We start from the raw sequence: 72,089 nt of genomic DNA on the forward strand, positions 1-72,089 counted from the left end.
TCAATATTTCACACAAAGTAGAATGCTGCAAAAACAATGCAAGAAAAAAATGTGCACACAGAAATGATCGAATGGTAGACACCAGAGAAATTTACACGACTAAAAATTCACACCTAGTGAAATGTTTGAAAACAAGAAAACAAAAAAAAGCTTCGAAGCACAGAGTGATTGAATGATGGTTAGAAGAACAGCTGTGACCTTAAATAACAGAGAAATCATTGGGGAACTATAACACAAAAAAGCTGAGAAACACAAATGATTGAATGGTGGTTACGAGTGCACTCCAAATTTATACAACAAAATTCCACCTTGTTTATGACGGGGAAGAGTAGAAAAATGTGATATATAGAAATGAGTGAACGGTGATTACAAAAAGAGCACAAATTTACGTGACTAAATAATTCCACTCAAGTGAATTGTTTAGGGAAGCATGAAAACAAATGTATACAAAGGCGGGTTGTCTTGGGCTGTCTTTGCTTGGGCTACCTTGGCTTGGGCAGTCTTTGCTTGGGCAGTCTTTGCTTGGGCAGTCTTAGCTTGGGCAGTCTTTGCTCGGGCAGTCTTAGCTTGGGCTGTCACACAGCAGCTTGTGTCTGAAGTGTGAAAATAAAACAAATGGCCCCTTTCTAAAATGAATGCAACATATTTAAGAGCACTCATTTCTTTGCAGCATTAGCAATAATTATCCCTTGCAGAATTACAATAGCAGACGTCTTACCAACCCACAGAAAGTGTAATCACACTACGCAAAGCTCTTATCGTGAGGGGAAGCACTCAGGTGTGCCCCCAAAATCCTAGTACACCAGGGTCCCTCCCCATCAAATGTTTACAAGGAGTTCCTGACAATTATAACCTTCCAGCAAAAAAGTGCGTGCCAATCCAACCTCGAGCTGCAAATGACACCCACATGATTACCCATGCGACGTCACTTGAATTCACACACGTGGCTCTACAAGTGAAACCAGAGACAAGTGACATGCACTTAATCACAGCTCACGTGAGCTTCCTCCAATCTTTACTCACACTTGGCGTATGCACAAGGCCCGCACACAGCTGTACATGTGCCATGGGCAGCGTAAAGCGGCATGAGATTTCGCATGATGCTCTCACATGGCATTACCGTATTTTCTCGCATATAACCTGCTCTCGCATATAACCCGCACCCCTAACTTTGAACTCCCCGAAAAAAAGAAAAACTGGGAAGCGTTGTACTGGGTAGCGTTTTGCACTTGAAGATTACATACGGGCGCAGTTTGGTGCCGTCCGCCAAAGCGCACAACATTACGGTGCAGCGCAGCTTGGTGTTTCCGCCCGTCAGCACGCTCACAGATTTCGAGCCCTTTTTCTGCAAAGTGGTGTCCATGGGCATCCCGAAGTACACGGGCGTTTGGTCGGCATTTCCCACCTGGGAGAGCAAGTAGTTGTGCTCCTTTCTGAGCCCGATGACGTAACGTTGATAGTTCAACAGCTTCTCCTCGTAGGCGTTGGGAAGCCGCTGGCACATGGTCGTTCGCCGCCGCATCGAAAATCCGTGCCTGGCCATGAATCGCTGGAGCCATCCACGGCTCGCACGAAACTCGCGTGGGATGTTCATCTCCCGGGTCAACCTCAGAGCTTCCATCTGCGCCATCTCCGTGGAACAGCGTGGCCACGACTCCTCCGCTCATCAATGAATTTGACAAGCTGCGTCTCAAGAAGGGGGTACGCGCCAGTCTTCGGGCCGTGAAATGCTCGCTTCTCCTTGTGTGCACTTTCGAGAGAGGTCTTTTTCTTCCGCCAGTCGCGAATGCAGGACTCGTCGACGTCGTCCTTTCTCGCAGCAGCTCTGTTACCGATTTCCTCCGCAGCAGCTATGATCTTCAGCTTCTCTTTCGCGGTGAAAGATTGACGCCGAGACTCACTCATGGTGCCTCACCAGACAAGGCTGATCAACGGTGGAAACTGGCCACACCTGAGTTGGGAGCCCAACAACTTCGCTACAAAGCGCACGCAAATCACCGCAACAGATGCTGTTGTCCAAACCAAACAAAGCATGTGAAAAGTCCTAATAAACACGCTATGTAGGGGATCTGTCTATGGCCTGTGTTGGCTTCTCATTGGCTTTGCACCTGATGATGACGATGGAGATGCGGACTGCATGGCAGGCCGTGCATTGCCGTGAAGCCGACCTCTGCTTCCAGAATATTAGCAGGTAACCCGCACCCCCACTTTTCGGACGATTTTTTTTCAATTTTTGGTGCGGGTTATATGCGAGAAAATACGGTAAGCAAGAAGGCAGGGGAAGCCACAGATGTGCTCGGCGGGTGCCACCCTCATCTGTCACCCTCATCTCCGCATGGGTTCGAAGCTCAATCGGTAAGACAACGGGCTCTCTCTACATTTTTCTATTCATCCCATGTTCGTTTCCTGGTGGTGCGAATAACTTCTTTTATTTGTTCGTGGCAGTTTTCTGTTGACACAGATGGGCATGAAAGAAACCTCGGGGGGTTGAGATACAAAGCTAAACATAGTTTATATATGCGCTTCACTGGACCCTTTGTAAAGCTTGAGCTACAGCTTTACTAGCTAGCTTTACAAAGCTAGTAAAGTTTTGCAAAGTTAGTGTAGTGCTATTTTTAAGTGAACACGAGGTGTCACCTCGCAGTGGAGGCAAAGTTTCCTGCCCCCACCTAATTTAAGTATATGAGCACAGAAATGTCCAATACAGCCTAATCATTGATGAGGTCTTAAAATCACTTCAAAAGAAAGCATATGCCTGTTTTTTTTGTAATTGTACTGGATCTCAATAGATCCCATAATAGCTCTAAGTACCTCTTTATTCAGATATGCTGGAACATCCCTAGGTGTTTCTAAAGACTTCTAATCAAAGGTACTTCCTTTACCTACACACTATGCTACTGCGCACAATCCCTCAGCAAAAAAAAAAAAAATCTGAAGGATGTGTATTTCACAACACACTTGCTTGCGAGAGAGCTGCAGGAAATACCATGGATGCAACAAAATTCCGGAATGCTTTTGTCAGGGGGGAAGGTTGCTGGGCTAAGCCAATTAGCCATGGCCAGACAGCGTTTTTTTCGGTCAAGACATGTTCTCTTGTTCTTGTGTTTTTTTTCTTTTTTTTCTCAGGTTTGTTTAATTACCGTTTGTAAATTTGTATCCTTCATTCAATGCTTTGTTTTGAATGTAACACACTTTGTACTTGCCAACCTGCTGGGTCTACGGACAGCAGTATCTTATAAATAAATAAACAAATAAATAAATAAACAAACATTTGACATCTCACCCCACGATATCAGTGCCCTTCATGCTCTTCTTCAGGCCACATCACGTTTTTTCTTTCCCTTTTCTTTCTTTCATGGGTTCTCACTGTCATTCCTCCCAGTGCACCTCTGTTGCCATTGCCTTTTTTTATGTGACAGAAGCAATAAAAAGGGCCGAAAATCTGGCGTCACCGTGGCCAAGAGATGGCAGGCACAAGGAATGCCACAAAAGAAAGTAAAGCAATTGATTTTAAAATAATTGGTTACAAATGGCTTCAGGCATTCATTGGACATGGGCCCTCCGAATCCAAGGCAAGCGCATGTATCCCCAACAAACTGAATGATTCAGGTCTTTACCCCACTAAAGGTGGCCCTAGTAGCACCAAAAAGGCACATAATCGGGGATACACTATAAACATGTAATTTTAGTTGTGCCCGTGATAGCTAGAGCTACGATCACACAGCAAGAAAGTTTGACATCCACCTCAATGCAGCATACGGCTACAAGGGAAAGCTATACAGATTCCTCAGAAACTTCGCAGTTGAAGAAAAATTCAACCTGGTCCAGGATGTGAACTTGGGACCACTGCTTGAATCGAGCAGTTGCTCTACCAACTGAGCTAACGAAACGGCTAGTCGTTTGTAGACAGAGAACAAATTGATCAACAGCTCGAAGTGATGTCACTTCAAGCTGTTGATTAATTCGTTCTCGCGCTACAAACCATAGTTTCTCACTAACTCACCTAGAGTGGAATCTGGCGCTAGCGTCAACGTGATTCGGCGAAGGCGCTGATGCCTACATGAGTGCCGCCTAGAGTTTACTAGAATAAGGGAGTGTCCCGAGCGGCAGCGCCGAGCCACTCCGGTTGGCGTCGACATTGCCAGGTGGCGTGACTGCACCCTTTTGCAGCTGGTCTGGCGCAGTGAGACAACGCGTCTGGCCATGCACTGCAATCTTCTCGCGTTCTCTTTTTGCTTTCAAAGACATTCAGAAGCTAAGCAAGATACTAAGCGGCCAAACGCAACTTTTGCTTTACTTACTACTGCTCCAGGTCGTTCACGAGAACTGCGGCCTTGATGTGGTGAGCCATTCTGGTGGCAGGCACCTTAGTTCGATCCGCTATCCGCGATTTTGATTCACCTCGAGCTTTATATCTGGCGCGGGCGCTCCTGAATGTCAATGAACTGTCACCTGTGTTCTCCGCAACACGCTGTTAGGCAACACGCCTGACGAAAGATAATTGCTTAGTTTTCCGAACTGCCAGGTGTTCAGTCCCTACACAGGGAAGAGCATCGCAGTTCTAAAAACACATCATTGCTCGCATAGCAGCATTTAAGAGTGTCAAATTTTTTAGCCTAGGTGTCGCAGTCAATTCTGATGTATTATTCAGCGCATGTGCGCAAATAAGCACGTTGACACCCACCCCCATCTCCTAAAAGGAAGTTTAGACCCACCGCATAGCACAAGAACGGAACTAACTGCTGCTTACCAATATGGTAAGGAGTCCACCATTTTTCAGAGATCAGAGGGGCTATCATGGCAAAAGAGAAATTATTTTGTGGTTTTTTCTTGTTATAATTACTATCAAAAAAGAATAGTAACTAATGTTAACTAACAAATCTATCAACTATGCCATGTTAAGCAAAGTTGTGTATAGCTAATGGCACAGCTTCACTTTTTTTCAAACCCGGTTGCAATATAAATAATATACATTACGTGAACGAGATAGAACAGATTACATTTTAGTGTGGGGGCACAGTTTATTTCGCACTTTTGTCCAGTGTATCGAGCATTTGCCTATAGTTTAGCATACTTTGCAGATTGCCGTCTTTTTGAATTGCTTCTGTTGATGCTTTTGATGTAGAAGTGAATGCGGGTCGTGAGGTAAAACGCGCTCACCTCTGCCGCAACAGCCTTACAATGATCACTGCACCCACGTTCGCACTGCTGCTTAGCCAACACCACACTCAAAATGTCAAGGAAGCTATCATAAACTCACATGCCAGTGCTTGACGAAATACACTGTCTCACTGTTTTGAAAAAAAAAAAAAAAACACGTCAGAACGCACCCGATTTCACCGAACGCATGTGCACCCACTGACTTCCACGTTCCGTCTAGTCTGAAGGCCGCGGCGACAGCGCGGGCACGGCTGACTAGCTGCGAGATCGCGCACCAGCGCCCCTAGCCATCCTAGCGGTGGTCGACGGCGCGCGGCACGCCTAAAGCAACGCTGTCTCAGCCCGCTCGGGCCACTCCCCTATTCTAGTTCACTCTAGTGCCGCCATAGTGTGTATTTTGGCCGGAAGTTCGGTGTGGCATGGCCGGCAAAGACTTTGGGGCTACTCCAATTGAGTTTTTGTTTAAAAAATTGCTGCCAAAAGTGCCGCTGTTAACAAATTTTATTTTATATAAGACACTGTGTTAGAGGGCTTATGTTTCAAAACAAATTTGGGGGTTATGAAGAAAAAAAAAAAGCAGAAGTGCTGCCTTCGGCTCACGCCACCAGATACAGCGGGCCATCCCGGATTTATGTTTAAATATTGCATACTTCAAAATGGGTAAGGTTTGCTATGATTTTTTTGTAATATCAAAGATTTAGCTAAACAAATTGTTTAGATTGTTTTAAACTGTGTTCTTGCTTCCTCTCAATACAGTATTATTATCGTATGCTATGCGTTTTGGCAGGTGAAGCAGATGCAACATAGAGGTGCAAGAATTATGTAATCGCGTCGTATTTGTTTTGTCCAAGCAGATATAAACAAACTCATAGGCGCGGCTATTACCACAAGTGAGTCTTCAAGCACGCGCGCAAAGCATTATGAAATTGAATGAACGCTTTAAATGGCAAATAAATACTGGCTTGTCGAGTATGTTTGTTGCCTCATTGAACCTGGCCAAGGCAGCGCATGCTTCCAGGGGTAAGTAAACGCAGCGGCGGCGACGAGCGATGCGAAAATTGTAACTAAATGTGTGCAGAAAACGGATAGTGTGGGCTAGCGTAGCTTATTTAGTGGCTGTAGTGTGGGCGACGGCGTTGGCAAGCAGTATTAAGCGGCATATAACAGGCCGCTGGGACCTTCGTTCGCTTTTTGCCGTCCAGAAGCAGCCCACAAGCGAGCGGCAGCGGTGATACAGTGAACTGTAGCGACGAGCAACGACGACAGAGGACATTGGCGGCAGTGTATTAATTTTTTTTCGTTTGTCGCTGTCACCCAGTACACACTGCTGTTTTACCTTTTGAGTTACATTTTTGGCATCGCTCATCGCCGTCACAGCATGTGGTCACCCCTTCATCTTAAGAAGCTCGCCGCTAACGCGAGCATGCGTTAAGTGCTAATCACGCTGTTATTTAGACATATCTGTGATAGCCATTGAATGCTACAAATTGGCACCCCAAAAACGGAAAAGCACACCGCAAAACAGAACTAACAAGCACTTCAGAGCCGAGAAGCCTTATCCATAGCCCTTTGTACTAGTCACTTGGTGCCAGTCTGATTCGCACACTGCTCACAATTCGCATGGCGGAGTGCGATCGCAGCGACACTTTCCGCTCTAGCTGATATTGAGAAACTCTATGCTACAAACAACTAGCCTCCTGGTTAGCTTAGTTGGTAGAGCAACTGCTCCGGTCAAGCAGTGGTTCAAATTCACCTCCTGGAACAGGACGAATTTTTCTTCAACTGCGGTGTTTCTGAGGAATCTATATAGCTTTCCCTTGTAGCTGTACACTGCATTGAGGTGGATGTCAAACTTTCCTTTGCAGAAACTTACTCCACCTTCGGGATTCTCCCTAAATCTGGTCGATGGTAGAAATGTGCTGGGAGAAAAAAAATGGCTCCAGTCCATGGTGTGAAGGTGGTTGTAAAGCAAAGCTTTAAACGACACCCAAACCAATTGCCCATCTCACGTCACTTGAACTCACACACGTGGCTCTACAAAGAGTGAAACCAGAGATTCTGCCAGCCATTACTCGAAGTTTTTGAAGGTGGCGTCCCGAACTCACCAGCAGCATCGGCCAAGGGCGGGCTACAGCGGCGGACGCCACCGCTGTAGCCTGGCCGTGAGTCAGGAGAAAGAAGATGGATAGGAGCGTCTTTCGAAGGGTGAGACAGCGGCACCTAGCCATCCTGGAGCGCTAGCTAGAGGCTACACCACTGCACACAACAAGCACACACACCGAAACAATTCGGCATGTGGGCTTAGTGATTCCCATTTATACCGATCTAAACAACAGTTAGTTTAGTAATTTTGAGAATAGCGAGAAAGCTGAGGAAACTTTTATATCCTCTATTTACCAGAACCAGTTGCTCCTTTTGCCTTTCGTACTACCTCTTAGAACACAACCAAATTGGTATTCAGAAATAGAGAATACACAGTCCTATTCTCCCATTCGTGGCAAGCAGTGCGCAAAAGGTGGTGTTTTTATAGCGCCAGATGTCTGTACGTGGCCTCTACATTTCGTTTTTCACCCTGCAAACCAATCCTTAATGCATCTTTGCCGTACGACCACTTAACTCAGTCGTGTAAAGGTTACCCAGGAGGTGCTGTCGAACAAGTTATTCAAGCCGTGCAAAGGAAGTGTGCAATGGATGCAAAGCTGGACCAAAACAGGCCCAAAATAACGGTCAGTTATGCAGATGACAAAACCATACAAAGCCATGCCAGCCACCTGGCATGGCTTTCGCCGCCTCATCTAAAGTGTGCTCCGTGAGTGAAACCCTCCGCACCCCCTTTCCCTTTGCTGCGTTGGGAATTTATTGTCCTGCAAGCCGCAAAAGAACCCTTGGCTAGTAGAGCTAAAATTGTTACCTTTTCTGATGCAAGCCTGTGCCTGGCAGGAGCATGACGCAGCCATTCCCGTATAGCTGCTTCAACTTCAAAGTCAGTTGCACCATGCGAAGACTTCACAGTAGCTGTGCAAAAAGATACATGAGTGCTCATTAGTGCCACAGCAACATCAAAATCTTCACTTACAGTTGAAACATAGCCCTGGAAATTTCTCAGATCAAAACCACAAATTGACCACATGGCCACAGTGTCGCCACACTTTTAAAAGGGCCATGGACCCTAAGATTCGTTTTATTTACAAGAACTAGTCTCCAGTGACCCATTCAGTTCTATTTCAGCCACAATACACCTTTTTGAAACGACAAAATGCAAGAAATATTGAAGAACTTTTAAATTTTGGGCTACACGAAGTTAGCATAAGGCGAGTGGGGGGAGGAGGGGGGATACATTAAGAACATATGAGCGTGTTAACTGCCCATTATCATTTAATTGACTAGCTCAAACCCACCCCAGTCCAATGCGCAGTAATGTGCCTTGGTGCTGGCTTGGGCTGGTCGCTGACGTCACAACGAAATCGCTGGAGGGTGGCAGGGGAGTTCGCACCAGCTCTTCTGTTCCCATTAACATCGCAATTTCCTCGAAGTTTGACATAAATTGGTATCCAACTTGTTGATGCCAGTTTTCCTGTTGAACAAAACTTGTATTTTGTCTTCATGGCCCCTCTAAAAAAGTTCTTTTGCATTCAGTAGCGCTCAGTGCAAAATACGTCAGTTGCTGTACACACAATGACTTCATCTAGGTTGCAATAAATTGCGTGCTTCTAAAGCCGAAAGTGTTTAAACTAGATGAACCTCCAAATTCTAGAAGTTTACCAAGGCAATAACACCCCACTAAAAAATTGAGCCAACGTCTAGAATATGACTGCAGAAATTCACGATATTTAAGTAGTTGCTTGAATCCATTCTCAAGATGAGATTGATTGATTGATTTGACTGCAGGCTTTAATGTGCCGATGCAACACAGGCAATGAGGCCCGCCGTAGTGTAGAGCTCCAGACTAATTTTGAGCACCTGGGGATCTTTAACGTACGCCGAAATCTCGTGCACACGGGCGTTTTTGCTTTTTGCTTCCATCGGAAAAAGGTGCGGCGGCGGCCAGGAATCGAACCCGCGTCCTCGTGCTTAGCAGCGCTGCACCTTATAACCACTGAGCCATTTGCGTTGGGTATTCTCAAGATCAGTGGGGCGGCGTCAAAGAAGGAAGGTGAGAAGGCGTAAATAAGGTGAGGCTTGGGCAGCCTCACCTTCTTTAGGCAACTTTACCACTGATGGCTGTTACAGCAACAGCTTCTGGTGCAGCATGCAACTTATCATGCCACATTGCAATGCCAAACTGTTCAGCAAATAAGGAGCACAAATTAATATGTAAACAGGCCATGCAGACAAAATACAACTTTGCTGACTTTGAAAGAACTAGCCTTCGGTAGCTCACACCACTCCATTCCAGCCCAAAAAAGGCGTTTCCAGCCCAAAAAAGACCAGCCCAAAAAAAGACCAAAACAATGCAACAAATATTGAAAAGCTTTGCAAGGCACTGACGTAATTTGGGCAGGAGTGATGTATTATGGGGTGCCACTATCAACATACTGATCAGTATGTTAACTGCCTGTTAGCATTGAAGTAGTACAGTTAAAGGAATTACCGTATTTATTCAAATATAAGGCGAGGGTTTTTCTCAAAATCCGTAGTATCAAAGTCATACCCCGTCTTATATTCCAAGCTCAGTATATATGGTGATGTTGGTGTGAAAGTTTTGGTTTCCACATTATGACCAAGAGTTCAAAAACACTGTTAGAAATGCAACATAGAGATTTCAAAATAACACTTTACACAAATGCAGGCTGCAGATAGTAATTCAGAGTTTTGGCAACTGCAAGTGTGCTGAAAAGCTTGTGATACAGCAGAGGCCATGGCAGCAGATATATCCGACCATGTGATCGATCTAAGCCAGCAGTAGCTGCTTCAAGCCAGTAAAAGCCACAATGCTTGCAAACAAGTCAGGACGCCATCTTGCATTTTTTGTTGGAGTTCTCGGAGTCCCTCCTGCAAGATTTTTATAGAGTTTCTAAAGTGGGATTCTCTGTGTAAGCTGGGGATCGCTGCCCAGTGTGTGGTGGACACTTGGGCAGCGATCCCCGAAGCCATGGTGGCAGCAGCTGCATTTCTATTGCTCTTGATGGCACTGAGAACGCTGCCCTCTTCGAGTGCATAAGTTGGAGAACTCGGATACCACCTCTGAGCACAGCAGTTTCTGAGCGTGCATGTCGTCTCCCGCTGAATAAATATCTTCATGCGCAGATATTCTGTGAAAACTGGGTGTCTGCTTTGCTGAAAGGTAAGGAATTTAATTGTCTTCCTTCCTTCGTTTCATATCGGCAGAAATATACTTTTTTTCTTTTTTGACCCTCCAAACAGACCCTCCTCTTATAATTGCATACATAAGGTAATTGCCCAGTCATTTTTCTTGGAGGTGGCTTTGGTTAGAGGTGCATAAACATGCTTCTGTGATATCACACAGACATCTCCAGGAAGTGGCTCAGGTGTCAGCACTACGTCACATGCTTTTCCTTAGTACGCAGATTATTTGTTTCAGGCCTGTGATAAAATTGGCATTATTGTTATCGGCCCAAAGAACAAAAGAACAAAACTGGTATTCTGTCTTCATGATTCCTTTAATTGTTAGCAGTCAAGGTCTCCCTAGATGGGCTGTCTGATGAGCTGTAGGGTTACCACTGGGGAATGGCTACTTTCATACTTTCATGGCTACTTTCACTAATCATGCTTGCCAATCTATAGAGCGATCATATTATAGTCCCCTTTTTTTGCGTGTTTTTTTAAACCGTTTTCACCTAGAGTTCCCATCTAGCAAGTGGTAATAAGCTGCAACGACCAGCATCAGCTGCCAGTAGTCTGTTGCTGAGCTTTGCAAGCTAAGCAACATCGCTATTTTCTGCTGCGAGTTGGAGATGCTTGGCAATGTCACCTTTCCTCATTGATAAAGCAGAGTGCTGCATACTGAGCTATTCTTTTCATGCAATGTTTACTCAATGTACAATACTGCATTCAACACAATGCAGACCTGTTCAAAGTTCAATCAGGGTATCCCACTGAATACAGGAAGCAAACTGTGCGGTAATATCAACCATCGTGATTTGTATGCCTCAAAACTTTGCGAAAAACCCAAACTAGTAAAATTCACTGACATCATCACATCCCAAGGCAGTTTCATAAGGACCACAGCGGATATTAACTACAGAACATTATGTAAACAAGAGGTTAACCCTTTGCGGTTCATTGCCTGGCCCTGCCCGATAACCGACAACTCAACACGGCCACAGTGGTGCCCTGTCGGGCTTGCCCGGCATCGGAGTCTAAGGTTAAACTTCGTGGCTTCCTCACTGCAATGTGCCCATATTCTTTGTATACATGATGCACCCCCTCTACAGGAATAAGGGAAATTTGTTAAAGTTTTCTCACTCTGCACTAACGTGCAGCACAATGTCCAGAACAGGCCATCTGAATTCTAGAGCGTTTTCACTTGAACGCTGTTTTCTCAGAAGCCTTACTGTTTCCTCATCACGTGCGTTCTATGGCGGTGCACTGACATAAAGCAACGATTACTTCAGTGATGAAGAGAACTGCATGACTCCATCAGTTAGTGATTACAGGGTTTCTTGCACACTTTGCGTTCTTTTTTGTGGTGCCCGAAACTGCCAAAATGGTTGCGGGCCATAACAGTCGGAAAGGGGGTAAAAATTCTGTGCTACAAAGGCTCAGACAAATTTAATACCTCTTCTAGCAAAAAAAAGTAATAAGCTGCCGGTTGTCAACACAGCTGACATTTGCACAGGATGTGACTGACAATTGAAATTGGGGCACTATACATTGTCTGGTGAAAGAATTTGATGTCTGTAATAACATGAAGACATCAACTTACACACAATGCCAGGTGCCAGTCGCAGCTGGGAAAAGGAGTGTTTCCCCTTCTTGCCAAACCATGAAAACTCCATGGCTAAGCTGTCCGCCAACAGCAACTTCAGCAGGCGCCTTGCACAAACTGCCGCTGTTGAGCCTCCCTGGCTAGAGAGTTCTTCAATCTAGTCATGGGTACAGAAAAATCTGTGTGGTTAATACAGCCTTTAACATTGGTGTGATACAGAAATCAAGGGTAATGTTCATTCGAGCTTACTCCACTGCACACCAGTGACTTTCAATGTGTAACGAAATATAACACGGGGGTTTTAGTGACTGCTAAATTACCTGCTGTAGCAATAAATGCATCTGTACATTGTTTAATTAAGAAGTGCTCGCCTGGAATATAATACATTTTCTGTAGGCACCCATTGTGAGTGGAGCAGCTGGCAAGGCATTTGATTGGTGAGAAGAAAAAAAAGAGGAACCAGTCATGTGACACAGTACACACGCTCCTCTCCTTAAACTACACCACAGAAAAAAAGAGGCAATGCTTTTATTCACACATTTCACTTTATGCCGCATGGCAACTCCAACCTTAGCCTACACCTCGGGGGAGGGGGGGGAAGAAAGAAAAAGAAGAAAGTAAAAGATTGTGTTCTGATCATGGTGCACCACGGTACTAGCCAGGCTTGTGGTGCTATGGTGTATGGACTTCCAAACATCAGTACACTGCAGATACACTTCTATAAATGAATATATATAAAAAGCTAAGCCCCTTTCAGCATTTTGAAACTTCATGCAGCAGTGCCTGCTGCATGGAGGAAAGGAAAGCTTAGGACAGGCCGTGACGTCGTGTTTCGGTGAAGCCGCTATGCTATTCTTGCAGGTTGCCCCTTTTTGCTAATGTTTTGCACGCACATGCTACTCTTTCCACAATCTCTTTTGCCACTGCTGTCTGCTTTGTCTCCTTCGGCTGACCACTGGGTACTGGCTGGGCGGCTCAGAGACGTAGTGACTTGATGGGTCAGCCTGCAGTGCTGTTGCTATGATGCAGTTGCCAGTGACCTCCAATATGCACGAAAAAACCATGCGACTTTTTCCACACAACTACCAATTCTCTCCTACTTTCCTGCGTAGCCTGCTGTGAAGACAAACTTTTGAAATAAGCACAATGTTTGTTTTTGAGTGGCATTTGGTTCAGGTAAGGGTAAATAAAATGCTTCAAATGTAGGTTTCACGAGTGGTTCGATTTGCACATAGTTTGTGTATTTTTGTGAATCCCACAACATACGTTGTAACTGGTCTATGCACTATTGTAAAAAAACTTAGCTGTACAGGTTATAGAGCTGTGACCCGAGAACTATGCAGGGAATTTTCAGGAGGACGTCTAGACACTACCAGAGGAATTAAATACGTACAGAAAACGTTTGCTGCTGTATTACGCCCTATGCCCTATCCTAGCCAGAGTGGCCGCTTTTCAGATGGAGACGAAAAGCAAAAAACGGCTGTGTGTCAAAATGTCCGCACACATAAAAGATCCTTAGGTGGTCAAAATTGATCGTTAGGTGGTCAAAATTAATTGATTGATTGATTGTGGGGTTCAACACGCCGACGCAACGCAGGCTATGAGGCGCGCCGTAGTTGAAGGCTCCGGATTAATTTCGACCACCTGGGGATCTTTAACGTGCGCCGAAATCTCGTACACACGGGCGTTTTTGCTTTTCGCCTCCATCAGAAAAGCGGCCGCCACGGTTGGGAATCGAACCCGCGACCTCGTGCTCAGCAGCGCAACGCCTTAGCCACTGAGCCACCGCGGCGGGTAAAATTAATCCCAAGCCCCCTGCTACAGCATACCTCATAGCCCACATGTGGCTTCAGTGCACTGAAACCCCACAATCAATCAACTTGCCGTCTGTGTACCTGGCTCGTAGGCGAGAGACTAGAGATAAGTACTGAAAAAATGATATCCCCGGTAACGACAATGCTGCTTACAAAATGTAAAATAAAAGTATGAACTGTAGAGCCTGAAGAAGCGCACTGTTTTAACATAAATACCTTTATTACTGAAGTTACAATATTCACGTACCTTGCGCATTAAACCTAATGCATATTTAACCTTGACATAATACCTTTTCCATCACCCTTCACTCTCACTGCATCGTTCCATCATGCTACCTTTATTTGACAGCATTACACGTCCTAGTCTTGATTTAGGTTCTTAATATTGTACTCATGGCTTTTTACAAGGTTTACGGTTTCTCTCCTTTCCTTTTTTCTGCCCTGCACAACAATTTCAAACTAAAAGCTACATTTTAATTAAATGCAGCAAAGCAAAATATTCACCTTTTCACAGGCAGAAACGAAGCAAGCTGCACAGAACTAGCTCAACTGCTCCTGCCTGAGGGGAGCAGGGCTTTAGAACCCTCAACTCGTGGACAAATTTCTGTGCAATGCAGTAACAACTACAGAGCCGAACGACACTGTTTTGCTGCGCAGCTGGACGCAGTCCAACAAAAATATTTTGGTGGGCATAATCTAAGCAATTTAAAAACAGTGCTTATTGCCTTCAATAGATATTGCCAATAAAATGATAGTCAGAGTTTGTAAAACAAAGCATTAAATGTAGATTTTCGGGCTTCTTGTTTGCCGCGTTTGCCACTGGCATCGCATAGGTTCTGGTCAGGAGAAAAAAAACACGGTGTTCTTTTTGACAGCAGCTTTCTTCCCATACGGCAGGTCGAAACTTTCTTCACCCCACTGAATTTACTTGAGAAGAAAAAGCTGTCAAAACAAACGAAGCGAGTGGCCTGCAAAATGTGGGCCCAAGTGACACTGACGCAGCTGGGACTCTCCATCATTTCCGCATTTCATTCGGTTAGCCGAATGAGCCTGGCATAAGCTGGCGTAAGTGAGCCAACGGTCGCATGTCTCAAGACGAAGGTCTTGAAATGGTAAAACGGCTTCGTTTGGCAACTGGAAGACCACTTGAAGTTTGTGTAATGACAAGAGTGCAGCGGTATGAGAGTTTCACCTTCAACGCACTCAACACAATCCAAATGAGATTTTACTTCATGCCATAGTGGGTGCGTGCTGCTCTTTCGTTATACCTTGCCTGTACTATTCAAGCACGTTGCATGTCTGTGGTACTGCCCAGTTTCAGCCCCAGAAGAGTTAACATATCAGAGAATGACTTCGAAACTACATGTAATTGAAGTTTATTCATTGATGGTACAGAGCTGGACGCTACCATCCATACAGTAAATGATTAAGTTGCTCCGAGGTCTCCAGTAAAAGCATTGGCTTGTATCGAGAAACAAATGGGGTGTAGGGAAGGAGATGCCAATATGCCTGCATCAGTGAGCGTGCTTCAGTGCATTCAACTACGGATCTCATGCAACGAAATGATCTGTAGCAAATGCGTATCTGTCACGCCAGAACTGAACTCAAAACCAATTTATCAGTCAATACACTGGCGCAGTAACACAAAGATGTTTGCTCTCCCCTGTAGCCTCCTTTCCATTGGCACAGAAAGGTGTCCCCTAGTACTGCAGTCTGCACAAAGGATCTAGACACTGTACTTCATAGGCTAGGACTTTGGTGGCAATGGGCACATAACTAGGAGGAAACTGTTTTAATGGCCCCCTAAGAAATACCAGGGGACCACAGGGGCAATTACATGATTATGAATATGGTCGTGAACTTCGCGGAGTGCCTTTTTGCGAACATGCGGCTTTGAAGTAACCTTCGGCATGTTTTGAAATCTACCGCCAACGTGCGCGGCACCGCTGACATGCCAGCTAAATGGCTAAAAAAAATTGTAGAAATTACAGAATGAGAACACTGATGGGCATTTCAGAAACTAGCACAGGCAACTGCCCACTTCTAATCCATGCCACGCACACACTAGTCTTCAAAACGGGCAATGGCAGAGGTAGAAAGGCTACATTTAGACAAAAATAAAAGGCGGTTAAGGACACCAGTAGGGCAGCATGCGCGCTCCTCCGATCGTCTACGCCTGACAACGAATTAATTAAAAAGTGCGTTTATGTCAGAGCGCGAAATTTTTCGCGTACTGGTCTTTCGAGCTGAAAACTTGTGACGTTACGAAGCTAAGTCGAACGTGAGCGCATAATTGCTGTCATATGACGGGATGCCGCCTTCAGAGAACGAAAACCAATTACACAGAAAAATGCACTCTGAGAAAATTCAAAAACGTATTTCAAAAATAACGGCACAACTGACACTGACAAAAAGGCTCTGCTGTGGACTTCAAAATACCAAGAAATGTGCACACTCGTTTCTTATCACCTCGCCTAAGCCAAACACAGATGAACAAAGAACTAATACCACACAACGACACAACATATACTACTACGCACGTACTTTCTTGAACGGCAGTCCTTTCCAGGGCTTACGGGCGGCGGCGTCCATCCCACAGAGCACGGGAACAGAATGAAAGCCATGCGTTGCCTTCTCCGAACTTTCCCAGCCCTCACGGCCCACGCGACTGGGTTATAAAGATAATATCATAATATGACTTATATGACTGTATAGTTGGTATAGTTTCAAAATCTTGGGATAACGGTACAACAACGAACAAAAAAAAATGCAAGCCAATGTTGCCAACTGGTTACAGCAAAGTGTACAACTGTTGTTAGCTTTATATAACGCGTTTTTGTTTCGACAAATTGTTAAATGATAAATTTTTGCCTTTCTGGACACAATTTGCCATATTGTTTTGAATGTGTCATAACACTAAGCTGCATAGCAACCAGAGTTGCATAGCAACGAGGGCTAGTTCCAGCTGGAACTAAAAATTAACTTCTTAATACATAACTATAGTTATTTCAACTGTATAATTGCTTAAAATAAACCGCAATAATAAATTTTGACAAAATCAAAACCATACATGTATTTTATAAGTTTTTTTTACAATGGCAGCTGGTGGCTTCTTTTTCAGGAGCTGTAGCTGCCGTAGCCGCGTAGCCGGCCATGCTGGCCGTGGACGCCATGAATATAGTGCCTAATATACCATGGAGGAAGAAAAAACTTTTCTTTCCTCCATGGTAGACGCGGAAGAATGGGAAGAATGGTCGTCGATAGCAGTAGGATTTCTTTCTTTGTGGTAGTGCCTCTAGTGTGACAGTTCATTAAGAGTGAATATTTGCTGCTAACTACTGCAGCTAATCCTCATTATATTTGCGTGCGTGCGCCTCGTTACTGGGGCCGTCAAAATGCACAAAAATGACGCCAGAAGACGCTGCTATGTGGTGTTCAAAACGCGGATTTTGTGGTGCGTGCTGGCGGTGTGATGCTTTACCTGTGGTCCGGCCAAGTTGTAGCAGAAGTGTGCGCTTGAAAAAGTCCTCTGAAGTAGTCGAGTAATCTGCCACTGAGTCGCTGCAATGGGCGGTCATCATTTTCCAGGTGGGTAAGTTTATTTGGGTGTCGTTTACAGGCAACATTTTGCGGCGTGTATTGCTTCACTCGGACAACTGTGAGGGAATATACATCAAAAATTAAAGACGAAATCGACGTGAAGTTTGTAAAGGGCCGTCCAGGCAAGAGGGAGACCAGCTGATTAGACGTCATCTGCAGTTCTGGGACTTGGTGTATAGGTTCCGCCCGTGCTGCATTTTCTGGTGGCAGTGTTTAGCGTTCTGTCTAGGAGGAATGCGCTAGGCACTACCAAAAATAGAACGTTTGTGTTGCTGATTGAGTAGGCGACAGAACGAAAGGCCACCACTGCGGGTTTCCCTTTTTTTTCGTCTTGCGTCCTCAGAGTACTCTGGCCCTTACCAGGTACTACATTTAACTGCTTAGCTTAAGTTGCACCTGTTGAAAACAAACTGACTTAGCAAGCAGCATTTTCTGCCACGAAGATCGAGTGACAAGGAAGGTTTCCGTCTGCAGTAACACCAGTATCGTTTTAATTCATGTGAAATGCAGCCACATGTTTATCACAACTAGCACGGCGTGATTATAATAGTAGGGCTGTGCCTAGAGCCTCGTAATCATGCTCCGCCACTTTGGCGGCCCAATTGCATGTTAGCAGTTACAGCGGCCAATGTGCATAATTTTTACTGCGGCGTGCACTGTTGCGGCACACTCAGCGTTGTGCTGTGTGGTCCTCATTTTGAATCGGTGCACTTACAGTGACAACGGCCAGTAAGAAAATGAGTGCTGACTGTTGTGCGGTTTTAAAAAGTGTTGCAAGGTTGAATCTGTAGTTATATGCCTCCTGTGGATGCAGTTGGTGTTCGATGATTTGTCGATTTTTGTATTTCAAATGAATGGGCAAAATAATCATGTCAGGAAACTGTTAACAGTGCAGTGATATATAAACAGTGAACCCTTCTCTGCCAATATAAAATTGTGGCCCTCGCAGATTGCTGTGCCTCTGTTTTACTTTGCTACCTGAAAAATTACCTTTTGAGGAGCTGTGATGCTGCCATGTATTTTGGTTAATAGTGTCAACTGGGTGCATTAACAGCTGTCGTTACACCGAATGCACAGGCTGTAGTACACACATTTGGTACATTGATTTCAGGTGAGCATGGCAGTTGCAGAATGAACTCTAAAGTGCCTTTCCCACGTTGTATTTGCTTTCATCTTTTGTCTGGTCTCCATACAAGCTATATGTTTTCTTTCCTGATCGTGAAGTAAAATGTAGAACTTCATATATCTGGATGTCAAAATGCCATCTTATGACAGCTGTTGTTCTGGAACAAGCTAGCAGTAAATGGTTGGCTGTGCAGTGACAGCTGATGCACTATTCTCTGATTGTTGCTCCTGTAGGTCCTTTTGCTTTAAACAGCAGGAGCGTTAGAAGACATTCTGTTCACCTCGTTAAAAGGTTATAAAGAAACAAGCAATATTCAATTCGGTCCTTACTTCCGAGCGGGCAGCCGCACTGGCACTTCATTCTGCACTTCCTTGTCATCACTGAGAGTGACTTGCTTCGCATTTCTGACTTGAGGAATGATGGCCTTAATCGTTAGTGCACCACTCTCCACTGCACTCGCATCAACATTGACGTAATCCACAGACAATACTGTGGTGATGCTGTCGGACTGAGCCGCCACTGATGAGTGCTGGCCACCCGATTCAACTGCAGTGTCAGGCCACAAGCGAAGAATAAACGGGGACCTCAGTTTGGGTTTATGGTGCTGTAGCGTTTGGATGTGTCTCTCCTCATTCCTTCGCAGTCGCGACAATACATTTTCTATAATGTCTGTCATAGAGGCAGCGATGCAATCTTTGGGAGCAGGCTGGTCATCTTTACCTAGTGGGAGAATCTTTAAAAACGGCAGACTGCTCTCAAACTTCAGTTAGTTCCTGGCAGTCACAAAACAGGCTCCTCACTGCCAGTCAGAGCACTTAGGGCATTATAAGCAGACTGTGGTAGTTGAGTGGTAGCTGTGTAACTCTCTTCAGATGAACAGTTTTTCCTGCATGGAACCTTGCTGTTGTATATTTTTTCAAGTGGGAAAGTTGATGAGGAGTTTGGATGCTGCGCTGTGAGTATTTGGACAAATTTAGTGACTGGTATTGCCTGCATTGACTACACTGAAAAGTTTTCATTGCCCGTGCAATCGCCAAAGGCTGCACGTTACTGAATGGTAGCACAAAAAGATAGATTTTGGCTTCTGTCCACTGGAGGAAACGTTATTTACCTAACTGTGTTAAAAGAGAAAGATACATAAATGATGTATCAAATTGCATAAAACAGGTACACAAGAACCAGAAAGGCCAAAAAGGCATAAAAAATTGCGTTGTCATCATTTTTTTCGTGGGAAATAAGGCTCCACTTGTGTCTCAAAGTGGTTCTTGCTTCAAAAGAATTGCATATCAAAGAAGGCTCATTTGAGTCCCATGCACCTAATTTTTTCCACAAAAGTTTTAAATGTCGCATATACTGTTCACATCTTTCAGAATCAGAATTAAATTTCCAGCAGGTGTGTTGGGGGCCACCCAGACAAAAAGCGGCTCAGTAACCACTTGAGGGGACCTGGGGGTCCCGTACAAAGCAGCAGGGCTTCACAAATACACAGCAAAGGGGTAAATTCCTAAAATACAGACTGGAGATTCTAAAGCGTATGTAACAGAAATAGGCACACCATTGTTTCTTTAAAAGACTTCTTCATACAACAGTATATGACCTTGTAATAGTGATATTCGAAGTTTATATAGCAACTCTTTTTGACAAACAAGAAAATGACATTTTGGCAAACTCACGCATCAAAACAAACATAAACCACACTGAGCATTCCGGAACATTTCTGTCAATGGTTTAAAAAGTATTCGTGCACTTGACGCGGAGAGAGTGCATTGATGTTTCTTTTCCCGTCTTCCAACATGTTGAGTGCAGAAGGCAAACGGTATGCTAGTAATTAAAAATTGTAGTTAGCCCGGTGGTGAGGAATAAGCCACTTGTCAGAGCTGTGGGTGCGAGAGTCAGTGTGTTGTACTGTTAGTTGCGAAAATGTTCTGATAAAATCCTGATGTTTGTGATTAAATAACCAAGAATGATACAGTCAAAAATCGCACAAGTTTGTCGCACTATTAATTACTATAATTCTATATTTAAGAAAGAATCCTTGTGTTGTGTGCTAGTTCGGTAGGTTTGCGATGCAACGATCTGCTCTTTTCTGTGGGCGATAAATTGTATGCATATTTTCTAGTGTACTTGTACCCAGACCAGACTGCAATAATTCAAGTGTGACACAAATAATGTGCGATAAATCTCTAGCTTTGCTTTCTCAGGCATAAAATGACAACACCGTGGTAAAGCACCCACAGTTGATGACAGAGATTTAGTCAATGATTCAATGTGATGTTGGCAAGACATATCAGACCTTAATTAAGATTCTTCGAGAAGCCAAGTAATATGAACACGGTGAAAAAAAAACATGCATCAAAAGGAACCTGAGAGTGTGCTTCCATAAAAATTATGCTTGTTTTTCTCGTCATTTTCAGGAAAAAAGGTGGAACTCGGGGAGTACCAAGAAATAAAAACGCCCTGAAGTCTGCAGAAGACTCATCACAAACCTAAAACCACTTACGGGCATTTGGTTAGTTGCTCCAGTTCTTAGGTTCAGAAGCAGTCAACGTGCAAGTTCCCGCAATCCAAGTGGGCGGTCATTGCACCCAACCATATATGCCGGGCCAATCTTAGAGCAGTAGGTAACTATGGTGGTGTGGCACAGTCAGCGCGGCCACTGTAATAGCTCAGCTCATTTCAGCACACTGCAGCAATATATCTTGGTGTGCTCTCACTTCAAACTCATTGGTCATGTGTACTCTGCGTAAAGTGCTCACAATCTGAGGGATATGCACCAAACTTTCATAATGGGAATGGGCTTCAACTTTCCGGAGCTCTCAGAAGTGACCAACTGAATGCCCCATCAATATTACACTTAGGCACTCCATGAAATTGAGAGTGAAATAAACGAGAGATTTAACAAATATATCAGTGCTCATGTGATTTCTTTTGGTAGCACTCCTACTGTTGTGGGTGACGTTACCGCAGGTCGAAGGAGCAGTTACCAACTTTATTTGACCCTTTAAGCCCAGAATGTAAAATGCATTATCTCAGCATGAAAGTGCTGTAATTCTCATAGAAATTAGCTTGATTTGAGTCCTATTAACAACTCTAACCTGATCACCATAAAGTAAACTCATAATTCACAAAGTGCAGTTAATGTAAGCCAACAACTTGAGTCTGCGGTGATTTCCTGGCACTGTGACAAGCCAATGCACCAATATGTAGAAGCACAGCACAGCTCCCACTGTTGAATATTGTTGATTTCGGACTCTTGTAATAATCATTTTAATGGCACATAAAATTCTAAGCAGTTTCGCTTTGCTCCCTCTCACAATTAACCAAAACTGTTTGGAACATACTTTTTGTCTACAGCTGCGGTGTAGATGCAATACAAAGTGGTGTTGTAGCCTATAGTGCACACAGTTAATGCATGAAATAATTGTAATATACTTGATCTAAGTAATTTTTCATCACTGCTTTAATAGGCGACAACGTGAGTTTGCATTGGAGGATTTTTTCATTGAGACCATGCGCTCCGTTAACTTGAGATGTGGCATAGGGTTTATGAAATAAAAACCATATTTGTGGACTATAAGTAATGCCTTCTGATATTTTCCATGCAACTTTGGTTCATTTTTACTCATTTTTATATTTGCAAAGATATAGGTTTGTGCCATCCACACTTTTGGAATAAGGCAATTATCTTGTGCTTAATTATGCTGGGGCAGCAGCCAGGTATTACATTACGCTTATGTGCTTTTGTTGAAAGTACGTGTATAGTCCTCAAAACTTTTCCAGAAATTGAAGAGGATTTGAGTTTGATTCAAAACTGCCTGCACACTTATATGCTCCCATGCAGAGGTTGTGCTCATGGCTAAGTGAACTCGCTTTTTTAATGTTAGGACAGGTCAGCGACATGCAGTTAGTATTAGAAATGTATGCGTTGTCACAATTAATTACACGTCTAAAATTGGTTATTGATCGGTACGTTCGTGCTGTACGAGAAACATCTTAGGTACGTTGGTAAAATATATCTAAATATCATCCAAAATGGAAGCACCAGCAACGTATTCCTGACATCCCAAATTTTTGATCAAAACTTGTACGTACCTGGGATGTCCACTAGATATTTTGCTGGCACATAGACATTTAGACTTTTGTGGGATGTCTAGGAGATGTCAGTGGTTTGCTGGGTAATATTTGCGCCGAACATCGCCATTTTGCATTGTTTTTCTTGTTTCAGAATATTTCAGAACATCCCTTAAAGGTTCCCACAACTAAAGAATGTCTGTATATAGGAAAAGAAATATTGCCCCGGCGCCTCCATCGAACTTAGATTCGTGGTGCGTACTCGCTGGAGCTTACCAGTAAAAGCTCCGGGAAACACTAGTTTTATTTTCTTTTTCGTTGCGTGCATTCTCTTCCTTCCAAAAACCTCATCCTAGCACACCAACAATACGATGGCTAACGCTAGCTCTCCGTAAATGAGCTTATATCTGTTGAACAAAACTCATTGCATAGTCCGACACCTCATTTATTGATCTAACACTTGTTCATAATGGCAAATTGGGTTGGAAATGGTAAGCAATCGTCCGCACACAAATTTTTACGAGCGGATGAAGAAGTGAAGTCGTCGTAAGTTGTTTCATAACGAACAACAAACCCCCAAACCTACAGCCACTCGTTGTCAATATGCCTTATTGAGAACACTGAGCTTGAACACAGACAGCATGCAAAGAAATATTTGCGGTTAAGTTGATTTTCCTTTGCCTTGATGGCAATCCAAAAAAAACACAGGCTATGACCAAAAAAAAAACTTGTCATCTTCTCTTTGAGTGTGCAGATTGTGCAACATACGACAAGCATAACCTCAGCACAACTCTGAAGTTAATCATCTGGTGTATCAAGTCAAATTAATGTGATAGTCACTTTTGAAGCTTCTAAATATCATCCCGTCAAACTGAGCTTGTTTTAAAATACAAAAGTACAGATTAACAAAAAATTTTTTTGCCACACAGAAGACCAATAAAAGTCTGCTCTAGTTAGGAAGGAAAACACGGCAGTGTGCAATAAATTATGTAAAACAGTTCTTTTTTCCGTAACACAAACTAGTAGAAACTACCTCCAGCAGTGCTTTTAAAAGCACGTTGTCTTATTTCAGAGTTTTAAAACTCTACAAAATCGTGCTTGAGTCCCCTCCCTCTTCTAAAGATACCAATGCCATGCCCAAAAGCGTTACCCAAAAGATAGGATTTGTTTATTTACCTAAATAAAATTATTAGAAACAGGACACAAGGTTTTCTGCCATTGTTTACGACTGTAAAGGCATGATTGTAAACCAAACCAGACCGCCAATATAATGAAAAAGCCGGAATTTTAAATTTCTGAAATGCCAGCAGGTATGCCAATTATCCCCGCACGGGGCACCTTGAGTGATCTTTGAGATAGTATTGGCGACACTCTGGACCAAAAATCCCCCCAAAATAAGGCATATATAACCGTGGCGGTGTGTTAACAGGTGGAGAGAGAAAAACCACGAAAGATGGCCGTTGGATCCCAGGTCAAGGTCCGGCAGATGGGCCTGCTTACCAGGCTGGGAGCTCAGCGACCTCTTAAGCTATAAGCGTAAGGCTGACGAAGAAAGTACCCCCGTCCAGTGCTTTTTCCTATGCCGTTTAAAAAAATCTAAACCCACTCAGAACGTGATCGGTCCCTGAATGGGGGCCGCACCGAAGTTTTTTTCTATTCTCTACCACCCAGGCAGCACGGAAAGTCCGTTTCTTGACCGGCCAACCTATGGCTGTTCTCCGGAATGCTCGGCAAGAGGCAACAAATTGGCTGCCTTTGATAATAAAATGGACTGTACGAATCCGGCTGCCGTCACCTCGGAACGTTTTCGGCAGCCAATGCTCATATGTTGGTCACCTTTCACTGGTTTGCCGTACCCACGGTTTCTCCCCGGCGCGGGTTGCTTATAAATTCTCTGGTAAGTCACCCGCCGCCGAGGAACGGCGCTTGCTCCCGCAACATTGATCACAAGACGTGCGGCAAGCTTGCGGCTGCCGAGTACTCTTTTTTTCTTTGAAAGCCGGTCATCACAAGATGAGCAGCACGTACTCGTCTTCCGAAAGGCCAACCTCTTTTCGCCTGCCGGAGTATAAAAGAAGAACGGCTATGATGCCGTAGCCGAGTACTCGTTTTTCCTATGGCAGTTAATGTTCAAAAGTCGACAAGAAAACGTCTGGTTCCCGATCTCATTATTCCATTCGGAACCAAATATATTATTCACGCTCCTGCTCTTCGAAAGGTGAACGGCTGATGTCTGTCACAGGTCTAGCACCACCCCTTCCCAATCACCGGAATTCCCAAGGTCATGCTTGGGCTAGCGCTTAGTCACCGAACACAGTGTGCTGTATATACATGTACACTCTTGGACGAATAAATGAAAACAAGCAAATATTAAACGGAACGCTCTAGAGGAAAGAATATGGATAGTGAATGCAAAATAATGGCTCGTTAAGTGTACATTTGGAAAGACACAGTTGCAATATTTGTTACTGTTATATAGCGGCGCGATTATTTCACTTGCATAGAAAGAAATCGCGCTATTTGTGTGTTCCGGTCCATATATTCTTGATCGCGTTTCATTTGTCCATTATACGTTTGAGGCCATTCTTTAGACTTGAAACCAAAAACAAATGTCACTTTTTTGGACTAAAGAAGTGCGCGTAAAACAACTCGTGCTTTGCGAGCCTGCATAGACACTGACCGCATTGGTACAGACGGTGACCTCATTGGTATTGCAATTTTTGATACAAGGTAAAAACGTATCTTTGTGACGAACCGCGACGCCGAGGAGGTTAAGGATCAATGCTCCGGGAGCACAACGCATATTACCTAGAGTAAAAAAGAGCGCCCTTTTGGCGGTCTCTTGGCATTCTTTTTTCCTTGGGACGTCAAAATCACTGTACGCAGAACGCTTGTCAGCAAGTTTCCTTGCTCGTTCAAGCGACCTAATACTACTATGCGGAAATATGTATTCTATAAAATCTATTTTGGAGCAGTCATCGCGATAGCAGTAATTACATGCAACTGGCCCATGTCGTGCCATCAAGCAAGCCTTTTCATTCGCCGTCTGTGTTGATGGAAAGAAGCAAAAATCGTATGTGCTATTGAACGAGCTCCAGGCTTTAACACCTGTAAGTAGCAGTCAAGAAATGCACTAACATGGGCCCGAACAGCGGCGAAAGCTCGTGGCTTCCTGGACTGAGAAAAGGCCAGGAGCTATGTGCAAACAACTGCGCCGCTCGGCGGACGCTAAACCGGCTAAAAATGACAGCAGATCTATGTACCGATAAGACCTCCCACTAAAAAGATTGCCGAAATTCAGGTTAGAGATAACTTTTTTTTTTCACGTGTCAAGAAAACGAGGATTTCACCCACCGAAGCCAAATAGCAGTCTAAATATGAAGGCAACGATTCATAATTAGACCACGTGGGCATCCTAAATTTTAGTTCCCTCATTGTTTCTGTGGAAGGCGAAGTGGTCCCAATCTTATCTTTACAACCCCTCAGACGTGACCAGTAAGAACGGTGCATAATTTGAGCGTATTTTGTTATAGCCGTGAAAAAAAACTGGTACGTAAATTTCTGATTGGTTGATTTAATATTGATTATGTGGCTTAACGCGCCGACGCTATAGATACGCAAGCGACGAGGCGCGCTGTAGTGGAGGGCTCGGGATTAATTTCGGTCACCTGCAGGGATCTTCAACGTGCGCCTAAATCTCGAACACACGGGCATTTTCGTTTTTGGCCTCCATCAGAAGTATAGTTGTATGACGGCGTCAGCAATGCAGTACGTTTCAGAAGAGCTAGCTCTTTATATTTGATTTCTAATACTTGTGATTGAGAGCACATAACTTCGTTTATACAAAACTAGCTTTAACCAAAGGTAATTGTTTAGAGGAACTCGTTCGTTTGGGGTCTATTACCTAATATGCGCAATTACGAGGCGAGTAAGCTGTCACGCACACACAAAAAGCCACAGCTAGCCGCAGCTGCAGCTACAACTGCCAACCGACCACTACAGAAATGACCCCGTCTGGGCTTCCCGAATGCTGCATGGACCAGTTCCAGTTACTTCAGCATGACCTACGGAAACGTGAGGAAGCCTCAACATCGCTTTCGCCAACGACTACCTGCATGCATAAGACGAGACGAGTATCACCTCTCTGTCACTCTTGTAGTGTTAGTTAGGACATTGAACCTGCCCTGTGTGCTGAAACTCAGCGTTAGCATAGGCTCACAGCATACGACTGCGTCTCCGACAAAGGCTACGAAGGCCTTGCCTTTCTCCGTGACCGCGCTTTGAGGAAATTCTGTGAACTTTTGCACCATGTTTGCACTGTGTGCGCGTTTGTGCGTCTTTCAGATTTGCGTTTCTAGAGTACTGATAGTGTATGTGCGTTTTTTTTGTGCTGGTGTATGCATTCCTTGTCGTCATATTCATTCATCAAGCCATCTTGTTTCCAGGCCTGACTTCTCCGTATCATAAATGTATTCCTCCCTCCCAGTTTTCCTCGCAGAAGTTACGAAGAAAACACCCGACAAAAAAAATGCTAATGAATAGTCCTGTGCGAGTACAGTAAAGACTCACATAAACGCTGTGCCTTTTACGAGAGGTTATATAGATTTACCAACCAAGTGGTTGAAAAAGCGTAAGGCGAGCGATACCTGCGACAAAGATTTCCCTCGGTAATGATTACGCACCCTGAAGTCTCAGATCACACCTTCAAATGATTGATGCAACATCACGATCTGCAAACGCGCGAGACGAATGATTCAGGACTCCCGTGCAAGCCTGCGCTGAAGCAGGCCGAACGCCAAATTTTGTCCGAGCTGAAAAGCATTGTAAGGCACACGTGAATTTTCATTTGTCTGGTTATGACCGAGACAAGTCCACGAGACCGCGTACGGCGCAGGGAATCAGAGCCAGAGATAGCGGCAGGTGAAATGGAACATGCCGGCACTCCGATTGAAAAACTTTTACTCGCCATCATCATCCCCGTGCGAGGTTTTTTCAGGGCGCTGCCATGCCCTAAAAATACAGCCTGATTGGCTTAGATCTTCTGGCAAAACCTGGCAGCCAATCGGAAAAAACCGGGAGCAAGAAGGCAGCGATCGGGAAAGATGCAATCAGGAGCCTATTAAAACTGAAATACTTGTGAACACAAAAAGCAATAATAATTTTGAATGAATGATTCCTCAAATTTTGCAATGTTGTGTGATCACTTTGCATGAAAATACAAAGAGTGAACTCTGCTCTTGTGTTCGGTGCTGCAGTGGCTTCCGATCAGGATTCTATTTAAACTGGAATACTTGTGAACACCGAAACCAATGACAATTTTGAATAATGATTATTTGAAGATTGAAAATTTGGCAATGTTCTTTGATCACTTTGAATTAAAATATAAAGTCGTAACCCTGCTCATGTATTTGGCCGTTTCGCCGCTGCGGTCGTTTCCGATGTAATTTTTCCATCGAGTGCTGGCGGCGAGGTCGACCGTGGTTGCGCGTTGTCCGTGGTTATTCATGTTTTTTGTGCGATATAGCGCCGTAAAATGTGTTCGCCCTTTGTGGGTAAAGCCTGCTTGCCACGTTGGAAACACGTGAGGTTAAGGATAAGCTGAAATACAGCGGCAAACGATCGAAGAACGGCGGCGTTTTCCTGTGCCCGGACAAAGAAGTTCGGTAAGTTCTTTTTTGCTGGACCTTTTCTAGCGCGAGTAAGGTTCGGTGCCAGAAATGTGTTATTGGCTTAATTTCTCGCTGTGGTTCGTGCAAGCTAAATGCAATTTGCTGGCGCGGCTCGATATGTCTAGCGTTGCTGACGGACAGGTGGTGGGCGCAGCGGAGGGCCTTAGGAAGCTTGAAATAATTGCCGGTGCTCTTGATAACATCGTGAGGAATCGATGTGTTTTTTTTCGTATGCGGTTTTTATCGCATTAGGTCTATTTCTATATGCGGCCGTGCGGTTTCACCGCGCTTTTGTTTTATTTCGATAGCTGTGCCACCTTCAACAAAGCAAAATACCATCTGCGACTGCTTAACTTATCGGACGTAAAACTTCCCTTGAGAAAAATGAAAACCGGAAATTCTTTGAAAATCTTAACTTCGCAATAAAAGTGTTTTGATATATTTTTTATCGTCTTGTTACTGGCTGAAAACCTTTCCTGACCCTTTTTCCCGTTCTCTTTCTTTGGAAACTATTTGTTTTCTTCAAACAGTTTGTAGTTCAGGAGCACCTAGGCGGAGTATATTTCACATTGCTGTAAACGCTATCTACGCTTACATAGTATTGCTTTTAAGCACTTTTCATCAACTGTGTGGTTAGGTCTTTTGACATAACTTTCTTGATAATAAAACAATCATTGAGTTAGTGTTCTTACTTCTCGGAATGTGTCGTGTACTGTGAGCTTTTAACTTTGGCAGGTAACGACGTTTGTGCTTATGTAACTTTTCTTTGCAAACTTTTCATTTGAAAGTGGCTGGAGCTTCAGGACGGGGGCTGTCTGGCAAGATGAAAAGCAATAGCAGGTACGTACTTCATTTTTGTGACGGATATAGGAACCCAGAAATAGAAACTGAACCTGTAATTATGCGTTTGAGTGATGTGGGGCCTTTACAGCAGGAATTATGGCCAGCTAACTTGTGGGAGTTGTTTATTCTTGCATTACCACAGGAATAATAGTAGTAGGTAGCCCTTTCAGCGGTAGGGTGCTCTGCATGTTTAGGACATTTTAATTATGTTGACTGTAGCTTTTGATACAAGCAGAAAGTGAATTCCTGTTTTATATTTCTTTTGCACACGATGTAGTGCCTGTGCAAACCAGGTTTTCTGGGTAAAGATCTGCTTGAGGCTGGGCAGCTGTTATGTCATAATGCTTGTAATGTGAGTAAGCACAAGGTCTTGCAGGTGCAGTCCTAGTGCCGCAAGAAGTAATTGGAATGCTGGAGCTGGGGCCAAACTCGGGTCTGTGTAGCTGCACCAGCGGTAACTGACAGCAGCATATCATATATGCATGCATATCGGCCACAATCTCCCCTCTATACCTATGGACCCTTCTGTATTACCGTGTCACTGAGCATTACGCATTGGATGTTGGATGCCGCGCCAGTGGAGTGATGGTGCTCTCAGCAGACACTTCTGGCAGCATAGCCTGCATGCTTCCAGTGAATGTGAGCTAGTCAAGCTGAATCTCTTGCAGATACAGGAACGCACTGTTCTTTTCTGTGAATGCAGACTCCTGACATCCTTTGGCGCTATCTATACACTGAATTTAGATGGCTTTCTTGTCAGTGGTCAGTTAATCAGCCGGCTGTTTCGCGATGGGTTAAGCAAAATAAAAAAAAACAGCGGGGAAATTATGCTGGGTGTGCGTGCAAGGTCCCGAAGTTATTTGTGAACTTAAGTTGTAAGTTGATCTGTCGATTGAATTTCTTTCCCTTTTTTGCATTCAAGCTCACTCACCCCTTTCTCTGAAATAAGATCATGTCTATGCTACTGAGCTGCACTGTTGGTGGCACCTGGAGTGAGGCATCTTTATGCTTCATTTCTTTGTCGACTGCGTACTGTGACTGCTCAAAATGCTGTAAACACAGTGCTTACATTATGCGCACAGGCTCAGTTGTTGTGTGAGTTCAAATTAATTTCAACCAAATAACCTGCCGCGGTGGCTCAGTGGCAAGGCGTTGCGCTGCTGAGCACGAGGTCGCGGGTTCACTGCCCAGCTGCGGCAGCCGCTTTTGTGATGGAGGCGAAAAGCAAAAATGCCCGTGTGTATGAGATTTGAGCGCACGTTAAAGATCCTCAGGTGGTCTAAATTAATCCGGAGCCCTCCACTACAGCGCACCTCATCGCCTGCGTTGCGTCGGAGCGTTAAACCCTAGAATCAATCAATCAATCATTTCAACCAAATATATTTTTGTCGAAGTAAAACGAACCATTGTGCTTTCTTTGCCATATTTTGTTTATTCTTGCTCATTAATTAAAAATATTTTTTTATCTATATAAAATGGCTTTAGTGCCTCTAAATATGTGCAGACAAAAGTTTACATGCTGGGTTCTGTTTCTAAATGAGGCATAGCCACATGCTACTCAAGATCATGAGTTCGCTTGCTCAAATCATAAGAATCGACGATTTAGATTCTTTCGGGCCAGTAAAGTGACCGCACAAGTAGCCGATGCTGGCTTGTGCTCCGGCATGGTCTACTATAGGTAGATATTGGGGCAGCAAGGCAGTGCTCCCTAATGATTTGGCCGCAACCCCCGTGTACCAAGCAGGGGTACCTGAAACAGTCTTTCATCATTTTTTAATACCTCAAAAGCTTCTCTCATTGATGATCGGGCACAAATAAGATTTCATTTTGTTGTTGCCTATAGTCTTGCTCTTCTGATCAAGATCAGTCTAAAAAAAGCACAGAGAACATAGTGTATGCTAATATTGAATTTTGCCCTTCCAATAATAATGCCAAAGACAACCACGTACCGTGTTTACTGAATTGTAATGTGACCACGATTGTAGCGTGAGGGGTGACTTCATTGCATCCAGAAAGAAAAATTAAAACCACTAAAGTAACTCAAGGGGTAACTTTCTGTCGTGCCAAAAAAAAAAAAGAAGAGCCGCCAAAGTTCTCACGTGAGGCCAGTGGAATTATGGAAAAGCACATTTATTTTTCAAACACTTGGGCTAGGCGCCCACCTTTGACACTTATAACTTCGCAGGAAGCCCATCTGTCGAGCGATATCACTTGTTTTGAGCTGTATCAGCTCAACACTGACTGCCACATGGCGGTTACACTGATTGGTGACGAAATCAGCAACACCCTTGTGTAATTCGACGTGGCAGCTGTAGCAAGGCTCTCGGAAACTTTTTGGGCAGGGGTCGCATGTAAAAAGGCGCTCCTGCTGCAGCTGCCATCCACAGACGGTCGATGTTCACTCTTCGGGGAGCCGCCGAATTCCGATTTCTTGAGCCCTTAAAATAGCATGGGTCATACTGAGTGAACACGTTGCCGTAACAAGGGGAGCTGAAGAGGTGTTGAAACACTTGAAGGCAATGAAAGTTACCTATGCCTCAATACAAAAGTACGGCGCAAAAACAAAGGAAAAACGTTGCGCACGCTGTCAACCACCACAGAAAAAAAAGCAAGGAAACGGAAAAAGTCGGTCTTAGCTTGTAGTGGACCCGAACAACTCTGACACAATTTGCTGACATAGATTGCGAAATGGTCAAAACTGTAGCCATTGATGACAAATGGGTGCATCATTGCAATTTTAGGCAACTTCAGTTGCGGTATTAGATTGTAACGCGAGGGTTGACTTCAGGTTGCAAAAAGAAAACGTGTTATAATCGACTAAATACAGTAACATTCGTATTTGTATTTAACTATTAAAATTCAATTTAAGAAATGTATGATATTTGTTCACCTCCTCTATTGTTTTGATTGTTCAGCATACTTGATCATGATAGCATCATGTGACGTTTTCAGACTGCGTAGAGATGAATGAACTCATGTTGCTCATGGCAATTTGCTGAAGCACTGATTGAAATTTTGAAAAACTAGGGAAATTTTGACGCATCAGTTTGGTAGGCGCCCTGACTATAGACCCCAATTTTCCAACCTTCTCAGGGTGGCGCCATTTGCCCGGGATTGGTGTGGAGCTGTGCAGGCATTTCCCGGGGGACAGCGGGAGCAGCCACGGCCCCAGCCACATGCCACCAGCCGCATTGGACTGCGTATCGTATGGCTGATTCAGACACCTAATCTGATTTGAAAATTGGTAAGTTCATATTCAACAGTTTGCAACCCACAGTTTAACAGTGCAGTAGATAGTGGGTTAAAGGCAAGTGAAATCTAGTTGCATGCGAGGATTGCGTATGATGAACACAGGCTGCATAGTGGACCATGCTGTGCGTGTTTCTCACCAAAATCGTGGTTTGTGGAGCTATATTTCTCTGTGCCACACTTTTTCCAGTCAATTGCTGCACCCGAGTGCTATACCCTACGAATTAGCTGTGCGTCTCACCGTCCCCGCAGAGCTGAGCTGTAGCACTAGAAAAGGGTTGATTTTTGTTTGTTTCTCGTCTATAAAATGAACACTTCTAACCTGTAGGGAACAAAAATTAGCGATAGCTAATGGGATTGGAATCAATAACTGGGCTCTAAAAACAGCGTACGACAGCGCGTATTGTTGCAAATGTGCTACATTCAAATATATTCAATTGGGCGTGATAATCTATTGGCGGAAGCACTCAGGGACCCCCAAAATCTTAGTTGTGGTTTTTAATGCAAAACGATCTTGTGTTTGTTATTTTTTTATGTACTCAACAACTCTGCAGTGACGCTCAAACAAGCAGCCTTTGCACATTTTCACTCAAGGCATGCCGACCTGCATGCTGGAGGGAAAAAAAAAGTGAAAATGTGGGTACAGCTGTTATATTCAAGAGGACTGCCATGACAAAATATACCACTCAGAGGCCATGAATCTGATAAGACAACATGCGACACGGTGCATTTGCAGCCTGTGCACAGCATGGGCAAACCCGCCGTGCAGTTAGTTCTCGCTCACCATGAGTGCGCTCTATAGTGCACTGTTAAGCTGTAGGGTGCTGACTCGTTGAATAAAATTGTACTTGCCAAAACCTTGGTACCGAGACAAATCGTCTGGAATGCAATTGAGTAAGCACTGTTTGATGGTAATGGCACTATCTAACCTCATCGGTGCTTTATTTTCAGAAAGTTCATAGCATTATCGAAAACCGTGAAAGATGCAGCTTCTCGCACAAGTTCACGATGTGTGCTCTGAAATCGAGTCTGCGCTTAAAATCTTCCTTACTTGGGGGCAGCTGGATGAAACATAAATTATAATCATACAAAGAACTAAATATTGCCAATGTAAATTCAACATAAATTCGTGTTTATTGTCTTTTAAGCAGCATTTATTTATGCTTCCTCAGAAACTTCACTGCAGCAACCAAGCACAAGTTCAGAAGTTCTTGTACTGTATAGACAAGGCTTGCTCAGTTTTTTTAGTATCCTGTGCAATTTTCTAACATCTGTTGTTGGCTAGAAGCTTACTGTGTTAATAACCGTGGAATAGAACAAGCTGACAATGTTCCTGTCAGTGCTGCGGCACTAGCTCAAGAGGCAGCTGCTTTTTTGCCATTCACTATGCCGATGTGTAAAAAGCCATGTGTGCATTTCTCCTGGCAGGTCCCTGGAGACAGGGGTGCCTGAAGTAATGAATCAGTGCTGAGGTAGATAACGTTAAGCAATTATCACAATACAGACATCAATCAAGGGCTTCTAAGATGTCGAGGTAGGTATCGGTTTGTAAAGGTCCAGTTAAAATAGTAGGAAATTGTAGTGCATTTTCTTGCACGAAAGGAAAAAAGTATTTTCAGATGTGATGACATTTCATAGAAGATTTTGCTCTAGGAGCTTGTAGGCATTTTGCTTGCACACGGTGGTGCGTGCATGCTTCGCAGCTTTGGGCTAGTGCATGGGCCGCCGCTATCCTGTGAGCACCGCAGCAAAAACGTGAATATTGCCGACTGTTTTTTTTTTCCATTGCGAACACAGTACACCGCTAACCTTTAAATGGAGGTTGCAAACCTTCCTTAGAAAGCTAATATAAAAAAAGAAACATTCGAGGAAGCCGTTTCTGCAGTACAAATAAACTGCTGTTTTGAAAGCAGTAAAGATGATGCTGAGTGAAACACTGCGGCAAATAGTTTGTTCTTTGCAAAACAGTATTTCTGGCAGAAAAGTTCAGAATGCAGCCTGGCTGTAATTTTAGAGCAGTCGTAGTTATTAAGAAAGAAGCCGTGGCTTTCTACAGTGCTGTGAACCTCTTATAAATAAGTCGTCATTGAGCTTGGAAAGTGCTGTACGGCTAAATAGTCAAATGCATTCACGCATTTTTTTGGAAGAAAATAGTTTTTCTACCTTTAGTTGCAAGACAACCGCTGGTGGCTGTAGTGGGCAACTACTGAGGCCCCCTGCTCAACCCCCCCCCCCCCCCCTACACACACATACGCACCTTTTTTGGCATCTTTCTTTGTCAACTACGACTGCAGCTGCAATTTCTGTGGCTGCAAAGCTCGTGAGAGCGTACTGAGTTTGTTCCCTGCCATTTCCGTGGCCTCAACAATATTGGGGCAGCAGAGTTTTACAATCTAGGCAACTGACCATTCATAGCCGTAGTGCAAAAAAATTTGGCCTGTTTGTTTCTTATTGCGTGTTTTTTTTTTTTGAGGTTCAACAATGCGAGGACACCTATGAGCAGAATTTTGCGGTGTGTGCTTCTTGCAATATCCTCGCTTTATTACACAAGACTAAAGAGGAAATGCGGTACTAGGCCGTAATTGAGACAACTGAAATAAAGCCAACGGTATGTAGGCTGTAAAAAGTGCAATAATATAAGTACGAGGTCCAGGTTTCGTATTTCCATGATAGAAGCATTCCTTTCCCGTCATTCGTACAAACATTTTTACTCAGTGACTGCTATGTGGCTTTTTGATCTTAGTGATTATTCGAATAAATGCTAATGTACTGCAGCACGGCTAGATGCACTGCTTTAATTTGATAAAGTTACAGGTGGGGAAATGTAGTATGATGCTTAATAATGACAGAACTGTATCAGTAAGTGTTCTCAAAATACACATTTCATGGGCTTTGTTTTTCCAAATGAGAGATTGAAATGGCCTATTTTAACACACACTTCAGTTGGTTATGTAATGACTAAAACTCGCCTGCTAGTTTCCCACAGTGGACTGGGACACTTATACCCTAGTTACACGGGGACAGTTACCCCGCTAACCATGGTTAACGCAATCTGAACATGGCCACCTCAGTTCGGTTACACTAACCGCAGTTGCCGCTGCCGCAGTGTTCAAAAATCGCACAAGTCAGTTTGCACGCAAGTGGCGGCGCATCAGCGTAGGCGAAAAAAATCACCTGGCGTTCGCAGAAGACGAAGGCCTCAAATAGCGGGAGACCCCGAAGCTGCCCCCAAGAGGAGCTTGTGCTCTTTGCGTCGCTCTCGCAGTCGGAACGACCGCGCGCGTGAGCAGAAGCTCGTTTCCCGGTCCACCCGATCAACTATGAGAAAAGCCTAAATTTGTAAATTCCTCCTATCGTTTGCCAAAAAAAAAAATAGACAAAGCAGGCAATCATGAAGCGTTTTCAGCGCTCAGAAACGATCCGTGCACACGTCGGCCGTTCCTGCAAACATGCCAGCGCGTCTGTCCGCACGGCACTGAAAGCGGCTCGAACCAGCCCAGACCACGGCAGCAACAGCTTGTCGCCCTTCTTCACAATTAATCTGATCGCGGAAAAGAAGTTCCACATGCGACAAAGTGGATATTTTAAAGGTTAAAAATTGGGCTATGTATTGTAATTCGCAGTTGTAGAGATAGCGCCGGTCAAATATCGACCGCGATCCTAAGTTCCCAACACCAAACCGACCCGAGAACAAGCCGGTCGCGAGCTGATGGGGAAGCCCCTATTTCGCCGTGCGCGAGTGCGTCGCGTTTGGGTCTGCGGCAACTGTTTAACGATATTTTTTGCCTACACTGCTTCGCCTTTGGTTTTTATCGTGAGGTTAAAAGTTTCTTACTTTATTTTTGTTACGCTCGCAACCAAGTGACCGCTGTCGACACACTTGGAATTTCCCATGTAACAGCCAAAACCACAGTTTGCGATAACCGCAGTTAAAATTTAGTAACCACCGTTAAATGTAACTAGGGTATAATTCTCAATTAAGGGATGGTGTGGGGACAACCAAAATATTTGAATATTAAAACAGTTGTGTTGACTTTTTGCCAGAACTTCAAGGGCTCCATGTCAAAATTAACAATATTTTCTAATGATAACATGTAGGACAAACAGCTGCAATGCAGTTGCATAAGGAGAGCAGAATAAAATGAGAGAAAGCTGTTTTGCAAATGGTAGGATGTTGCACCATTCTTTGGATGGCTCTTCAACTGCATGCCAGCTTTTCAAGTTGAAAGAATTTTCAGCAAATCATGTAAATCATGCCTGGCATTCCCTTGGAACTCCCTGAGGGTTCAGGTGAGCTTCAGTTGCCTGCTTCTACTCAGAGTGAGCACCTAAAGCAAGAACGAACACCATGGCTTTATCATTTTGCACTTAAAACACTGATAAGCTCCGCAAGGTTGTTTGATCAGCGATTCCAAAGATTTGGTTTCATCACAATGGTGAGGAATTTAGTTTGCTGACTGCCCATTTTTTCGCTGCTGCCTTCCAGTGTGCCACAGGGCCCTTGCCACATTATAGTGTTTGGAATAGTGAAAACTTCAATCCTCCCCTTAAAGGAGTGCTGGCACAAAATTTTAAAGCACAGATGACTACATAAAAAGCTTTCTTTTTAAATAGAGATACCCCTCAGGAAGGTTAACCTGTAACTGTTCGGAAGAACATATTTTAAGTCAATTTTAATATGTGCATGCTCGAAAAAATTAAGGATGGATTTCCTTTCGACATCGAGATCAGTGTGATGCCATGTGTGCCTCTCCCCAAACTGCCTATGTCAGGGCTCCCATGACGTATCCAAGGTGGCCTACTCTGCCTGATCCTTCTGAGAAAACGCAGATCCTTCAGTGATGGTGCCAGTGTTTTCTATTGAACACAATTGTCGAGAGCCATAAGCTACAGCCCAGTCTTTTAAAAAATGTCTGCTGTCGTCTTGTGTGAAAAGGAAGAAAATGCCCAATAGAGGCAACAAAAAAGACAAAAAAATAAGTAGAAACAACAGCACTTGTGCTTTTTCTCATTTCTTTGTCTGGTCTATCTCGCCCATTTTCCAGTCTCATCTTTTTCAACTTAGAATCAACTTGGCCTAGCCTCAACCCTAGCAAGTCTTCATGGGCCCTTCATTGAAATTACGACGGGTTTAATGGGTTTGTATGCTTGCGTGATGCATACAAAGGAGAGATCTTACTTATTTTCATTCACTTCGAATTGAACAAGCAGTGACAGGTTAAAAATGTGCAACTTTTGCTGAATAGCAGGGGTCAGCAAGCTTTTAAGGCGGAGAGCCGGGTTTAATGCAATGGACACGGAGGGGGCCGGAGGGCACATTGGTTGGGAGGGGAGGGGGGCTTTGCAGGCAAATAAATTTTGGGGAGGAAATTGAAAGCAGTGTACAAAACTAGAATAGCAATCCTTATCATGTTTATTTCCAGCACGAATGTCACGAATGTCACGAGCTTTCATGCCAGTTGAGGTCAAAACTGCCATGTCAGCCTTCAGGTAGAAAGTGACAGAGGAAAGGGGGCCTACCATTGTGCAGGGGGCCACATAATACTGCCCCACGGGCTGCGGGTTGCCAACCCCTGATTTATAGCATTTTCGTATATCGTCTGAACATGAAGCACTGTACAACCTAAGCTTGTCAGTTCTAGATGCCTTCAGTTGTGACAGGGATGGGTGGTATCTATGGAAACTTTCTGGGTGTTGCGAACAACTCAAGGCCGGTTTTCGTGGGAAGATTGACAAGCATGCTCTCATTACGTTGCAACACTTGTGAGAGGGAACCCCTGAGTCAGAGGACCTGTTTACAGACTAGTTTCCTGGTGCTAACAAATTCCAAAATTTTTATGGCTGCTGCAAAGATCTTAAGAAAGAATTGTTTTTACAAGTTTGTAACAGTTTGTGCCACACTCAAGCATTCAAAATGCTTGCCCGGTTTTCTATTCGTTTTGGTTGCTTGTCCATTTTTCATTTTCAAAGTACCGTAGATTATGTGTGGTCTTGTTTTTTTTTGCAGTGCCTGGCATGAGCTCCTTACTACTGATCCTGCCACAAACGCTGTGGATGAGAGTGGGCGAAATCTGTGCGTCACTGCTGCTAATCTCACAAGGTTTGTGGGATTTCTGCATCTTAAAAACGGGGAAATTGACATGCAGTTTATTAGGCTCTAGATAATACCTGCTGTTAATATAAACTGGTGGGTTCTTTAGCATAGCCCTGAAGCACAGTGTGATTGCATTGTTTTAGGTTATTTCATCCCTTCTTTCAAGATTAGAAAGACGTGTTTGGCGAGTTGGTGCATCTTAACGATACTTGAACTTGGCGCGAAATATTGACAAACACAGAAAGTAGCTGGTGAGAACAGGCAATGATCAGCAACTAACTTTTAGGCAGCGTAGGAGCACATAATTGCAGGCCAAAGTTACATGGCTCCACTTGCATGCAAAAAAAATTGTCATAAGGAGAGTTCACAGCCTAATAAATACGCTCTTTCGTATGAAGACCCCTTGAAATGTCACTGACACAATCGCATCCGTTCTTTCCTATGTGGTAAGCTTCCTGTATCTCCCTTCCTCATGTATCACTGCACCTGGACAATTTTCACTTGCTTTTTAAAAGCGTCATGTATGCGCTTGCAGAGCTATGGTGGGTTATGCCCACTTGTGCAGTTCTCAACTGAGAGGTTATGTTCATGTTCACACAATCGCACGTTCACACACCTTCCAGTGTGCTCAATGCAGACCTTTCCACATGAAAGAGGTATCTCATCAGCAATGTCCCTACACAGCATCTCGCGTAGGCATTGGTGGGCTTTTTCTCGCACCCTTGCCTATTGAAGGGACCCGCAGCACCTTCCCTCGACTACTCGTAATGTATTTTGGGGTAAAGTCTATCGTCCCAGCAATCACCTCCCACAAGAATCATAAAAATATGTTCGCTATGATGGAAGGTACGTGCGATGCAAGATCGCACATAATCATTCCCTCTCAACTCATTGCGCAGGGTGCTCTTTAAACCTTTAATTAAGGCGACGCCCCAATTGCCTATATAAGACATTTTGCAGGAAAGTGGAATCTTTCTATCACTCATGAATCAAATTCAATTGCTAGTCCGTCAAATCTCATTTTGTCTGCTTCCTTTTTTTGTGTGTGGATTTGTCCCTCGTGAATTTCTCGAGCACATTTATTTCAGGTATTTTTTGGGCACTACATCTGTTCTTCGTGTCGTGCAGAGATAGATGCAAAAAAATTGCCAAGATCCGTGTAGAAATAAAAAAGTTGTTTAATTTTAAATTTAAAAATACAAGCAAATAGAGCACTGCCCTCTTCTCAAAAACCGGAAATACGCTGCTCACTTTCTCACTGGCCCCGATGCCATATGGCGGGACAAATGAGGGCTGCAAAAAATACGTCCTGGAAGTTTTAAGCCCATGGTGGCCTGACCTGGGAAGCTCCTTTCCGCGCTTCTTGACGCTGTCGTTCGGTGGTACCGTGCCGGCAAGTAGGAGAGGACAAGCAGCCACACGAGACCAACAAAGTGACGTGCCTGTCGCTGCGTCGATGGGTGTTGCTATGCCTCTTTGTCTGAACTCTGTACCATCTTTACCTCTCTTTAATTTAGTGTAAAGCCATGTTCAGCGCTGCCTTGCTATTGAGGTTTCATGTGAACGTCACTTGTGGGTTCAAAGAAAGGTTAAAGAAACAGCTGCATAGTCTGGTAAAAAAAACTTATAGAACGCTCACAGCACAAAAAAAAAATCCACGGGATTAGAATCACTAACTTGCAAAACAGTACTTTAGCTTGTCTGTTTCTTGTCATGTTTGAGAAATTCTCGCAGTGAGAATGCTTGTCCCTCACGCACCAATCTTGCAGACAACCCCCATCTTGCTAATACTAGAAGCAATGTAGCTAGAGCTTCCATATTTACCTCATGACAAGCATCATGCGATCGCAATCTCTCCGACGCAAGCGAAGGTAGCGAACTACAGAATGTGCCACTAGAATTATATCTGTCTCCAAGGGATAATAGCTTGACAACAAAAATAGTTTGGTTCACTTTGTCTCAAGGCAGCCAATCACTGCTAGAGAAAAAAAAATGTTGCTGTTTTTCAGTGAACGGAACAGCATTTCCCAGTGCTAAAACATGTCCCCAGACTTAGAGACGGACTGATATTTATTTATTTATTTATTTATTTATCATAGTACCCACAGCGCCTTTTCAAGGCACAACAGTGGGGGGGGAGAAGTAGAAATTCGTACAAAATACAGGCATAACAGAAATATCACTTAAAGCACAATGACAAGCCAAAACCCGGCATGTTCAACGAAGATTCACTACAAAGAACAAGAAAATACATCATTAGACATGATTGTCACAACATTTTTGGGTAACTTATTCCATTCGCTAATAGTTTTGGGGAAAAAAGAATGCTTAAACAATTCGGTTCTACAACGTATTTCTTTTATTTTACAGGAGTGATCTGTCCTTAGTGAAACGTAGTCTGGGCTCATTAAATAAGAACTTTTGTCTATCCCTGTTTTGCTATGAAATATATTGTGAAAAAATTTTAATCGAAGTACTCTCCTACGATGCTGAAGCGAATCCCAACCTAGGCTGCGCTTAGCTGTAGACACACTGGAATTCCTGGAGTAGTCTTTAAAAACAAAACGTATAGCCAAGTTTTGAACTCTTTCTAGTTTCCCGATATCAGATTTGATACGTCGATCCCATACCGTACAAGCAAACTCGAGTATGGGGCGAACATTGGTCTTGTACAACAACTCTTTAGTCTTCACTGGAAAACGTTTCGCGTTGCGACGTAGGAAGCCCAAAACACGACATGCTTTCGCACATACATAATTTACATGATGGCGCCAAGACAGGTCCGAGGTAAGATACACACCAAGATATTTATGTTCGAACGTTTGGTGAAGACATGTACCATTAATGGAATAGGAATAAACATGAGGCGTCTTCTTTCTCGTGAAGCACATGTACACCGATTTCTGTAGATTTATCTGCATTCCCCAATCAACTAGCCTATTCAGATCATGTTGAAGCGCAGTGCAGTCGTCTAAGTGATTACCAATTCTATATATTACACAGTCGTCCGCAAACAATCTTATTGTAGAAGAAATACCATTACAAATATCATTCATAAAAATTAAAAATAATAGTGGGCCCAAAACAGAACCCTGCGGTACTCCCGAACTTACATCGACATCTCCAGACTGCTGACCATTTACGACAACACGCTGTTTTCGGCAGTTCAAGTACTCTTGTATCCAACGAAGAATTTCAGGGTTTATGTTATACCACGCCGATTTTTCTAGGAGGAGTGAATGAGGAACAACGTCAAACGCCTTTGCTAAATCAAGAAAAATACAGTCCACAGAGAAACCTTGGTCCAATGAACCAGCAATATCATGAGTTAATTCTGTTAATTGTGTCACACAAGAAAATCCAGCTCGAAAACCATGCTGTTGGGGGCAAAGCAGCGAGAATGAATTTAAGTGATTAATAATGCGAGTGAAAAGCACGTGCTCGAATACCTTACATACTACACTCGTCAAAGAAACTGGCCTATAATTGGGTACGAGGCTACGTAGTCCCGATTTGTGCAACGGCGCAACGTTTGCAAGTTTCCAGTCATGTGGTAGAACTCCTTCTTTCAGTGATCTCGAAAAAAGAATTCGAAAATATTTTGATAACACGGCTGCACATGACGATAGCAACGCAGTAGGTAATTCATCGGGTCCCATGGCACTGGAAGGTTTCAAACGTAAAAGCAGCTGCTCGATTCCGCGTATATCAAACTCAGTATCACCCATGGGTTCAGCACAAAGGGAGCCAAATCTAAAGTTATCAGTACCAGGCCGCCGTTCGGTAAAAACGGAACTAAAAAACGCATTGAAGCATGTAGCTTTCTCGCGACTATCAGACACCAATGCACCATTACATTCCAGAGTAGGAATCGACACTTGGTCCTTTCTATTTGATTTAATATATCGCCATAGTTCCTTCGGACGGTTCACAACACGCTCGTTAAAAGAATTAAAGAACGAGTTTTTGGCTTTCCTAACGGCTTCTTTAAACTCATTCGTAACAGCTTCCAATTTTACTTTATTACACGAGTTAGGATTTCTTTTGAAAGCCGCATAAATATTCTTCTTTTTATTACTGACTTGACGAACTGCTTTAGTGAACCATGGTTTATTCTTATTGCGGCGCGATGTCAATACCCACGATGGTACGTACTGATCACGCAGTTCAAAAATTTTACTTTTGAGAACTTCCCACAACTCTTGAACACCACAACTTTCGGAAAGTGTTTCGAAAACGTCATAATACCTGTCAAAGGAAAGGGAAATCTCAGCAGTATTAGCTTTCTGATAGTTATAAATGCGTCGATTACCGGAGTCCGAGATTCGCGCGTACTCAAGTGACATCTCACAAAAAACTGCTTTGTGATCGCTTATACCGGGCAGCACCTGCGGCAAGCAATCTCCTGCCGAAATATTTGTCAAAAATAAATCTAGAATATTCTCGCCACGCGTCGGTTGGGACACCAGTTGAGAGAGCGAAAACGAGCTGCACATTTTAAACACCTCAATACCCAGTGCGGTTCGCCCTTCCTGCAAAGCAGCTATGTGGGACCAATTTATTCCAGGTAAGTTAAAGTCGCCTGCTATAACCAAGTTATCTGCATTAATAAGTTCAATTCCCTTTACGAAGTCTCGAAGCATTTCATCTGAACTACCTGGCGGACGGTAGAAACAAGACACCGATAAACTCACACCATTTCTGAGGTTAATTTGGGCCCACACAGCTTCACATAATCCCACGTTAACTTCCAGCCGGCGACAGTTGATTTCGTTTTTTACAAGAATGAACACGCCCCCACCATGGCCGTTCCGGTCTTTCCGATAACAGACATAATTTGGAGGAAATATTTCGTTATCGTTAATATCAGCATCTAACCATGACTCTGTACCAAGTACTACTGACGGATCTGTCATGTTAATAAGGCTGGCAAGCTCATCGACTTTATTTTTGACGCTTCGGCAATTGACGACCAAAAATGACAGGTTGCATTTTTTTTGTTTCTCTTGTCAGGTAGCTCGCAGTACTTCGCCGCTTGATTCATCATAAATATACTTAGTTTCGTTGATATAAAGTGCGTCGTATCTAAGATTTACTTTGTCGGTTTCCTTCCGTACTTTCTTAGCATATTCCCAAAGCTGTTTTCTTTTCAATCTAATGGGTTCCGAGAAGTCTTCCGAGATGCTAATGGGACTGCCTTTCAACTTTTTGGCGTTGGTTAGAACGCATTCCTTGCCTTTGTAGGTCGCAAAATTAACAATTATGGGGCGGCAATTACCCGGCCTAAATACACCCAGGCGGTGTGCGCGTTCAATATGTACATCGTCAACAGATAAAACTGTCTTGCAGAGATCTAGTACGCGTTGCTCAGCCGACTCGTAGGTTTCGCGCTCCTCAGTGTCTTCTATACCGTAGAAAATCAGGTTGCATCGTCTACTTCGGTTTTCTAAATCATCTAGTTTGCTCTCCAGAAACTGGAGTTTGGTCTGTTGCAATTGAATTGTTTTAGTGCACTCCTCTACACCAGTCTGCAGCTCTTGAAGTTTGCGAATGTGTTCCTCTAGGTTATTTAGGCGTTTGTTTACGGCCTCCATAGCAACCTTGTTTTCTACCTGATATGACTCAATTGCCGTCAGTTTTGTTTTGATTTCATTCTGGCCTTCAATCAATTTTTCCAGAGCAGCCTCCATCGGGCCAGGGTTAAGTTCAATATCACCGCACACAAACAGCAACAAGAGATAGAATGCTGCTCGACTTAACAACACAAAGCGATGTTTTCTGCAACGCACATGTTTGCGGGAGCATGAATGAGAACAAGCACTTGAAAACAGCAAACGGGGTGGAACCGGCAGTGTAAACAGCACTGTCTTACTAAAAGCAGAACAATGACTGACCTGCGTAAGGATCAACACATGCGTGAGCGACGCTGCCATTGCGCCGGTTCCACGCCCCGATGGTCTTGTGATGAGGTGCTCCTTATGTACGCTGATGACGCCCTCGTTTGCAGCCCAAGGTTCGCTGACTGGTAGCGGGCAATATCCGAGTTCAGCTTGGTCGCAGAAACCACCGCCGACATCGGACGCAGTCTTTTCGAATTGACGGCAAAAAGCAGAGTTGCCGACGGCCGATGACCACTCGCATATCCCACGCAATGTCTTGTCAGATGCGCAGAGGTACGAGGCACCGCTGTTGAATACCTGCGTAAGGATCAACACATGCGTGAGCGACGCTGCCATTGCGCCAGTTCCACGCCCCGATGGTCTTGTGATGAGGTGCTCCTTATGTACGCTGAGGACGCCCTCGTTTGCAGCCCAAGGTTCGCTGACTGGTAGCGGGCAATATCCGAGTTCAGCTTGGTCGCAGAAACCACCGCCGACATCGGACGCAGTCTTTTCGAATTGACGGCAAAAAGTAGAGTTGCCGACGGCCGATGACCACTCGCATATCCCACGCAATGGCTTGTCAGATGCGCAGAGGTGCGAGGCACCGCTGTTGAATACCTGCGTAAGGATCAACACATGCGTGAGCGACGCTGCCATTGCGCCGGTTCCACGCCCCTGGAAGCTGCCGTCCACTTTTGCTATGCTCCCTGACCACGCCTCCTCTATCATCGATGCCAATATCTGCCATGAACAGACATCAGCATACGGCGCGCGAATGAACGAGTTCGCGTGTATTTCGGCGACGCGCGCTGACTCCAGGCGATGTTAACAGTGGTGCATCGTAACACGCCATGGAAAGGCACACATGTGCTCGAAGCGGAGCCATAGGCTCTCTGTTACTGTCTCTATAGATTTTTGTATTCTTTGAGCCCACGGTTAAGCTTTTATGCTTACTTTAAAAAAAAACAAGCAGTAAGGCAACATTTAGGCTCGTTTGGTCAAAATAATGACATATACATTTTCAAGCTGAGTCAACTGTAGGGCCGCCGCTCTTTGTCATCATATCCGGAGGCCTCAAGTGTGACGTTGCCAGTAGTGCATGTGCTTGTATTTTTAGACTAAAAAATAGAATAACTTTCTCATATCTGCACCGCTTTGATCATTCTTTTTGCGCATGTAGAACTTTTTTCATAGAATGTGGACTTAAAAACAGTATGAACAAAATTGAGGCTTGGCTTTGCTATTGCAAACAGCAGTGACCAGTGGAGCTGAGGGGAAGCCTCAGAAAATGGCACACCGATTTAGTCTACCTCGGCGACGCCGTAGTATTTGCCCGGAACTGCGACGAGCAAGTTTAACATGAGCGCGGCTCGACGAAGCGCGTTCTGAGAGGGAAACGAATTTCCCAGGGTTTCTCATCCCTGCGGATTCGCCATCGAAGTAGTCTGCTGCGGGAAACTTGGTGTAGAACCGCGAAAACGATCTGAAGGCGAGAAAAGGCATGGCTTTGCTGTCGCAAACAGCTTCGCGAAAGTTATGCGCGGAACGCTGATGTCATTGCTAACGTCATACCATTGCATTAAGCAAGCTTGTAATACTTTCTTTTTCACCCGCCGCGGTGGCTTAGTGGCTAAGGCGTTGTGTTGCTGTGCTGAAGGTCACGGGTTCGATCCCTGCCGCGGCGGCCGTTCTTCTGACGGAAGCGAAAAACACGCCCATGTGTTGAGATTTCGGCACACGTGAAAGATCCCCAGGTGGTCGAAATTAATCCGGAGCCCTCTGCTACGGCGCACCTCATAACCTGCGTAGTTCTGGCGCGTTAAACCTCATAATTATTCAATTGAATTTTTTTTTCAGGAAGGGCATTGCTAAGCCTGTGGATATTTTTACAGTGTAGTATATTACTTATTTGTCTGTTTTCAATTTTCTTTCAGTGTCAATACAGCCCAGGTACCCCTACGCAAACAAGGTATCTGTGGCAGCTGTTATTAAGAAATAGCTATACTCCGCAGGTGACCGGGATGGTGACCGGGATGGCGGCCCCACGAAGCGGAAGACACAGGACAGTATGAATTGAGCAAAATAAATTAATTCAAAAAACCTAATCACCACAGGCTTTGCAAATCACTACATTTGTCCCTGAAAAGGGCAAACAGTGCTCTTTAAAAGGGCACAAATGCTTATGCATGCAGTACGAACTTGCAGCATGTCCCGTTTTTAGGAACCCATGTGCGCAATTCGAACTGAAAGCTGCTGGGGTTGGACAGCCGGGATGTAAATGGCAGAATGTCAACTATGGTTGAACGGCTAGTATATACCTAAAGTTGAACAGCCAGGCACCAGAATATGTTCAAGAGCCGCTCACCAGGAAAAGCTGACTGGCTGTACTTCGGCAAAAGCTTATGGGCCATTGATTAGACACATTTCAACGGCCTACCATCGGCATAAGGTCAACAGCTGACCTCGTGCAAGAGTTAAAACAGCCGGCCTCGGGCAAAGGTTCATCAGCCAGCCATCGGCAAAAGTTAATGGCTGATCTGCGGCAAAGCTGTACGGCCGGAGACTGTTGTGGACCCCTCTGCAATGAATTGGCAAAAGGAGAGTGGCCATTGGGTGTACAGCAGTTAACTTTAAACACGCGGCAGAGGCCCACCTTTGAGTGCGCGCTTTACATTTTGACTGGAGAAAGGCGGGGCAGAAATTACCCGGCTGAAGTTCTTAGGCTGGTTATAAGCCGTACCGGCTTGTGCTGCTTGGGCAACCATAAACTTCCAAAACCTGACAACTATCCGCATGTTTTGGTCCTTGAATTATTAGATAAATCGAAACCCGTGTTGTCACAGTCTCTATTCCTCGTCTCCAAGTTCTATGAAGGAAGCATTGGGAAATCTTTCGAGGCAAAAAAACTACGAACTGACGAAGTGAAAGTTAAAGTAAAAACTCTGCAGCGATCCACAATTTTCCTGAAACAGACCCGCATGGCAAATCAGGAGATCAGGGTCACACCCCGCCGCAGCCTCAATGGCTCTCAAGGTGTGGTCTTTGAGGCAGATGGGATTTTTCAAACCGATGCCGACATTTTGGAAGGCTTAAGGAATCAGGGCGCCACGGCTGTAAGGCGTATATCTATACGCCGCAATTACAAACACAGCAACTAACCACTTTTCCTCACCTTCGATTGATCCACCTTTCCAGAATCTAATAATGCTGGTTATATGCATTGTTCTGTCCACCCGTACATCCAAACCAAAGGCGCTGCTTCAAGTGCCAACGGTTCGGGCCTGCCACAAAATATTGCCGTGGCTGACTTAGCTGCGCTAAGTGCGGCCAGCGTGACCATCCCTAAGAAAACTGGGAAACCGAAAAATTCACCTGTGCTAACTGCCAGGGACCGCATGCAGCGTATTCACCAAAAATGTGAGACGTTTAAGCAGGAGATGCAGAAAATAATGTTGGGATCACCGAGAACATCACACACACAGAAGGGCGGAAGTGGTTCGGCCCTTTCCTCTTGTGGAGGTACGCTGACGCACTCGCCGGGGGGTTGAGCGGCGTCTGGTTTCGGTGGGGACCCAGTACTGCGAATAGGAATTGGGCCGGCCCTCACCCGCCCCTGGGTTGCCCCAGGCAGCCCAATCCGCACCACAGCGCTCGCTGAGCCATCAGCGGCTGTGGTGGCAATATTCACCAGGGGAGCTGATTAACCACCGTTCACTCCTTCCTCAGCCTACCTGCTTCCACTGGAAGCTGCGGAGGCGACGTACACCAGGGGTCCCGCATCGGCTCCCACCTCTGGTGCACCGCTCATGCCACCTGTGGTGCTCCCGACACCCTCGGTAGTAGAAGGCTGAGAAAACGAAAGGCACCCGAACGAGTGCGAAGTCAAAGGGGCCTGGTCCGTCGGGCACCCTGAGGACATCCGAGGATGAGATGGACGTGGGACCGTTCCTCTTGGGTCGCAGGCAAAGGAAGGGGTCGCGGCATCCAAACCCCAAATAAGGCCGAAAAATCCGCCTCCAAAGTCCAAGCCCCGATACACGATACCTAAACACACACTCCAGTAGCTCCGAACACTTCATTATGGGAAGAGAAAACTCTGTCCAATTGAACTGCAGAGACCTTAAAATATTGACGATGTATATAAAACACTGCATGCTAATCAGCCAAGTGTAATGTGTGTATAGGAAACACATTTGAATTCCAATCACAACACATTTGTTGAATATTTACATGGTGCGTAAAAAGGACAGGGATGGCTCCACACACTTCTGGCTGTGTAGCCACATTGTCACTTTGCATGCCACATTGTCACTTTGAACACTTTCCTTGAGGCTGTTGTAATTTGAACAATATTATTTAGCAGGTTTTTAACTGTATCCATCATATACTTGACTCCTGATCTTGCAGTTTCGAGCTCTGTCTTTGAGGCGCTGGTTGATCAGCTGCCCGAATCATACATTCTAACAGGCGACCTTCATGCACACAATTCTTTTTCAGGCTTTTCTCTCACGGATGCCCGAGGTCGCCTAATAGAGAAATTTCTTACATATTCGCGAGCATGCCTTTTCATCAAAAAACAGTCTAATACCATAACTTAGGACACCCTACACACTAACACCTTGACTTGGCTGGTGGCTCTGCAATGCTCTTTTCATATTTTTAGTGGGGTGTGCGCATGGTCCAATTTGGTAGTGACCACTTCTTCGCCTCACTTGCATATATAGGTAAAGGCCCATGCAGATCATCATCGCCAAACAGGTTCAATGACGCCAGCGCTTACTGGATTATCTTGACAGAGGCACCCAAACTACACCACACAATCATTGGACACCTACTACACGTTTAGGAGGCTTCCAAAGTTCTCACGGCACTCATCCTTGACAAGTCCTTTTCCCGCGAATTTGGTGCCACGCCTAACCGTTTGAAGCGCGGGGAAATGAGGAATTTAGGCGCGCGTGACAGGCCAAGAACGAGGTGTGGGGTATCCTTCGTCATTGCACCACATCGCGTAACCTCCTGTTGTTCAAACGGGCAAAAGCGTTAGGAATGTGTGTGCGCCGCGAGGCGAAACGAGATAGTTGTCGCTCATTTGTAACAATTATAAACTCCTACACAGAAACACGAAACGTATGGACAACAATACGCAAACTCAAAGTACTACAGATACACAGCCTGCCTCTGTCAGCCCAGCAGGGTAAAGACTCAAAGACCAGGCAACACACTCGCACAACACTTCCAACACATGTCCAGTTCACCACATTACACAAACACATTCATAAAACAAAAACAATAGGCCGAGGAGAAGCCTTTGCGAGAGCAAAATAGCCGAACATCTTATGACTCCGTGTTCACTGCATAAGCTCAGGGATGCTCTTAGCACGTGTAAACACTCAGCTCTAGGCCCTAACATCAGATATATGATGATAAAACACATACACACAGGCACGCCTAAATTCTCGAGAATTTGATAAATCGCAGGCTCGGCTACTTTCTTGAGTACAACGGTCTTTTCTAGAGCTGCCAGGCAGGCTTCAGAGCGGCGCAATCCTAGAACAATCCACTCGTAGCCGAGGAAACATATGTAATGTATGCCTTCATGCATAAACAGTATTATGTACCTGTGTTTTTGGACCCCGAGAAGGACTACGACACTGCGTAGCAGTACGGGTTCCTTGGTGACCTCAAGTCACTCGGTGTTTAGGGTAACATGTTAATACCCATGTTAGTTACTTGACAGAGAGAACATTTCTAGTGACAGTCGGTTGTGCACTTTCAAATGTGCATGTGAAAGAAAATGGCATGCCGCAAGGTGACGTGTTGACCTGCACTCTCATCATGCTAAAGATGAACTATCTTGGAAAGACATTGCAACCTACAATCTCTTATTCTATGCATGTAGATGACGTACAGATATCATATAAATTATGTAATATGTCCATCTGCGAACGTCAACTGCAGCACAGTGTCAGCAAAATGTCCAGCTGGGCTGAAAAGAATAGTTTTGTAATTATTCCCGGAAAGAACTCTTGTGTCGTGTTCTCCAGGAAGCGTTGGGTCCTAACTGACCCAGACAACTTAAGGACGTACCGCTTCCTGTGAACACGGAGCACAAGTTTTAGGTATTTTAGTTGATCAAAAGGTTTCACTCATTTCTCCTATCAAACAGGTCAAATGCAAACGCTTAAGAACAATAAACACTTTTTAGGTCATCTCACACCAATCCTATGGTGCTGACAAACAGCTACTGAGCTTCTACACGGCCTTGGTAGAGTCTCGTCTTGATTACGGCATCTGTTGTATATGGGTCAGCGACAAAAAAAGCTCTAAAATGCTCGACGTAGTGCGGCATCTTGGCCTTCGCCTCTCATGCGGTGCTATCCGCACTAGTCCGGTCGAGAGTCTGTATGTCGAGTGTGACAAATGGTGCCTACGAAATCAGCAGGAAATAGTTGACTTGCTCTATGCATGCAAAATCGTATTTCTCCCCAACCATCCTTTTATATTCCATCATGAACGGTACATCTAATTTACAACATTTTAAACAGGCCATCTGTCTCCTAACCTTTCTCTCTCAGAGTTAGGGAGGAGGCTTATGCACTCATGGTCCCTCTGTCAGATACGCACAAGAAACCCATCCATAATTTATTTCCACCATGGCATCTATGTCATATATCATGGGACCTGCCTTTCACACTAGTAGAAAAAACTAGGGTACCGAGGAGTGCGATTCAGCAGGACTTCCTGTTCCTGCGGGAAAAGTACACGTGCACCGAATTGTTCAGCGACGCATCGAAAACTGATTATACTGCCTCTAGTGCAGCGCACGGACCAAATTTTAGGTTTACTAAAACAATAACTTTTTGTATGGCATATTACTCCTTCCAAATCACATAATCAAACATATATACTTGAAGTCCGTCGTATACAGAGATTCTCTAAGCGTTGTGCAGCCACTGTCATCAGGAAGGTCGTCTAGAAACCACGGGATAAATTTTCTTTTTGAAGGTTTGAATGGATGCCTATGCTTCAAATTTGGAAATAACTATATGCTAAATATTAGGTAACTGCACGGCCCCTGGCACACAGGCCGCTGATCAAATGGCAGGAGCGGCTGCTCTCATTACCGCAGTTGACATAACAGTACATTATGGCGACCTAAAGGCACACATCAGACAACAGCTTTGTAACACAAGCCTACTGCATTGGAGTCAACAGACAACAAAATACACGTAATAAAACCACAATTGGGACGCTACACATCTGCCTCACACAACCGATACACTGAAGTCGCCCTCGGTAGACTGCCGATGGGCCACACATATGTACCGCACTCCGACCTGCTCATTGGAACTTCGGACCCCACGTGTAGCAGGCGCGGAAAGATCTTATCCGTGAGTCCACCTACTAACAAAATGCAAGGCAATAGACACACCGTGACACAAACATTTCCCTGTATTACACAGATGACACGCTCAACTCATCATAATTTTTAGCTGAAGAACCAATGTTTTCTAGTCAGCGTGTTCTCAAGTTTTTAGCTGACAGAACATTTCTGCAACTCTTGTCACATCACGTGTAATCAGCCTGGCCCTATATACCAGCCATCTCCATTGTCTCTTGGTTTGCGTCACTTTCACTTCTACTCACAAGTTTTAGTATTTACAGTCCCATCAACCATAAAATAACTTATTTGGCACTCTTTGCCCTTATACCCGTTGCGCCTTAAACAGCCAACAATCGTCGGGTATGCAATTATAACGATAATATTCAGTTCAGGTAGATTTGGCGCTGTTTGAACTGCAACTTTTATTGTTTTAGAATGTGGGAGTACATCTCCAACACGCAAATTGCAGAATAATGTAACGCACTTCGAAGCTGCACCTAGTGCGCCCTATCTTGTTCTGGGTATTTTAGCCCAGGAGGTAACAGAACCTAAATATCCTTGGCCGCTTTAGTTTTTCATATTACCCCAGTGTTCCTATTTATTAGTATTCGTGCTTGTTTGTCCTCTGGTGAACTCGCCGCTCGCTGAGAAGAGTAGTTCGCGTGGGAACCAGAACAGTTGGCGGATATGAGGGTTCGCAATGGACCATTTCCAGATGCGTGATCTTGCTGGGAAAGCTTTCCACATGTAATTCGGCCACGGCAGCAGTTAGTACCCTGTCCAAACATTAGTGCCGTGCCCAAAACACGCCCTGGCAGAAGTTCAGGCTTCAAAGAGGCGTGACCCTGATGTCTAGTTCTGCGATGCGTTTCTTGCTCAGGAGATCTGTAGCCTCCTGCTTTGTATTGACTTCCATCAACAGTTCTCCAGTTCTCTGTTTCTTTTCGTTGTGGGACTCTCTAAATATTTCTTCTATGAACACCATGATCACGAACATGGACAGTGAGGCAAAAGGGTTTTCTTTAACAACAGATTCAATGAGCAGGCGTGGGAGTAGTTGCCTTGCTTTTGGAAAGGAGTTTTCGGTAGGTACGGAAAAGATACTTCGGTGCTTCCCCTTAACAGGGACTGATCATGCTTGGGGGTGTGGTTTTTACAATACCATACATCGTTGAATACACGACGGGGACTGGGCACTGTCTTTTGCAGCCTTTCCTGTAAGCGGAAAAGATCCCGGTGGTCCCTGCCAGGTACACGAACTGGGAGTCCGTCCGCCGGAGCTTTACGGCGGCTCCAATGGCCACCGTTTGTGGTTTCTTACCCTCCGCCTTGGACCAGACCTAACTACGCAGTTCTTTGTACATTGCCAGCATATGCATTTCAATCCACCAGAAACCAACTGCACAACAAACTTGCGGGTAATAACAAGTACCTCGGAAATTCTAAGCAAAAGGGGACGCATATAAAAAAATAAAGGCTAAGTCGAACGCCTCGCTTGCTTCTCACAATATCCGTTGGTGTAGTAGTGAATGTCGCTTGTGCCAGTGAATGTAAACGGCGCCTGGAGACAAAATATTCTAGACGGAGTGTTGCTCGGGTATGTCCAGCGATGCGCATGCGGTTGCTGCTTCAGTGACGTGCTTGCTTCTAGTTGTCGAAAGGCATCGCCATAGTTGACCAGCCATATATTCTAGACGTCGTGTTGCTCGGGTATGTGCAGCATGCGCCTCGCATGCGGTGTCTGCTTCAGTAACGTGCTTGCTTCTAGTTGCCGAAAGGCATCGCCATAGTTGACCAGTCTGCGCCACCGTCAGGCCTTGGGTATACTGCGGAATCTTAGAGCCCGTGTATTGAGCCTACGCCGCTAGGCCAACAGACAAATGGGGTGTAGTCGGAATCTTCAGGAATGGTACCAGAGTAGCGGTAGAAATGCTGGCGGCTCGGAGATCCCGAAAAAGTAAGGAACCACCACAGCGACAAAGCTTCGTAGCCACCGTATTTGTCCCTAGCGCGCTTCGTCGTTCTTGGTCTCCGTCCGCGTCTTCGGCCACATCTATGATTTCCACTATGTCGCGCATTTCCGTTTAGCTGACTGATGCAGCCGTATGGGTAGAGAAGGCTTTGCCCATTGTGTTGTCGGCACGCACCATACTTCTTTACACAACGCCTTGCCAAAGGCATGCTTAAGCCTCAATACTTCCTTTTTTGGTGTACATATTTTGGCCGTACGGTCATACTTTTCAGTTGCATTTCCTTACGCAATCTTAAATTTACATTATTTCTGACAATGCATATAATCATAAAACATAAGAAAACAACACCAAAATATATACTGTAGCCATAGTCGCCCAGACGACCGACAACTACGCGATGGATACTTGGGACTCGCTTCGTGAGTGTTTTCTTCCCTATACATCATTAAAAAAAAACAATGTTTCAGTTCACGTGACCAAAAGTCTACCGCCACTTGAAAGCGCACTTCTAATATGGAATGCAGTTTTACTCACTATAAAATTACACAAAATAAGATTAAGAAACGGAACACATAGCAGAATATACCAATAAACGGCAAGAAATAAAAATTCAGCAAAAATGCTGTGATGTGTTTTTAAATTTAAACGTTTTCTTTACCCACTGATGTTTCAGGCAATTGCGGACATTTATTTAAGATATCGGTTTAGTGTATTTTATTTCCTTGTTTACAGAGGACGTTCGCATCGCGTTTGTTAATATATAGATTTTGTTTTATTTCATGACTGCAATCATCCCGTTAGTAATTGGCTGAGAATGACGTACCGGCGTTCAGCTATAGGCTCTGTGGCTGAACATACTGTGCACAGATTGTGAATAAGTGATAGTAGCGTTGGTAAGCAAATCTTCGATCCTGGTACCTCTCTTCTTATAAATCGAAATAATGCTGCCAGTTTTGTAGGCTATGGGCATTATTTCAGTTCTAAAGCATTTCGAAGTTAGTGCAGAAATTTCTTCCAGCACACCATATCCTCCCATATTCAGAAGATAAAAGGGCTAGAATTTGTCATTTGCAGCTTTTAGTTTATTTATGCCCCCCAGAGTATGTCCTACTCTCGCTTTAGTTACTAACGAGATATAGCAATGTAAGACTGCACGCTGAGTAATTTCCCCTGGTCGGCATCAGTAGCTACATCCTAGTGTAAAATCGCACTGTTACCTTTATTATCTCATTCATGCTGTGCGTAGTGTTATGAAGATCGTCTATGAGTGTGTAAATTCTCTCCTTGCCAGTGGATTGCATCCTTTTCAGGTTGTTTCTTCAACCGCCGTCATGTTATATGCACAAATGTCGTTGATTAACATCTCTTTATGTATTTTGACAGCTCCTCCAACTCTGAATAAATTTGAGGCGCTAAACAACGGGGACCAAAGACACGTAGACACAGACAAGGCGCCACTTCCAACTAAACTTTAATCATGAAAAACCCTGGATTAAATACACTGTTTGACGTCATGCAAAAACGTCACACCAACAACGTTTGCCAACCTACACGTGTCCATCTAAAAACTGGAGTTCTTTGAATGATAATGTAACCGATGGTGTACTGATGCACTTATCTCCCGCGTTGTGAATGAAGTAAGCCTCCACAATTTCTCTTTCTTGCCTATCACGCACCCATTTTAAAAACGTGGCCTGTTTGAAGAGCGGAGTGCATTTAGTTCCCTGCTGAGTGCACCTTTTACAGTGCTCAGCCATGTGGCCCCCTGCGTTGTTTTTTACAGCCCAACAATGCTCGCGCGCTCTGTCGTTGAAACATCGGCCTGTTTGGCCAATATAACTCTTGTTACAACTCATAGAAATCTCGTATACAACTCCCATGGTGCATTCCGTGTATAATTAGCCGTGCTTCTTGGAGCACAATTGCTGCTTCCTTTCCTTCATCATTGGGCAAACCTTCGCCAATTTGCAGGGCGCGCTAAACACCACATTGAAGGTGTTTAGCGCGCCCTGCAAATTGGCGAAGGTTTGCCCAATGATGAAGGAAAGGAAGCGGCAATTGTGCTCCAAGAAGCACGGCGAATTATACACGGAATGCACCATGGGAGTTGTATACGAGATTCCCATGAGTTGTAACAAGAGTTATATTGGCCAAACAGATCGCGCGAGCATTGTTGGGCTGTAAAAAACAACGCAGGGGGCCACATGGCTGAGCACTGTAAAAGGTGCACTCAGCAGGGAACTAAATGCACTCCGCTCTCCAAACAGGCCACGTTTTTAAAATGGGTGCGTGATAGGCAAGAAAGAGAAATTGTGGAGGCTTACTTCATTCACAAGGCGGGAGATAAGTGCATCAGCACACCATCGGTTACATTATCATTCAAAGAACTCCAGTTTTTAGATGGACACGTGTAGGTTGGCAAACGTTGTTGGTGGGACGTTTTTGCATGACGTCAAACAGTGTGTTTAATCCAGGGTTTTTCATGATAAAAGTTTAGTTGGAAGTGGCGCCTTGTCTGTGTCTACGTGTTTCTTTGGTCCCCGTTGTTTAGCGCCTCAAATATATTCAGTATGTTCAACCAACTAGCCCTGATCAAGCTTTTGTTACTTAATATTCCTCCAACTCAAATGGATACACCGTACATGACGCTTTTTGTTCGTACCCTTCATGAAGAGTTCTTTCATTTTTGCAGTTAGGTTTCCTCTTTCTTTTTTACATGTGGCTTCTCCCATAGCTGTTGCAAATTCTTTTATGGATGTTACGTTCTCACTCAGCCTCTCTACACTACCCTCCTCTTCGTTTCGGAGAGCAAATTTCTTAACAAAACGTTTTTTTATTCTCCACCTTTCTGCCTATCACACCCTCTTAACTTGTTTTACGAAAAGACCACAGCCTTGAATCCGTCGAACAGTCCCATACAACATGAGGTGTTTATTTGACACATGGGCAAAAGAAAAGATGAAGAAGAAGGTTGTGCGGGCATTGAGGCTCAATATAAGTGTCTTGTTACCCAATCTCCGCTAGGTATCTGCCTGATATGATTCTACCAACGAGACTACTTTTTCTAACATCCTCCCGCCGGCGAAAAGAGGAGCAGTATCTCAACCTCCCAGGTGATACTGATGTTGCAGTGCTCGTCTAATACGGGATCCATCCAACATCTTGAGAATGCAATGACAAACTCTGTTGTCAGAGACCGGAAAAGATATTTGATCGCCGCCAGACCCCAAAGCGGCCTTGGTATTTTCTCGTTCATAATGAGGACGACATCGCCAACTTTATCGTCGCTTTAAGATGCATTATGTACAGTGTGGGCGGAATGCAGCTGTACTATGTATTCTCTACGCCACCCGCACCCAGAGTCATCTAGCAATATTTCCATCGTCGCCAGCGTCCCCACAATTCTTCTGATGACTTGTATATCTCTAAGATTCCACATTCAGCTAAAGATAGCAGTCTTCTAATCAAAAAGTGTGCGGGAGTTAAGGGTTCCCCCTCTAGGGACGCTGAAACTGTAGTTAGTGGCCGAGAGTTTACAATGGCTTCAACTTCTGTAAGTAAAGTATACATTTCATCTTAGCCAAAAAATACCTTTCAAAAATTTTCACCGTAATTCTTTGATTGTTCTTAAAAGTATTTCCCAAAATGCGCCCCAACATGTGGGTGGTTTGGCAATGCATGTCCAGCGGACTTTTCTTTAGGGTAATATTTTTCTCTAAAGCCTTTTCTCTAAAGTACTTCAATGTTTCCTTATCTCGTATTGTCTTGCAATTTCCCTGTTCGGTGTAAAGCGACGGAATGCATCTAAAAAGTCTTTCGGGTTGAGACCGCCCGAGGTGTACTGCTCGAGGTGTAGTGCTTGCACGACGGCACAAGTAAAGAGGACAATATGACATTTTTTGGTTCCGTCTCCTTCTGGATGATACAGTGGTCCAGTAAAGTCAACTCCAATAACACTGATCGGTTCGCATTTGGGGACTATCTCTTGGGAGAGGAGCGAATGGCTCGCTCATTGGCGTGGCTGTAAGTCTCTTGCATGTACTGCACTGATCCAATATGCTGATCCAATATGCTTCGCGTAACTGCACCAGCGTATCTCGAACGCCGGCGTGAAAAAGCCGTCGGTGCTTGTTTTCAAGTATTAAACTTCTAAATTCATTGTCTGGAGGAAGTACCATTGGGTGTTGCTCTCTAATGGCGAAGCCAGAATTCTGTATCCGTTCTCCTACTGTAATCAAACGATCGTCATCACGGTAGGGCAAAACTTTTCTGATCACTGGATGGGTACCCTATCGAGGACGAAATGCCCGTTCTTGAGCTTTGTAAATCCAAAATGTCTTGGCGTTTCCAGTTTCGCAAGTCAGTAGGAATCCAGTCATTTTTCCGTGAGGGTTACGAGAATTGCGAACAAACAGCATTATTGAAGCAGTGATGTTCAAAATCTTTGTCGATTTGCTCATACGTGCAAGGTGAAAGAGCTCGGAATCCTTCCTTTTAGTTACGGTGTCCGTTCTTCTACGGTTTTTGCATAGAGTTCCTCGCGAAATGTTCCATTTGGCCATTTCTCTTTCTTTTGAGGAACCAGTCAGGCTCTTCGCTCCAATGTTTACTTTCTTGCAATTTGTTAGCACATGCTGCATGCGCTAATAAATCTGCAGGGTTCTGATCGATAGCGCAGTCACGCCACTGATCAATATCCGTTAGGGAATGGAGCTCACTCACTCTGTTTGCCAGGAAATTATTCCACTTTCCTGGGCTCGAGTTCAATCAGCCTGAAACCGCCGACAAGTCTGCCCGAAACAAAACATGGCGGTTGGTGCCATACTCCAACCTAACTACTGTTAGAACCGCAACAAGTTCTAACCTTCGTGGGGTATGTGTTTTCACGGGGTCGACTTTTGGCGATGAGCAGTCTAGTCATTAGGCCAATGGTAGTTTCGACTCGCACGTAGACTCCCGATTCGTGAGCTGAGGTGCTTGAACCAGAGAACACGTGGAAGGTATTTTTGCTGGATTCATTTCAGATCGCAACGCCTTGCACCTTTTATCACCTTAATGAGACGAAGGTCTTCGCCCCCCTTGTGCTATTCGTTTTTTAAGTCTTCCGGCAAATTTCCATCCCAGATCAGCTTCCCTCTCTAATCACTCTGAAACCGTACTTGGCCTTCACTGTTTACGTTTGTGCTGTAAGTGTGGTATGTTTTGGATGTGATTTTTACCATATTTCTCTCACTGCTCGGAACTCAGGCTATCAGATGCAAAATTTCAGACGTGTCACACCCGTAGGTATCCTCGTCCAGGTGCAATAACACGCCTAGAACTTTCTTCTTTCGAGGGATCGTTATCGGGGCAGGTTTCGAAACGATCGTGTCATTGGCTTGCTTGATTGCAGGTTTGATTTTTTCGGACGTGGCTGCAATGGCACCGTCCGGAAACCCCACCTGCATCAGTCTTTTTCCTTGGCAATAAAAAGTTTTTCTAATTTTTTTTTTATTTTTGCCACATGCGAAAAACTCAGACGTGCCATCAAGCAAGCCAATGACATGACTGTTTCGAAACCTGCCCCAAAAGGAAGAAAAATAATGTAGAATATCCCGTATGCTCATTGGCTCTCTGATGGCATCAAGAGAGTGTGTTCCCGATACGGCGTGAACGTTGTGCTTTCTGAAGAATAAAACGTAGGCCAGATATGCTCTGCCGTTGGAAGACGCATTGATACGCCAGGGCACCACAAAAAAAGGCCACGTGAAACACGAAAAGCAATTCGTTGCTTTCACCCAATCGCTGGTGTATCGACTGCTGCTAGCTTGTGGCAAGGCCTACGTCGGGCAAACAGGTAGATGCCTCAACATACGATTACAGGAACACCACAGTTCGCTGGTGGGCAGGTCCTACACGCACCTGGCTTCGCACTTTAAACAGTGCAAATTACTTGGGGGGGGGGTGTAAACCCACTTTCGAAAAAACAGCCATGTTGTTTGGTCATGGGGGCAGGACCCAAACGGTGATAATACAATCTTGGAATATCAGCCGGGAAGGATCAATGTGCGTTTGTAATTCTTCAGTCAGTCTGCACGCAGCAGAGTTGGCGTTTCTTGAAGACACGAGTGGTGATAGCATAATATGGTTTGTACTTTTGATGTTGAGGGTAATTTTTATTGATGATCTCTGTATAAGTCTTAATCAGTTGAATTATGTCGGTTGGCCGCTCTATAAATTTCTGTTTCTTTATTAAAAGTAGCCAGTAGCTAGTAGCGCTTCATCCTGAGTATTTCTCTTCTTAGTGAACGTGAGGTAGTCGCCAACATTGGCATCTACCCTGTGTGCGCTATGGCTTGCCCGGACGTCCTCCAGAATCTTTCTTCTTCATTTACAACAAATAGCTTCCCACCACGTTATGACGCACTTCATTACCGCCTTCGTTACCATGCAGCATAGAGAACCCATGATGACCGGCCTACCTGCTTCGAGTGCTCTCGCGTTTGTCACGTCGCCCGTTATTGCCGACAACGCTTGACGTCCCCTCTACACGTTTTCGCCCACCACCTTTTCATCTGGTGATCGGCCGAATCCATTCCCCCCTGGTACTCAACCCGAGTGTGTTCCCTACAGCTCCCTAAACAACCTAACTGGCAGCTCCCCTTCCCCGCAACGTCGTAAATCTCGCAGCCCGCGCCTCGTCGCCCTTCGCCACTGACGTCTTACGTGCACACCTCTCTGATAAAGTAGCACCTCCAGCTGGAGGAGGTGATACCGCATATTCGACCTGGCCTGAAAATCCTCTGTTTACTAAGACGACGAGAAGCACTTTTTTACATTGATGTTGATGGGGTTCGTGTGAGCGCTCTAATAAACACTAGTGCCAGTATTTTCATCTCCTGTCATCAGCGTGGCCGATGGCCGTACGCCCACCGTCGAAGGAATGTGCTCCTCTCGGTTTGGTGTTAATGACCATCAAATTCCTGTCGTGTTCACCGGAATCGTGTTCGTGAATTGAATCGTCCGTTTTCCCCGAACACTACGGCATCAAATATCCTTACCAAAGTACGAGACCTACAAATGGAAGGATTCAAAATCCGCATTGTTTGGACTCCGGGACATACTTCCGCCGCACAAGGCAACCGCCTGGTTCCCGACGCTGCCAGGGAGAGTCTTCAATCACCTCCCACGGTGCCCACCATGCCCGTCCCTCCCCTCCAAGCAGATTGGAAACTTCAGCTACGGCTCCTCAGGAAAGAATGCAGGAGGCGTTTGCAAGATGAAACACTGGTTGGCATCCTTGCAACGCTCACGCCCTTCTCGCATCCAAGCGAGGTATTCGCGAATAAAGTGTATGCAAATCCAGCGTAAACACCACACATAATACATAAGTGGTCAGCCCCAGCAGGCTCTCAATTGCATCGATGCCCCCACTGTAATAATGATGCAATACCAAATCTCTTCCACTTAATTTGGCTCATTCCTGTTATCGCCCGTAACCGTCATCAGCTGTTACCGGTAGGCCCTGCACCTGTGACTGAACTGGAGCATGTTAGTCGTGCCCGTGACGACTCCGCTACTTTAAAAATAATAACGCAGTACGCCCTTGAAAACAGCCTTTACAAATTGTTGTAGCGGTCTCACAGACTCTCTCGGACTGACCTTACTCATCCACGTCCAATGTCAACAGCGACATTGCCACTGACTTAATGAACTGTGCCTTCGGTGAATTGGACCCCAAGAATAGAAGTGTGTGCATGGTGTAAATTGTCACCTTTCGCTTTCTCCTCCAGCTTCCCATCCTCACTTCCCCGCAGGGCCTTATGGCCTCTCGCCTTTAATAAAATGTTTCACTCACTGTTCACCATCTTCGATGCATGGCCCAATGCCATCATTCTCGGGCTTGCGTTTCTAACCGTCAATGCTGAGCTTATTCACTGTGCTACGGGTTGTTTTTGTCTTTAGCTGCCCACCTGTCCTGTTGCCGACACCAATCTCCCCAACCGGCTTTGCTCCACAGAACATGTCCGCTTGCTTCCTAACACGATGTCCTACGCCCCTTTGTCACCCTGGCCACAAGTTCCCAACATCGACTACGTCGTTTTCCCTGTAACCGACGTCCTCCTCTGTAATGACGTGGCTCTTCCTCACACTCTCGTCACCCAGACCAACAACCAGATGAAGCTCCTTTCCCTAATTTTGGTTCTTTTTCACGAGTTCTCCCCGAGCGGATTTCTCAGGCCATGCTTTTCCCCCTGGACGAACGCCAATTTTTTGCCGTGTCCACTGGCGCCTGCTTGGTTGCGCCGAATGATTCCAGGAATCGTTGGCCCACCCGTCGGGACATCGCAAAAATGATAGCGTCGGATCTTTCTTTGTCACAATCTCGCGAGTTACAACGCCTCCTTTAATCGTAGATAGATACTTTAATTTCAAAATTCGCACTTTGTCACACACAGCAACGATAACCCACCGCATCAACACCGCAAATGCGAGCGCAACCTGCCGGCGACCATTCCGGGTCTCTCACTGCGAACTCAAAATCATTCAAGATGAAGTCAATAAAATACTGGAACAGAAAGCCTTCCTAAAGTCCATGGGCGTCACCAGTCGTGTTGGTGAAAAAGAAAGATTGGCCGTGGCCCATCGCATTGATTAAAGGCACGGGCACTTGAACAAAGTCAATAGAAAGGATATTTATCCGCTTCTTCGGATTGATGACACCGTCGAATGTGTTGAAGTTGCACTGTACATTTATTATATTATTATTCGGTCCAGGTATTGGCCAATTTGTGTGTATGGCCACGACCGTGAAAAGACCGCATTTGTGACGCCCAACGGGCTGTAGCAATTCAAGGTCATTCCCTTTGGTCTCTGCAACGCGGCGGCTACCTTAGACAGAATGATCGACTTCCTCTTAGGTGGCTTCCTCTGGTTGACCGGCGTGTGTTGCCTTTATGACGTCATCCGTTTAGTTCCCGACATTTGAAACTCATTTTCATTGTCTTGGAGACATCCTATAGGTGTTCTGTCAAGTCGGCATCCCGCTCAGTTCATGAAAATGCCGCTTCCGTGGCCGGAAACGCAAGACCCTCAGCCACGTAGTCGATGCTGCTGGTGTCCGACCTGATCCTGATATGGTACGCTCCGTCAAAGAATTTCCAATCTCGCGTTCGGGAAGGGATGTACGCAGCTTTGTGGGACTCTTGATGCTTTCATCGTTTTATCGAGAATTTTTCTGAGATCGCCCACCAGCGAAAGATCTCCATAAGGCCGACACATCCTTCTCTCGGGGAAATGCACAAAACGCGGCGTTTGCTGCTCTTGTTGACCGCCTGACTCGACACGTTTTGTCCCATGTCGATCCGTTGGCTCCTACAGAAGTTCGCACGGATGCCAGTGGCCAGAGGATAGGGGCAGTATTGGTTCAGAAACCGACCAATCACGACAGGCTGATAGCCTACGCCAGCCGACTTCTGTCTCTTGCTAAATGAAAGTATGTCATCACCGAACGTGAATACCTAGCACTCTCGCCTGGGCAGTCAGCAAGTTAGGAATACATTTGTATGGCAAATCCTCTGAGGTTATTACCGACGATCATCCCGTATGTTGTATTTCTTCGCTAAAAGATCCCTACGGACCAGTTGGCCGCTGCGCGTTAGGACTCCAGGGGTGACTATTCGGTGTTCTACGGATCTTGCTGGATGCATCGGGACGCCGACTGCTTGTCTCGTGACACTGTTGATCCGCCACATCAAAGGTGAAATGATGATGACCTGTGCGTATTTTCCCTGTTCGCCCAAGGTATTTGCCCAACGACTCGACGCGTCGCCTCGGAAGGTTATAGATCGTCTTAGTGACACTCGTCCGACCCATCTCTACATGCCTTCTCACTGCGCAATGGTGTCCTCTTTTGCTGCAACTACTGTGCGGATGGACCTGACGCCCTTCTCGCCGTACCTCAATATCTCCGTCCCGACATATACCACCAGCTTCATGACGGGCTGACTGTTGGCTATCTTCGCGTCGCTCTGACCTACGACCGTATGCCCGGCTTTTACTGGTCTGTGCGAACGTACGTCACGGCTTGTGACCTTTTCTAACGCCTCAAGACGCCTTGGCTTTTTCGAGCAGGCCCTCTTAAACCGATTGATGTTCCTTCTGAATCATTATTCATGTTGGTTTGGACCTTCTCGGTCCTTTCCCCTTATCCCGCTCTGGGAACAGGTGGATGGCCGTTGCTACCGATAACACCACGCGATACCCCATCAAACGTGACCTTCCCACCAGCTGTGCAACGGACGTCATCGAATTTCTAGTACACGCTCTCATTCTGCATCACGGTGCTCGTCCTTAGCTGATCACGGAACGTGGTCCGTGCTTCTTAACTCAGGTAGCCGACGACCTTCTTTGGTCGTGCATCATTAGGCACAACCTCAACAAAGCTTATCATCCGCAGGCCAATGGGTTCGCTGAAGAATTTAATATGACACTCACGGATATGCTCGCTATGTACGTATCAACCTGATGATGATGATGGTGATTTTATTGGTTTCTCTTTTGTATCGGGGTGATATGATGTTCTCTTACCAAAAAGGACTATTATACCTATATTTTACAATGTTGGTTTAATACCAGCGCTACTTAGGGCAGGCACAAAAACATACTAGGCCCAAAATACTTCTTTTCTGTTGCAAGTGGTAACTGTCTTAGGCAATATTCTCCTCTCTGCTTTTCGTCCACCAGCATTCTGATCTTTTCGTCCCCTCGACAGCCTTGCAGTTAACTTCGTCTGTGACAGCCTTAAATCCTAGCGCTTCTGGAAGCCGAATACTTCCTTCAGGTAGATTTGAATGGATACTCGCACATTCTAAGACTATGTGCCGAATAGTTTCTGTTTCTTTTCTGCACACCACGCATACCCCATCATTTTGGGAATACTTTCCCACAAAGCTTTTAGTCGCAGGCAACCTGCTCCAGCCTTAAAAAGCCAAGCACGGCCATGTGAATTCTCGTAGAAGTTTTCCTTTCTGGTGATCAATTTCTCGGCCCTGTACATCTCTAACGACATTTTAGCTTGCACTTTTTTCCTCCATTTAATTGTTTAAATGAACATTGCCTCTTTTTTCCTTACCTTGCCTGTTTTAGATTCTCCACAGTACTTTTCGTAGTTCATCATTAGCCTTCTAGTCCTCCTTAACCACTGCGTTTCCACGCTTTTCAAGTACAGCTACCTTAAAACCTCAGCTGCTCACCATCGTTAATTCATTGCTCTCAACCTCATTTCAAAGAATATTTTACTCTGTGCTTCTCCAACTTCAAACGAAGCCCAGCCTATATCTCCCTGTACTGCTTGGTTAGTTGTTTTTCCATGTGCACCTAAGGCCAAGCGTCCTACCGTTCTCTGGTTCCCTTCAAGGCATGATGGAACAATTGATTTTAAGCAGAGTACAGCATTCCCAAAAGTGAGACTCGGAACCATTACTCCTTTCCACATTTCTCCGACTACTTCATATTTGTTATACCCCCCAGCGCTCTATGCTTCAATATAGTTGCGTTTCGCTTATCCTTAACCTTAGGTTGCTCCTCGACAGCTCTTAAGTAGCTATCCCCTTCGTTTATCCCCACTTCAAATATAATTATTCCTTCACTAGAGGTAATTTCTCTTGCTGAATAGGCACTACATCAGTGGTAGCATCATTTAGGACCATTATTCCTGATTTTTCTGCACTAGAATTTATTGCGAGGTCGGTGGCTTCCTTGCCGCTAATATTGCCGCGAACCATGTATGGGTTTGTTTATTTATTGTTTGTTTTTACTACCGGGTCACGACCGGCTGTGTTATCTGCGGTCCAAGCAAAGCGCGGCTTCCATTCATTCCTTATTGTTATGCCGCACGCGCTATCACGTTCAGATGAACAGACTGTTTCGCCCTAACATCGCTAGCCCAGAACATTCTTGTGTGATCTACAATGTTCTAGATGTGAATCGATGGTTCCAGAAAAATTCCCCGCATTTCCCCGAGGGGAAGAATGTGAAAGTGCGTATGCATGAGTTGAATTTGCGCGGTTCGGTAATGTTCGCGAAAGAGAGATCACACACACACACAACTACAAAGAAAGAAAGATGCATTTATTCACAGACACCTATTTGTGTTGTCATTGTACTTGATTGCTAGAGCGGATCTCAGCTTTGAAATTTCGTGTCAGTACTCCTTTAAGCGGGTGCAATAGTCCTTCTCACGCCCGATTCCTGGCCAATCCCCCACGTGGGTATGTGCCATGTCAGTGGCCAGGCAGCGCGCGCCCATCTCCCCCCGTTGCCAAAGAAGACGAGGAGATTCCTGGCCAATCGCCCACGTGGGTATGTGCCATGTCAGCGGCCAGGCAGCGCGGGGTGCATTAGCCCTTCTCACGCCCGATTCCTGGCCAATCCCCCACGTGGATATGTGCCATGTCAGCGGCCAGGCAGCGCGCGCCCATCTCCCCCCGTTGCCAAAGAAGACGAGGAGATTCCTGGCCAATCCCCCACGTGGGTATGTGCCATGTCAGCGGCCAGGCAGCGCGCGCCCATCTCCCCCCGTTGCCAAGGAAGATGAGGAGCGCGCGCACCCGCAGTTGTTGTTATGCGGACGGCGGCGGAGGCTTCAGGCTCGCCTAAGAAGTGCATTCGCACTTAAAAAACTAGCGCTGAAAGCTAAAGCCTGCAGAGGAGACGGCGCGGCATTCGATCGCCGTCGCTCGCTTGTGTTTTCGTCACTTTCCTGACGACTGCTTCGCCGCCTGTGTATTCTTTGAGTGTTTGGGGGAGCACAAGTTCGCTCGAATAATCTTGTTTTCCTTCAAGACCCCTGCGTCGTCTTTGGCATCGTGACATCTGGTGGAGGTGCGGGGTACATGAGCACTAAGCCATCGTCAAGCCAACAAGCAAGCCCAACTCGTGTCAGCCGCCGACAGCAACGTCTTAAACCAGAGTTTGGACTGCTTCTGGACAACGTGAAGAAAGAAGACGACGTAAATACCACCATGATCGAAGCAGGCACCTTGACCAGCACCTGTAAGCCTGCTCTCGTCCTGCCACAGCCTCAGGAACCACTATTGTTTCTCGGATCTCCCAGAAAGGACCCTGAGGAGTGATTGGAGAAAGTGTAGCGTGTCTGCAACTTTAACAGGTGGGATGACAAACGAACTTTCCGCAACGTTTTCTAGTATTTGGCGGAATTCTAGTAACGTTTTCTAGTATTTGCGTGAAACAGTGGCTGAATTCACATCTGAGGCGGCCACATGGGAAAAGATTCGAAATTCGAACAAGGCAGTACGACCGCCCTGTCAAGGCACTTTTCGCGGAGACAATCGATGCCGCAACTGCAAGATCCGATACATTGCGCGAGGCCATCCGAGCAGTGGTCAAGGAGGAGCTTCGGAAGCTTTTTCAACGGCGCAGCAACCTCAAGTGGCTTCCCTGACTGGCGTCATTCGAGAAGAGGTTCAACAGGCACAAGGGGCTTCTACGCCATACGAAGCACCCCGTGAGCCACAAGCGATGACCTACTCAGCAGCCCTTCGTCGACCGCCCCTGCTCCAATCCGTCGTCAAGAGTCCCCGCAATACCGCCGTTCCTTGTCACCCGCGCGACCCCCCGTAGTCCAATACCAGACGCCGAAGAAGACGGACGTGTGGCGAACGCCCGATAATCGCCCGCCGTGCTACCACTGCGGAGAGGCTGACCACATCTACCGTCGCTGCCCTTACAACATGCTCGGTCTGCGAGGATTCTCCGTCGACGCACGACACCCCCGACCCGGCCAGCGTCCTACTGAAATCGACGAATACCTGTCTAACACCAACGGAGGACCAGCCCACTTCAATCGTTCGCCGTCGCACTACCCGTACAAGTCACCAAACAGCTGTAGCAACACTGACTTCTCCAGTGAAAGGTCCCCCAGCCCACGCGGGGAACTAAAAGCAGCAACTTCTGGAAGTGAAGTTGCACAACGGCGACAAAACAAAAACCCTCCAACGACGCACGGCCGCACCAAACACCGTACCTGCAGCCCAACGACTCGATCTAACCCAGACGTGACTCCCAGACCCGACGACGACACGACGCGACGCGTACCCGAAATGACATAGGCTGCCGCTGAGAAGACAACGACAATGACGACGCATAGTGCCTGACCGTCAACACGCACAAGCAGAGATACAATGCCCCGCCGCACCCGAAACTCGTGGAAAGTGGCGTCCGACGTCCAGTTGTCCTTCGACGGCTTTGACGTAGTAGCTCTCATCGACACGGGAGCCGACTGCTCGGTAATCAGCGGCCCATTCGAGTCGAAGCTGAAGATAGTTGGGATAACATGGGACTGTCCGCATATACGCGCAGCAGGAGGCCATCTCGTAACGCCAAGTGGAACGTGCACATCACGCGTCACCATAGGCGGCACCACGTACCTTGCTGAGTTCCTTAGTTTGCGGAACTGTTCCGGGACATAATTCTCGGAATGGACTTTTCGATGGAGAACAGCAGAAATATTGATCTGCAGACCAAGTCAATAACATTTCTTCCGATCACTCCACGACGCCACAGCCGAATCCCGATCACCGTGCTGCTGTAAGGATCTTTGACGGTGGCGTAACCCCGCCACCCCGCGCAAGCCTGATGGTCACCGTATACTGTGAGGATGCTGCTCCTGACGTCGACGCTATCATAGAGAGGGACCAAAGCTTCCTTTTCAACCGCGGTGTCTCCGTCGCAAGAGGCATTATGCGCTTTAAGCAATGCAAATCAAACGTTTTAGTCACGAATTTCACCGAGGAGTACCAGCGTGTAAATAAGGGAGCTGCAATTGCATTCCTTGAAGAAGCTGCCGCATCATTTCGACATGAACCCGGCGCTGCAGCAAGAACATCGGGACAGAATGTTTGATTTGCTGCGTCGCTACAGCGAGTGTTTTTTGTCGATTTCAAAATTACGTCACCCACCACTAGCGAAACACCAAATTAAACCGTAGATGCAGCCCGACCTGCCCGACAGTCCCTGTACCACATCTCTTCTCACGAGCGGAAAGCCATCCGGACTCAAGTGGAAGACATGCTCAGCGGCGACATTATACAGCCATCGACAAGCCCCTGGGCTGTGCCAGTCGTACTCGTAAAAAAAAGACGGCACCTTAAGGTTCTGCGTTTATTACCGGCGACTGAACAAAATCACCAAAAAGGACGTGTACCCCCTGCCACGAATCGATGACGCCCTCGACCAAGTCTGCCATGCCAAGTAATTCTCATCCATGGATCTGAAGACCGGCTACAGTCAAATTGAAGTGGACGAGAGATACCGAGAGTAGACTGCATTTATAACCCCGGACGGCACATACGAGTTCAAGGTGATGCCGTTTGGGCTGTGCACGGCGCCAGCAACGCTTCAAAGAGTCGTGAATACTGTGATAGCCGGCCTGAAGTGGCACACTTGCCTCGTATATCTTGACGACGTTGTGGTATTCGCCCAGACTTTCGACGAACACCTTGAAAGGTTGGAGTCTGTACTCGAAGTCATTCGTACTTCGGGGTTAACGCTGAATCTTGAAAAGTGTCTTTTAACGTATAAGGAGCCGAAGTTCTTGGGCCACGTCGTCAACGCCGCGGGAGTCCTACCTGACACGGCAAAAAACTTCAGCCATTGCGAACTTCCCAAGGCCGAAAGACAAGAAGCGCGTGCGAAGATTTCTCGGACTTTACGAGTACTACCGGCGCTTTTTTTAATTCGACAGTTTGCCCTTCAGCATAATAAATGTAGTGGCTTACATGAACACGAACAAAGTTAGTTTCGCTTATAAAGTTGAGGACTTGTCGGTGACACGGTTCATGCACCCAGCGTTGTAGGTCAGGACGGCGGCCAGGGTGGAGACCGGTTGCACGAAAGTGCCGCAGGCGAACTTGAGGCAATCCCGGGCAGGCCCAAAGCAGGTGCTGCACATTCACGTCCCCAATGGCAGTGGCGCAGAATGGAGAGGTGGATCCGTATTGGCCGCGGTATTGGGATGGCCAGAAGGCAGTCGCGGGCGGCGTACGGGCCACCCCAACGCGTAATCTCCGCAGCGAAACCTCCTCCCGGCGAGTTAACTGACCAGGGAGGTTTGAACCACACGGTGGTATGAGTGATCCTGCTGTGCGCCGAATATTTTCCTTTTGTCGTTCCAGGTGCCCACGAGCGTCTTCGCGGAAACGTAGTAGTGGCCGTATGACGGTGCTCGGGCGGCTAGCTGAGTCTGACTCCGTATTGCCAGGCACAAAGGAACGGGGCATCCATTCGAGGCGTATCCGCAGAGCCGTGCTTCTTCCCAAGCGATGGATGGCATCTGAGAAGGGTTTCGATTGTGCCACGCGACGAATGTCATAAGGGGCTTGCGTAGAGTCAGTCCGTATGATTAGTCGTGAGTACGGCCCCGCCCTTATGAAAGGTAGTAATGAGGCCAGTCCATCATGTATTGCAGCTACTCAGTGACATACACGGGTGGCTGTAGATTGGCGGCGTATGAACAGGCTTGCTCAACCTTCGGTAGCTGGGGACAAACCAGTGCGGGTGTGTATCCTGCCATTTTTAACGCTGGCATCTACATACGCAATGATTGCGTCGGTGTCTGTACAATGAAGACCAGAGAGATGTGCCGTTGCCTTGCCAGGGACTGGGCGACAGAGACGACCGATGGGATTATTTTCAGTCAGCTGTACACGCTGCCATGGAGGGTGTTCCCACCCTTTCATGGTTGTATCTGTTACAACAAAGCCCATGTAACGGGCTAGTGCAGCAGCTTCATCGATGTTCGAGAGCTTACCGGTGCGGGCAGATCGGCGTTAATGTACCAGCTCATCGATAGTGTTGAGCTGGGCCTCGGCCTGTAGAGTTAGTACCAGGGTCAATCGGGGCAGACCAATAACAGCCTGCACGGCATCTCGCTTGATTGCTTCGAGGCGATCCCAGTTCCTCATCGTGAGATGGTGGAACTGGGCCTGATATGCGAGTCAGGATTGTAAAACAAACTGCACAAGGAGGCGAGCAATTCTAGTTCACGACCCGCCAGCCTTCGCTGCTATTCGGCGTAGCAGGTGAATTGTGCGTGCAGCACTCTCCATTGCCCCCTTCACCCATGGAGCCGCAGATCCTGACGAGGCAACATCGATGCCAAGCACCCGTATACTTAACCTTCTTGTAGTGGTTGCTGATAAATAAACAACCGGACAGGGCGCTTCCCAAGTCGGCGGCGCCCGTTGTTATTATCCACTGACATATAAGCCGTTTTTTTTTCTTTTAAATTTCAAGCCCTACCTTGGCGCAACAGCTGTTTGTTGTGTTTAACGCTGGTTGTAGTGCTCTTTTTTGTACATTGATGTCATGGTGCACAGACCATATCGCAATGTCATCGGCGTACATTATCTAGTTGGCGCCTATAAGCAACATAGAGGAGAAATGCTCGAGTCCGTCTTCAACAGCTAATTGTGGCCTGAATATAATTTGATAAGGGTGGCACCACGAATATCACTCCAGCCGCCACGACAGGCGTGTCACTAGCATGCGCTCCATCATCTTGCATATCGTCGATCTAAGAGATATTGGCCGAAGGTTAGAAATTTGGTATGGGGTCTTGCCTTGCTTCAGAATTGCAACATCTTCCGCGTTGCACCACGAATCCAAAATGATGGCTGTAGTCCAAGCTGTGTTTATAGCCTGAAGTAATACATCGAGGGTGGTACCTTCAGTGTTTTTGAAGAACTCGTAAAACACGCCATTCGGTCCAAGGGCTGTTCTGGGCTTGGCATGGTCGATTGCGGCCAAGAGTTCAGCCATTGTGAAAGGAGCTTCAATCCCTGCTTTGTCTCGACTCGTAGGCAACGAACCGGCTCCATTAGGCAAGCAGTTTTGCACAGTAAATGGAGCTGACGGGGCGTCAAAAGCGGGAAAGAAGCTACTTGCGACTGTATCGGGGAAAGTGGACGGGTCTTGTCCAGATGGTAGTAATGCACTAGCCGCTGGATCTGGAGGGCGTTGACCGCGTTCTATTGCTCAAAATGTTCGCCAGACTGAACAATTCGACCACGAACGGCCAAGCGAAGCGAACCAGTCTAGCTCGTCGCAAACTTCGCACGCATTGCAGAACCACTCACACGGTTGACGAAAGATAGCACGCATTTTGCTGGGAAAACTACCAAGAAAAGGCATTCTGCGAGATTAAAAAACGCCTGCAAAGCCCGTCTGTGCTCGCTCATTTCGACGAAAGCGCCGAAATAGAAATGCACACGGACGCCGGTGATATAGGTTTGGATGCCATAATCGTCCAAAAGCTAAGCGGTTGCGAAAAGGTA

At 45.6% G+C, this 72,089-nt stretch overlaps 1 long non-coding RNA gene across 1 annotated transcript; it reads left to right on the forward strand.

The window, feature by feature from the left end:
• Window positions 1–28,197: 28,197 nt before the first annotated feature.
• Window positions 28,198–46,394, forward strand: LOC144160864 (uncharacterized). The gene is made up of 5 exons (XR_013320412.1): window positions 28,198–28,323; window positions 29,118–29,169; window positions 32,266–32,416; window positions 38,429–38,521; window positions 46,332–46,394. It is a non-coding gene; the product is annotated as an uncharacterized LOC144160864 (long non-coding RNA).
• Window positions 46,395–72,089: the final 25,695 nt, after the last annotated feature.

The sequence above is a fragment of the Haemaphysalis longicornis genome, unplaced genomic scaffold (genome assembly GCF_048455015.1).
Source record: "Haemaphysalis longicornis isolate Haplotype H1 unplaced genomic scaffold, Haemaphysalis longicornis Haplotype H1 scaffold_11, whole genome shotgun sequence".
NCBI lineage: Eukaryota > Metazoa > Arthropoda > Arachnida > Ixodida > Ixodidae > Haemaphysalis > Haemaphysalis longicornis.